This window comes from Rutidosis leptorrhynchoides, chromosome 1 (genome assembly GCF_046630445.1).
Source record: "Rutidosis leptorrhynchoides isolate AG116_Rl617_1_P2 chromosome 1, CSIRO_AGI_Rlap_v1, whole genome shotgun sequence".
Classification (NCBI taxonomy): domain Eukaryota; kingdom Viridiplantae; phylum Streptophyta; class Magnoliopsida; order Asterales; family Asteraceae; genus Rutidosis; species Rutidosis leptorrhynchoides.
In genome coordinates this window covers 10,821,175-10,893,263 of record NC_092333.1, presented here as the reverse complement: position 1 = coordinate 10,893,263, position 72,089 = coordinate 10,821,175, and positions in this window count along the sequence as shown.

Here is a 72,089-nt window from a genome sequence, read left to right as displayed (position 1 = left end):
CATAAGTCTTCGAATGCAGTTTTTAAACAATATTATACAAGCATGGACTCTAAATCTTGTCCTTAATTTAGTATGCAACAGCGGAAGCTCTTAATAATCACCTGAGAATAAACATGCTTAAAACGTCAATAAAATTGTTGGTGAGTTATAGGTTTAACCTACATATTAGCAAATCATAATAATAGACCACAAGATTTCATTTTTATAACACATCTCATATCAGACATTTTGCAAACTGCATAGAGATAAAAATCATTCATATGTTGAACACCTGCTAACCGACCTTAACAAGATGTATATAGAATATCCCCATCATTCCGGGACTCTCATCGGATATGATAAATCGAAGTACTAAAGCATCCGTAACTCGGATGAGGCTTGTTGGGCCAAATAGATCTATCTTTAGGATTCGCGTCAATTAGGGGCCATTTCCCTAATTCTTAGGCTACCAAGCTAAAAAGGGGCATAGTCGGTTCGATAATCCAACATAGAAAGTATTTTCGATTACTTGTGTCTATTTTGTAAAACACTTATAAAATCGCATGTATTCTCATCCCAAAAAAAATAATAGATTTTAAAAGTGGGACTATAACTCATTTTCACAGATTTTTACTTCGTCGGGAAGTAAGACTTGGCCACTGGTCGATTCACGAACATATAACAAATATGTACATATATATATCAAAGTATGTTCAAAATATATTTACAACATTTTTAATACGTTTTAATGTTTTAAGTTTATTAAGTCAGCTGTCCTCGTTAGTAACCTACAACTAGTTGTCCATAGTTAGATGTACAGAAATAAATCGATATATATTATCTTGGATCAATCCACGACCCAGTGTATACACGTCTCAGGCTAGATCACAACTCAAAGTATATATATTTTTGGAATCAACCTCAACCCTGTATAGCTAACTCCAACATTACTGCATATAGAGTGTCTATGGTTGTTCCAAATAATATATATACATGGGTCGATATGATATGTCAAAACATTTGCATAGGTGTCTATGGTATCCCAAGATTACATAATATATTAGAATACATGTAATACAATATAAGTTAGCTAGGATATGATTAGTATAGATTTGTTACCAATTTTCACGTAGCTACAACAAGAAAAATTATCCAATCTTGTTTTACCCATAACTTCTTCGTTTTAAATCTGTTTTGAGTGTTTCAAGTTGCTATAGTTTCATATTGAACTTAAGTTTATGAATCTAAACAGAAAAAGTATAAACAGGAAATACAGGTTACAAGTCATTTTTGTAAATGTAGTCATTTCAGTCGAAAGAACGACGTCTTGATGACCATTTTGGAAAACATACTTCTACTTTGAGTTTAACCATGATTTTTGGATATAGTTTCATGTTCATAAGAAAAATCATTTTCCCAAAAGAACAAATTTTAAATCAAAATTTATCATAGTTTTTAATTAACTAACCCAAAACAGCCCGCGGTGTTACTACGATGGCGTATATCTGGTTTTACGGTGTTTTTTGTGTTTTTCGATTTTAAATTATTAAGTTAGCATATCATATAGATTTAGAACATGTGTTTAGTTGATTTTAAAAGTCAATTTATAAGGATTAACTTTTGTTTGCGAACAAGTTTAGAATTAACTAAACAATGTTCTAGTGATTTCAAGTTTAAACCTTCGAATAAGGTAGTTTTATATATATGAATCGAATGATGTTATGAACATCATTAATACCTCAAGTTTAGTAGTTAAACCTACTAGAAGTGACAAGAAATGATCTAGCTTCAAAGGATCTTGGATGGCTTGAAAGTTCTTGAAGCAGAATCATGACACGAAAACAAGTTCAAGTAAGATTATCACTCGAATTAAGATAGTTGTAATTATAGGAATTGAATCAAAGTTTGTATATGAGTATTACCTTGATTTAGAATAATATATTACTGTAAAAAACAAGGATTCCTTGAGGTTTGATGATCACTTTACAAGATTGGAAGTGAGCTAGTAAACTTGGAAGTATTCTTGATTTTATGAAACTAGAACTTGTAGAATTTATGAAGAACACTTAGAACTTGAAGATAGAACTTGAGAGAGATCACTTAGATGAAGAAAATTGAAGAATGAAAGTGTTTATAGGTGTTTTTGGTCGTTGCTATATGGATTAGATATAAAGGATGTGTAATTTTGTTTACATGTAAATAAGTCATAAATGATTACTAATATTTTTGTAATTTTATGAGATATTTCATGCTAATTGCCAAATGATGGTTCCTACATGTGTTAGGTAACTCACATGGGCTGCTAAGAGCTGATCATTAGAGTGTATATACCAATAGTACATACATCTAAAAGCTATGTATTGTACGAGTACGAATACGGGTGCATACGAGTAGAATTGTTGATGAAATTGAACGAGGATGTAATTGTAAGAATTTTTGTTAAGTAGAAGTATTTTGATAAGTGTCTTGAAGTCTTTCAAAAGTGTATGAATACATATTAAAATACTACATGTATATACATTTTAACTGAGTCGTTAAGTCGTCGTTAGTCGTTACATGTAAGTGTTATTTTGAAACCTTTAGGTTAACGATCTTATTAAATGTTGTTAACCCAATGTTTATAATATCAAATGAGATTTTAAATTATAATATTATCATGATATTATGATGTACGAATATCTCTTAATATGATATATATACATTAAATGTCGTTACAACGATAATCATTACATATATGTCTCGTTTCAAAATCATTAAGTTAGTAGTCTTGTTTTTACATATGTAGTTCATTGTTAATATACTTAATGATATGTTTACTTATCATAATATCATGTTAACTATATATATAACCATATATATGTCATCATATAGTTTTTACAAGTTTTAACGTTCGTGAATCACCGGTCAACTTGGGTGGTCAATTGTCTATATGAAACCTATTTCAATTAATCAAGTCTTAACAAGTTTAATTGCTTAACATGTTGGAAACACTTAATCATGTAAATATCAATTTCATTTAATATATATAAACATGGAAAAGTTCGGGTCACTACAGTACCTACCCGTTAAATAAATTTCGTCCCGAAATTTTAAGCAGTTGGAGGTGTTGTCGTATCTTCTGGAAATAAGTGCGGGTATTTATTCTTCATCTGATCTTCTCATTCCCAGGTGAACTCGGGTCCTCTATGAGCATTCCATTGAACCTTAACAATTGGTATTTTGTTTTGCTTAAGTCTTTTAACCTCACGATCTATTATTTCGACGGGTTCTTTGACAAATTGAAGTTTTTCGTTGATTTGGATTTCGTCTAACGGAATAGTGAGATCTTCTTTAGCAAAATATTTCTTCAAATTTGAGATGTGGAAAGTGTTATGTACAGCAGCAAGTTGTTGTGGTAATTCAAGTCGGTAAGCTACTGGTCCGACACGATCAATAATCTTGAATGGTCCTATATACCTTGGATTTAATTTCCCTCGTTTACCAAATCGAACAACGCCTTTCCAAGGTGCAACCTTAAGCATGACCATCTCTCCAATTTCAAATTCTATATCTTTTCTTTTAATGTCAGCGTAGCTCTTTTGTCTACTTTGGGCGGTTTTCAACCGTTGTTGAATTTGGATGATCTTCTCTGTAGTTTCTTGTATTATCTCCGGACCCGTAATCTGTCTATCCCCCACTTCACTCCAACAAATAAGATGAAATGTCCCGTTCATATTGATTATAAACGTTCCATATTAATTGATTTCGTTGCGAGATTTTGACCTCTATATGAGACGTTTTTCAAAGACTGCATTCGATTTTAAAACAAACCATAACCTTTAAAATATTACGACGATTATCAAATAATGATAATCTAAAATATAGCGTTTTTCACACGACCATTACATAATGGTTTACAATAATATTACACATCAACATAAGTCTTCGAATGCAGTTTTTAAACAATATTATACAAGCATAGACTCCAAATCTTGTCCTTAATTTAGTATGCAACAGCGGAAGCTCTTAATAATCACCTGAGAATAAACATGCTTAAAACGTCAATAAAATTGTTGGTGAGTTATAGGTTTAACCTACATATTAGCAAATCATAATAATAGACCACAAGATTTCATTTTTATAACACATCTCATATCAGACATTTTGCAAACTGCATAGAGATAAAAATCATTCATATGTTGAACACCTGGTAACCGACCTTAACAAGATGTATATAGAATATCCCCATCATTCCGGGACTCTCATCGGATATGATAAATCGAAGTACTAAAGCATCCGTAACTCGGATGAGGCTTGTTGGGCCAAATAGATCTATCTTTAGGATTCGCGTCAATTAGGGGCCATTTCCCTAATTCTTAGGCTACCAAGCTAAAAAGGGGCATAGTCGGTTCGATAATCCAACATAGAAAGTATTTTCGATTACTTGTGTCTATTTTGTAAAACACTTATAAAATCGCATGTATTCTCATCCCAAAAAAAATAATAGATTTTAAAAGTGGGACTATAACTCATTTTCACAGATTTTTACTTCGTCGGGAAGTAAGACTTGGCCACTGGTCGATTCACGAACCTATAACAAATATGTACATATATATATCAAAGTATGTTCAAAATATATTTACAACATTTTTAATACGTTTTAATGTTTTAAGTTTATTAAGTCAGCTGTCCTCGTTAGTAACCTACAACTAGTTGTCCATAGTTAGATGTACAGAAATAAATCGATATATATTATCTTGGATCAATCCACGACCCAGTGTATATACGTCTCAGGCTAGATCACAACTCAAAGTATATATATTTTTGGAATCAACCTCAACCCTGTATAGCTAACTCCAACATTACTGCATATAGAGTGTCTATGGTTATTCCAAATAATATATATACATGGGTCGATATGATATGTCAAAACATTTGCATAGGTGTCTATGGTATCCCAAGATTACATAATATATTAGAATACATGTAATACAATATAATTTAGCTAGGATATGATTAGTATAGATTTGTTATCAATTTTCACGTAGCTACAACAAGAAAAATTATCCAATCTTGTTTTACCCATAACTTCTTCGTTTTAAATCCGTTTTGAGTGTTTCAAGTTGCTATGGTTTCATATTGAACTTAAGTTTATGAATATAAACAGAAAAAGTATAAGTTTATAGTCAGAAATACAGGTTATTAGTCGTTTTTGTAAATGTAGTCATTTCAGTCGAAAGAACGACGTCTAGATGACCATTTTGGAAAACATACTTCTACTTTGAGTTTAACCATGATTTTTGGATATAGTTTCATGTTCATAAGAAAAATCATTTTCCCAAAAGAACAACTTTTAAATCAAAATTTATCATAGTTTTTAATTAACTAACCCAAAACAGCCCGCGGTGTTACTACGATGGCGTATATCTGGTTTTACGGGTTTTTTGTGTTTTTCGATTTTAAATCATTAAGTTAGCATATCATATAGATATAGAACATATGTTTAGTTGATTTTAAAAGTCAATTTATAAGGATTAACTTTTGTTTGCGAACAAGTTTAGAATTAACTAAACTATAGGATTAACTTTTGTTTGCGAACAAGTTTAGAATTAACTAAACTATGTTATAGTGATTTCAAGTTTAAACCTTCGAATAAGGTAGTTATATATATATGAATCGAATGATGTTATGAACATCATTAATACCTCAAGTTTAGTAGTTAAACCTACTAGAAGTGACAAGAAATGATCTAGCTTCAAAGGATCTTGGATGGCTTGAAAGTTCTTGAAGCAGAATCATGACACGAAAACAAGTTCAAGTAAGATTATCACTCGAATTAAGATAGTTGTAGTTATAGGAATTGAATCAAAGTTTGTATATGAGTATTAACTTGATTTAGAATGATATCTTACTGTAAACAACAAGGATTCCTTGAGGTTGGATGATCACTTTACAAGATTGGAAGTGAGCTAGTAAACTTGGAAGTATTCTTGATTTTATGAAACTAGAACTTGTAGAATTTATGAAGAACACTTAGAACTTGAAGATAGAACTTGAGAGAGATCACTTAGATGAAGAAAATTGAAGAATGAAAGTGTTTATAGGTGTTTTTGGTCGTTGCTATATGGATTAGATATAAAGGATGTGTAATTTTGTTTACATGTAAATAAGTCATGAATGATTACTAATATTTTTGTAATTTTATGAGATATTTCATGCTAATTGCCAAATGATGGTTCCCACATGTGTTAGGTAACTCACATGGGCTGCTAAGAACTGATCATTAGAGTGTATATACCAATAGTACATACATCTAAAAGCTGTGTATTGTACGAGTACGAATACGGGTGCATACGAGTAGAATTGTTGATGAAACTGAACGAGGATGTAATTGTAAGCATTTTTTTAAGTAGAAGTATTTTGATAAGTGTCTTGAAGTATTCTAAAAGTGTATGAATACATATTAAAACACTACATGTATATACATTTTAACTGAGTCGTTAAGTCATCGTTAGTCGTTACATGTAAATGTTGTTTTGAAACCTTTCGGTTAACGATCTTGTTAAATGTTGTTAACCCATTGTTTATTATATCTAAAGAGATGTTAAATTATTACATTATCATGATATTATATTGTTACAACGATAGTCGTTACATATATGCCTCGTTTCGAAATTCTTAAGTTAGTAGTCTTGTTTTACATATGTAGTTCATTGTTAACACACTTAATGATATACTTAATTATCATTTTATCATGTTAAACAAAGTGTATCAATATCTTAATATGATTCATATGTATTTAGTAAGACGTTGTTATAACGATAATCGTTATATATATCGTTTCGAGTTTCTTAATTCAATAAACTCATTTTTATGTATATCACTCATTGTTAATATACTTAGTGGGATACTTACTTATCATAATCTCATGATAACCATATATATATATATATATATATATCCATATATATATCATCATGTAGTTTTTACAAATTTTTAACGTTCGTGAATCGCCGGTCAACTTGGGTGGTCAATTGTCTATATGAAGCACATTTCAAATAATCAAGTCTTAACAAGTTTGATTGCTTAACATGTTGAAAACATTTAATCATGTAAATATACCAATTTCATTTAATATATAAAAACATGGAAAAGTTCGGGTCACTACAGTACCTACCCGTTAAATAAATTTCGTCCTGAAATTTTAAGCTGTTGAAGGTGTTGACGAATCTTCTGGAAATAGGTACGGGTATTTCAGCTTCATTTGATCTTCACGCTCCCAGGTGAACTCGGGTCCCCTATGAGCATTCCATCGAACCTTGACGATCGGTATCTTATTTTGCTTGAGCCTTTTAACCTCACGATCCATTATCTCGACGGGTTCTTCAATGAATTGTAGTTTTTCATTGATTTTAATTTCGTCTAAAGGAATAGTGAGATCTTCTTTGGCTAAGCACTTCTTCAGATTCGAGACGTGAAAGGTATTATGTACATTGGCGAGTTGTTGAGGTAATTCAAGTCGGTAGGCTACTGGTCCGACACAATCTAAAATCTTGAATGGTCCAATGTATCTTGGATTTAGTTTCCCCCGTTTACCAAATCAAACAACACCTTTCCAAGGCGAAACCTTAAGCATGACCATCTCCCCAATTTCAAATTCTATATCTTTCCTTTTAAGGTCAGCGTAGCTCTTTTGTCGACCTTGAGCAGTTTTCAACCGTTGTTGAATTTGGATGATTTTCTCTGTAGTTTCTTGGATTATCTCCGGACCCGTAATCTGTCTATCCCCCAATTCATTCCAACAAATTGGAGATCTGCACTTTCTACCATAAAGTGCTTCGAACAGTGCCATTTCGATACTCGAGTGGTAACTGTTGACGTAGGAAAATTCTGCTAATGGTAGATGTCGATCCCAACCGTTTCCAAAATTAATAACACATGCTCGTAGCATGTCTTCAAAAGTCTGTATCGTCCTTTCACTCTGCCCATCGGTTTGTGGATGATAGGCAGTACTCATGTCTAGACGAGTTCCCAATGCTTGTTGTAATGTCTGCCAAAACCTTGAAACAAATCTGCCATCTCTATCAGAGATAATAGAGATTGGTATTCCATGTCTAGAGACAACTTCCTTCAAGTATAATCTCTCCAACTTCTCCATTTTATCATCTTCTCTCATTGGCAGAAAGTGTGCTGACTTAGTGAGACGATCGACTATTACCCAAATAGTATCATAACCACTTGCAGTCCTTGGCAATTTAGTAATGAAATCCATGGTAATGTTTTCCCATTTCCATTCTGGGATTTCGGGTTTTTGAAGTAGACCTGATGGTTTCTGATGTTCAACTTTGACCTTAGAACACGTCAAACATTCTCCTACGTATCTAGCAATATCGGCTTTCATACCCGGCCACCAAATGTGTTTCTTGAGATCTTTGTACATCTTCCCCGCTCCGGGATGTATTGAATATCTGGTTTTATGTGCTTCCTTAAGTACCTTTCCTCTCACATCTCCAAACTTTGGTACCCAAATTCTTTCAGCCCTATACCAGGTTCCGTCTTCCCGAATATTAAGATGTTTCTCCGATCCTTTGGGTATTTCATTCTTCAACTTTCCTTCTTTTACAACTCCCTGTTGCGCCTCCTTTATTTAAGTAGTAAGGTTAGTACGAATAATTATATTCATAGCTTTTACCCTCATTGGTTCTCTGTCCTTTCTACTCAAAGCATCGGCTACCACATTTGCCTTCCCTGGGTGGTAACGAATCTCGAAATCGTAATCATTCAATAACTCAATCCACTTACGCTGCCTCATGTTCAGTTGTTTCTGATTAAATATATGTTGGAGACTTTTGTGGTCGGTATATATGATACTTTTGATCCCATATAAGTAGTGTCTCCAAGTCTTTAATGCAAAAACAACAGCGCCCAATTCCAAATCGTGAGTCGTATAATTTTGCTCGTAAATCTTCAATTGTCTAGACGCATAAGCAATTACCTTCATTCGTTGCATTAATACACAACTGAGGCCTTGCTTTGGGGCATCACAATATATCACAAAATCATCATTCCCTTCAGGCAATGACAATATAGTTGCCATAGTTAACTTTTTCTTCAACAATTGAAACGCTTTCTTCTGCTCATCATTCCATTCAAATTTCTTCCCTTTATGCGTTAATGCAGTCAAGGGTTTTGCTATTTTGGAAAAATCTTGGATGAACCTTCTGTAGTAACCAGCCAGTCCTAAAAATTGGCGTATATGCTTCGGAGTTTTCGGGGTTTCCACTTTTCAACGGTTTCAATCTTTGCCGAATCCACTTGAATACCTTCTTTGTTCACTATGTGACCGAGGAATTGAACTTCTTCCAACCAAAATGCACACTTTGAAAACTTAGCGTACAGTTTTTCTTTCCTCAACAACTCTAGCACTTTTCTCAAATGTTCTTCGTGCTCTTGATCATTCTTTGAGTAAATAAGTATGTCATCGATAAAAACAATGACAAACTTGTCAAGGTATGGTCCACACACTCGGTTCATGAGGTCCATGAACACAGCTGGTGTAACGTCCTCCCAATAGGGTCTGGAAGAAACGTTACTAATATCAAATAAACCAACATATTATAATACGAGAACAATACTAAATGAGAAAATTTAACTTTATTGAGTACGCAGCGGAAAATGAAATGTCGTTACAATAATGGAAATAACGATAAAGTAATTGTTCATATGCAGAAGTAATAAATGCGATATCTCTTGATCCTAAGTCCAAGTAGCATCACATAAGTAGTAGATAAGAAAGCTTGAATCAAACAGCACCTGAGACAAAACATGCTAAAGTGTCAACCAAAAAGGTTGAGTGAAGTTCATAGGTTTAACAAAAGTAGTTATCGTTGTTTTTAGACCACAAGATTTAGTTGTAAAGTTGATCTCCCGCAGGATCAAAAAGTAGATCTCGCAGATCCAAAAGTAGTACTGATTCGTGATATTTTAGACTAAACGTTTGTTTTATTGCCCCGATGATAAGTTGGCAGTACCTTATCACCATGTTTAAATCATTATTAAGTAATACAAAGACATCACGGTCAAATGTATCGGGGACGTTACTCCCGATAGGCCTACCCCCAATAATTAAGAATGCCTTATCCTGAAAGCAATTAAAAAATATCATTGTGGGGTCTTAGTAGCATAAGCTAGTCATAGTACAGTTTAGGTTCGTACTTGTGTCTAAGTTGTTTAAAGTATAAAAGCAGCATGTGTCTCACCCCATTAAGTATAAAAAGTGCTATAGCAATAAGAATGGGGCTATGAAAGTCACCTTAGTAAGTAGAGAGAGAGTTATTCCTCGGAATAAAGAGTTGAACGAGTGAGCAGGAAAGTCAACCTATTAACATTTAAGAGTAGTTAAGTGTTTTGCCCATGTTTAAGTTTAAGTATGTGTTTAAGTATAGTTTGTTTTACTAAGTTTCTATTCCTAGTAAGTTACTATTTTTATAAAGTTTCCATTTTTAGAAAGTTTCTTATTTTACTAAGTTTCTATGACTAGAGAGTTTCTACTTTTATGAGTGTTTTTCATTTTAGGATACTTGCCGTATTAGATAAGCTTCCAATCACCCCTTTCCCTTCGAATGGCTAATTTAGATCTAGGGACTTGAGCCATAGGACCCTTTAAATCGGAAATCCAAACCCTCTGCCTAGAATCTCGTAGAAACCATTCGTCAAGAAAGTTCGAAGATCTATACATCTCGAATACATATCCCAAAATGTTTTTGTGCTACAATATAAGTAGTAGGTTATAGGTGCTAGTAATAGTAATAGTGTATACATGTTAAGTACTAGTATAAGTAGTATTAGGGTTTAAGGTTTTAATATGTATATGTATATATAATTCGTATATATACATAAAAATATTTTTTTTTTTTACATGTATATATGTATATATAAATCTAGGAGTGTTTATGTATATACTTATGAATAACAAGTTTATAATATGAATATGAATTAACAAATATTAAAGTTTATGTAAATAGTTTAGGGTTTATGTTATACCTTTGAAGATTCAAGATAATTAACAAAGAAAAGATGAACACGATGAAGATGGAAGATCAAAGCCTTAAAAATCTTGAAGAACTCCTTGAAGATTCTTGAAGAACACGAAGAACAAGCTTGAAGATCCGAATACCACAAGAGAGGGAGAGGGAGAGATTGTTTTTGAGAGAGGATTTTGGTGTGATTTGTGAATGAGAAACTAGGAGTCTAGGAGTGTTTATATAGTGCAAGTATTAGAGTGTTAGTCAACATAAGGATGTTCTAATTAATGATTTTATTTTGTTTTATAATTTTTAGTCAACAAAAGGTGGTACTAGTTTATAATTAGTCAACATAAGGATGTACTAGTTTATACTTTATTTTTAGTCAACATAAGGATGTAATTGTTTAAGATTCTTTAGTCTCATTATTATTACTATTATTATTATTATTATGTTTATTATTATTTTTACATTTACTACATGATAAGTATTATTTTCTTTTTACTAATTCATGACTTGTATTTATTTTTATTTAGTTCCCAATTGTTTTATTATTTATATAAATGTCACTTTTTATTTATTACTTATAGATTAATAGTTATAAATAATATTATTGAAATGCATAAATTTTAATTAGCAGTGAGTGTCGATTAAAAGTTTATTATTTGGTCAACGTTAAATTGATTGTGTATATAACAACCCTTAAATAATTAATACGTATAGTCAGACAGTAAACCCTAGGGTCATTTCAGTAATTTCAGAAGTCAAAAAGTGAGGGTTGTTATAGTACCTCCCCGTTAATAAAAACTTCGTCCCGAAGTTTTAGGTAGACTTCTCGGATGCATCAGCAGTTGAGAAGAGATGGGGATATTTCCGTTTCATATGGTCTTTGCGTTCCCAGGTATATTCGGGGCCTCTACGCGAATTCCAACAGACTTTAATGATAGGTATGTTGCTTTTACGCATTTGTTTGACCTCTCCTTCCATGATTTCTATAGGTTCTTCAACGAAGTGCATTTTATCATTAATGCGAAGATCATTCAAAATGATGATGTTATACAAGTCATTTCAGTAAATTGGATACATGAAATGTGTTATGAATGGTATTGAGCTCATTTAAAACCTTGAGCATTTTATGCCACAATATTAGGGCAGACAAACAGAGAGGAGTTCGTGAAAATCACAGTCATGAAATTTGATAGAGATCTTCATTGTTTACAACAAGAATATTTTAATGATGAATATAAGTTGAAAAATAAAGTTTTATCACTATTGAATAATATGGATAAAACGATTCGTTTATAGGAAGAGTATAAACGAAGCTATCATAAAAGAGTGAAATGAGAAAATTAAATGTTCGCCTTAACTTTTGACGTAGTCACGATTGATTTCCGGAATTCAAGGAATTAAAGGAAATCTTCATAATCTATAAGATTTGATTCTCCGGTATTTACGAAATTTTGAGATTTGTTTGATTAAATGCGGTGATTTGCCTCGATTGATGTGTTTGGAATTTTGCTATAAATTAGCTTCTTCCGTTTCATTATCTTCACCACTTCTATACTTTCTTTCTCAATTCAAACTTCCAAAAGATTAAGAAAATGCTAAATCCAGTTCTGATCCTGGTTTTTATATTGACCATCTATGTAGTCATTCTTCTTTTTCTTTTACCGCCAGAGGAATCTGTTTACTTCTTCTATGCTCTTGGGGTTATAGTGTTTTTAATTATCCCGTGTCTTTATATTGCTATACGCATTGATATACACGGTTTGTAATTTCGGAGTCGTTATCGGGCTTTATATTTTCCCTTATATGTCGGAGCTTTATGTTTTTGTTTCTTCTTCCCGACTTCAAGTCAAGCGAGTAATGGTCCCGAATTCATAGGTATGAAGTTTTGAATGATCATAATATATAAAGTAGAAAGGAAAGGTAATAGCGATTTGATTTGTCATATTACCAGAATATCCGAAAAAGACCGAATCATCAAGAAAAATATTTTCTTGATATGTTTAGAGGTTAAATAGAATGTAAGAGTCGTGTAACATGGCAAATGATGATTATAAAATCTATGAATCATCATCTTCCATTAAAAACTGAGCATGACTTACTGTAATATAATCACGTTGGCCTGATGTCATTATATTATATTAACTCATGCTTCAATTCCCAATCACTTCTTCAAAGCATTTATAATTTAAACTCGAATTTTACAGAATATAGAAACTAAAACAGTTTCCTTTATAAAGATATCGCAAAGAGATACTTAATTGCGGACATGAATCGTTATGAAGATATCTTCCGAAATATAGAGGATATTTATGATGATATTTTGGAATTTCTAAGTTCGAAAGTTGATGAAGAAAAATTTTCCACAAGCTTTTAACATGACTTTGGAGCAAGATATTCTCTAAAGATTTCACCGGATTCAGAATTTCTTGGATTCTTTGAATATAGGGTTTGGCCCTTGTGTTTGTCCTTGTCTCCTCCATGGTTAGCTCAATCCGTTTTTCAGTTCCAAATTTTCTTTTGGGCTTTTCCAACGTACCATTCTTTATTATCAAACTGTTAGCCCTTAAGAACATCTATAGCATTTGCTGCTTCCTCAGCATTCTCAAGGTTAACGAATCTGAATCATTGATTGACAACCCGAGATGGTTTCAAGAAATTTTATTTTTAGATGATTAAACGCTGATTGTAATCGTCAATGGATCTAATGGTTGACGAATAGGCGTTGTTGATTTCAAAAGTAATGAATGATAATTTTGGTGGTTTGATGTGATAATTCATCATAGAATACGAATGAATATAATTCATGAATGTAGTGATCTTTAGGAAGATAACATCTGCTATAGCTTTACTTGAATTCTGATATGTCAAATTCAGAATATGTAATTTTATTTGAATAAAAATGGTTGTTCTTTGGTGCGCGGATACATATGTGGATGTAAGTAGTATAGTTACTGATTATTGAATCAGAATTTGAAGAATGTACAATGTAACATATTAATGTGAGATATAAATATTTCTCGGGTATTACCTACCCATTAAAATATTTTCACAATTAACAGTTTGTACAAAAGAGAAGATATACGTTCATATATGTATTCTTCAGATATAATATAGATTTAATGAGTTAATATAATATTAAACTCATTTGATTTGCGGTTGAAACGAGAATAAATAATCTCCAAAATCTTAGAGATTTCATAATTGTCGCGAAATATTTCGCTAATGAAGTTATGAATCAATACTTCATCGTTCATTGTTATTGATATACCTCAGTATATGATGTTGGTGCTCGTGGAATTCTTGTGAAATTCATAAGGCACGAATGATGTTTTCTAGAAAGTTTCGAGTACATCGAAAATGAAAGTATACAATCAATCATGTATTTGAGTAATACACTTGGTTTATTATGAAATGGAGTTTATTGTGTTGAAGCAGTGATTAATGATTGTTAAGTCATTAACGAAGGATGTACATCATAGCATATTAATGATATGAATTAATCAAGTAGTACATACTAGTTAAGATTCACACGTAATAGCTTAGTATGAAAAGATTTAATATTGTTCCAATTCATATATATAAAGTATACATATGTAATTCTTCAGGAAGAATGAGTCAATACATCTTAACTCATTATTACTAATATTCCTTGGTATCTATGGGGCGTATGATGTTGATGTTTGAGGTACTGAGTGTGATGTTGAGGCGTGGAATGCGGATGTTTTCGTTGGTGAAGCTGGTGATGTTGGTGGTGATGCCGATGGTACTGGTGGTACTGGTTATGCTGCTGGTGCTGCTGCTGGTGTTCGTAGGTTTCACACCATATTCTCCAGAGCCACTACTCGAGCGCGAAGCTCGTTGACTTCTTCTATTATTCCGGGATGATTGGCGGTTCGGACAAGTGGATGAATAAGATCTAAAATTTTAGATATTATATATTCGTGACTGGATATCCTGGAAATGAGGGTAAAAATAGTGTTCCGAACGGGTTCGCCAGTAAGTGCTTCAGGTTCTTCACCAAGAGGTGAATTCGGTTGGTGGAAGGGATCACCTTCTTCCTGTCTCTATTGATTAAGTTTACTACGAACCCATCCCCAATTCATCCAAAATAGATGATGGCTGATTGGTTGGTTCATTCCGGTTACGCTGCCATTGGAGCTCGAAGAGTTCGAGGAATCCATATTATGTGTTTGGAATTAGGGTTTTTGATATGAGATTAGTTTTGAATACTGGATGATATATTCGTCTCCTCGAATACGTGTATATAGCAAAAAGATTTCCGTAATTTATGGAGGGAATTTAGGAAAAGTGTTAGACAAAATCTATTAGGATAGATACGATAAGATATAATAAGATATGATGTGTCTTTACTTTAATAATGGCAGTATGACGTGTCGAGATCATAAAGTGATAAGTATGTAATCTAATAATCTTTTGATTAAAGACTTTCAATTCGTATGCTGTGATAACCCAATGACATTTTTCAATTCGCAAACCAATGCATAAAGGCATAAGGCATATAGGTACGTGATATAACAGAGAGTTATATACGTTTGAGTGTGAGTAGTAACAATTATAAGAATTTCAAAATCATGGATAATATTTCATGTAATACATATGTAATACACATAACCATGATAGATGACTTATGAATGTCAAGAATTTCTGAAATCATTGTGTCGCATTTAGATGCGGTGGTGTAATTGGATAGTACTCAGGAAAGTGAGCAGAGTTCTTAGATTAGCTCGGCATTCTAAGATAAGTAAAGTTTCTAAAGTATAGTGTAGCATTTAACAGTTAAAGGCAACAATTAAAGTCACTATAATCAAGGAAAGTTGTAGTCCTACATTAGGAAAGAGACTTTGATTAGAATCTTTAAGTCAAGTTTGGTAAAGCATGATTGTTAAGATTATAAGGCAATTCTAAATGCTTTAAGTCTAAGGCAGGAAAGGTTATAGTTTCCTAGATTGCTAAGGCACCCTAGCTAGCAAGTAAGGCACACATAAAAGTGCAATTCTGGTTCTCTATAACAGCCTGATTATGCTCTGATACCAATCTGTAACGTCCTCCTAATAGGGTCTGGAAGAAACGTTACTAATATCAAATAAACCAACATATTATAATACGAAAACAATACTAAATGAGAAAATTTAACTTTATTGAGTACGCAGCGGAAAATGAAATGTCGTTACAATAATGGAAATAACGATAAAGTAATTGTTCATATGCAGAAGTAATAAATGCGATATCTCTTGATCCTAAGTCCAAGTAGCATCACATAAGTAGTAGATAAGAAAGCTTGAATCAAACAGCACCTGAGACAAAACATGCTAAAGTGTCAACCAAAAAGGTTGAGTGAAGTTCATAGGTTTAACAAAAGTAGTTATCGTTGTTTTTAGACCACAAGATTTAGTTGTAAAGTTGATCTCCCGCAGGATCAAAAAGTAGATCTCGCAGATCCAAAAGTAGTACTGATTCGTGATATTTTAGACTAAACGTTTGTTTTGTTGCCCCGATGATAAGTTGGCAGTACCTTATCACCATGTTTAAATCATTATTAAGTAATACAAAGACATCACGGTCAAATGTATCGGGGACGTTACTCCCGATAGGCCTACCCCCAATAATTAAGAATGCCTTATCCTGAAAGCAATTAAAAAATATCACTGTGGGGTCTTAGTAGCATAAGCTAGTCATAGTACAGTTTAGGTTCGTACTTGTGTCTAAGTTGTTTAAAGTATAAAAGCAGCATGTGTCTCACCCCAGTAAGTATAAAAAGTGCTATAGCAATAAGAGTGGGGCTATGAAAGTCACCTTAGTAAGTAGAGAGAGAGTTATTCCTCGGAATATAGAGTTGAACGAGTGAGCAGGAAAGTCAACCTATTGACATTTAAGAGTAGTTAAGTGTTTTGCCCATGTTTAAGTTTAAGTATGTGTTTAAGTATAGTTTGTTTTACTAAGTTTCTATTCCTAGTAAGTTACTATTTTTATAAAGTTTCCATTTTTAGAAAGTTTCTTATTTTACTAAGTTTCTATGACTAGAGAGTTTCTACTTTTATGAGTGTTTTTCATTTTAGGATACTTGCCGTATTAGATAAGCTTCCAATCACCCCTTTCCCTTCGAATGGCTAATTTAGATCTAGGGGCTTGAACCATAGGACCCTTTAAATCGGAAATCCAAACCCTCTGCCTAGAATCTCGTAGAAACCATTCGTCAAGAAAGTTCGAAGATCTATACATCTCTAATACATATCCCAAAATGTTTTTGTGCTACAATATAAGTAGTAGGTTATAGGTGCTAGTAATAGTAATATTGTATACATGTTAAGTACTAGTATAAGTAGTATTAGGGTTTAAGGTTTTAATATGTATATGTATATATAATTCGTATATATACATAAAAATATTTTTTTTTACATGTATATATGTATATATAAATCTAGGAGTGTTTATGTATATACTTATGAATAACAAGTTTATAATATGAATATGAATTAACAAATATTAAAGTTTATGTAAATAGTTTAGGGTTTATGTTATACCTTTGAAGATTCAAGATAATTAACAAAGAAAAGATGAACACGATGAAGATGGAAGATCAAAGCCTTAAAAACCTTGAAGAACTCCTTGAAGATTCTTGAAGAACACAAAGAACAAGCTTGAAGATCCGAATACCACAAGAGAGGGAGAGGGAGAGATTGTTTTTTAGAGAGGATTTTGGTGTGATTTGTGAATTAGAAACTAGGAGTCTAGGAGTGTTTATATAGTGCAAGTAGTAGAGTGTTAGTCAACATAAGGATGTTCTAATTAATGATTTTATTTTGTTTTATAATTTTTAGTCAATAAAAGGTGGTACTAGTTTATAATTAGTCAACATAAGGATGTACTAGTTTATACTTTATTTTTAGTCAACATAAGGATGTAATTGTTTAAGATTCTTTAGTCTCATTATTATTACTATTATTATTATTATTATTATGTTTATTATTATTTTTACATTTACTACATGATAAGTATTATTTTCTTTTTACTAATTCATGACTTGTATTTATTTTTATTTAGTTCCCAATTGTTTTATTATTTATATAAATGTCACTTTTTATTTATTACTTATAGATTAATAGTTATAAATAATATTATTGAAATGCATAAATTTTAATTAACAGTGAGTGTCGAATAAAAGTTTATTATTTGGTCAACGTTAAATTGATTGTGTATATAACAACCCTTAAATAATTAATACGTATAGTCAGACAGTAAACCCTAGGGTCATTTCAGTAATTTCAAAAGTCAAAAAGTGAGGGTTGTTATAGCTGGTGCGTTAGTCAACCCAAATGGCATAACCATAAACTCGTAATGACCGTAACGCATCCTGAAAGCAGTCTTTGGAATATCATCCTCCTTCACCCGCATTTGATGATACCCAGAACGTAAATCAATCTTCGAATAAACTAACGAGCCTTGTAGTTGATCAAATAAGTCATCGATTCTTGGTAGTGGATAACGATTCTTGATGGTAAGTTTGTTCAACTCTCGGTAGTTGATACACAACCTGAATGTACCATCCTTCTTTTTGACAAACAAAACAGGAGCTCTCCATGGTGATGTACTTGGTCGTATAAAACCACGCTCTATTAGTTCTTTTAGTTGGCTTTGGAGTTCTTTCATTTCACTGGGTGCGAGTCTGTATGGAGCACGAGCTATTGGTGCAGCTCCTGGTACGAGATCTATTTGAAATTCAATAGATCGATGTGGAGGTAGTCCCGGTAATTTTTTCGGAAATACATCGGGAAATTCTTTTGCAACGGGAACATCATTGATGTTCTTTTCTTCGGGTTTGACTTCTTCGATGTGTACTAGAACGGCATAGCAACCTTTTCTTATTAGTTTTTGCGCCTTCAAATTACTAATAAGATTTAGCTTCGCGTTGCTCTTTTCTCCGTACACCAATATAGGTTTTCCTTTTTCTCGTACAATGCGAATTGCATTTTTGTAACATACGATTTCCGCTCTCTCCTTTTTCAACCAGTCCATGCCGATTATCACATCAAAACTCCCTAACTCTACTGGTATCAAATCGATCTTAAACTTTTCGCTAACCAGTTTAATTTCTCGATTCCGACATATTTTATCTGCCGAAATTAATTTACCGTTTGCTAATTTGAGTAAAAATTTATTATTCATAGGCATCAATGGACCACTTAATTTAGCACAAAAATCTCTACTCATATAACTTCTATCCGCACCCGAATCAAATAAAACATAAGCAGGTTTTTCATCGATAAGAAACGTACCCGTAACAAGCTCCGGGTCTTCCTGCGCTTCTTCCGCATTAATGTTAAAAACTCTCCCACGGCTTTACCCATTATTATTTCCCTGGTTTGGACACGCAGTTTTGTAGTGGCCCTTCTTCCCTTATCCAAAACAAATAATGTGGGCATTACTTGTTCCTTTACCCGATGGTCCATAAATTTCACACTTCTTTGTATCATGACCCTTTCTATTACATTTAGTACATGTTGCTGGACAAAAAGTAGTTGGATGGTACCCTTCACACCTCAGACACAGAATTTTCTGATTTTGATTACCAGTTTTGTTATTGAGATTGTTGTTGGGATTTTTGTTGTTGCGGTTGGTATTATTGTTGGGATGATTGTTGTAGTTGTTGTTGTTGGAATGGTTTTTGTTGTGTTTGTTGTTGCGAAAAATGGTACGATTGTGGTTGTGATTGTGGTGTTGATTGTTGAAATTGTGACTCTTGTCACTGGGTTCTTCCTACTTTCTCTTAACTTGTTTCATTTTGGCCTCCTCGGTCGCCTGCTCTTTAATCCTTCCCTCGATTTGGTTTATAAGCTTGTGAGCCATTCGGCTTGCCTTTTGTATTGAAGTAGGCACGCTTGAACTCACATCCTCCTGAATTCTCTCTGGTAACCCCTTTACAAACTCATCGATCTGCTCTTCTTCATCTTCGAACACTCTTGTTCACAATAAACACAACTCGGTAAATCGTCGTTCGTATGTGGTGATATCGAATCCATTCGTTCGTAATTCTCTAAGCTCTGTCTTGAGCTTATTGACTTCATTTCTGGGACGGTACTGCTCGTTCATCAAGTGTTTGAATGATGACCATGGTAGTGCGTAAGCAGCATCTTGTCCCACTTGTTCGAGATAGGTATTCCACCATGTTAACGCAGTACCTGTGAAGGTATGCGTGGCGTACTTTACCTTATCTTCCTCAGCACATTTGCTTATAGCAAACACAGATTCGACCTTTTCGGTCCATCGTTTATGTCTGACTGGTCCTTCAGTTCCATCGAATTCCAGAGGTTTACAGGCAGTGAAAGCCTTGTAGGAGCATCCTACACGGTTTTCTGTGGAGTTAACTCCACTGCTAGACCCTGAGTTATTGTTGTTTTGCATTGCAGTCTGTACTGCTGCTATATTTGCTGCAAGGAAAGCACGATTCTTATTCCGGTTCCGATTCTTCTTCCGGTTCCGACTCTTCTTTCGGTTCCTCTTCGGGAACTTGTGAATCAGTCCACGAATCATTCCAATTTACATTTGACTCTTCATTATTATTAGGTGAGTCAATGGGACTTGTTCTAGAGGTAGACATCTATCACATAATATCAAACGCGTTAAGAGATTAATATATCACATAATATTCACATGTTAAAAATATATAGTTTCCAACAAAATTTGTTAAGCAATCATTTTTCAAGTAAACACGGTCGAAGTCCAGACTCACTAATGCATCCTAACAAACTCGATAAGACACACTAATGCAAAATTCTGGTTCTCTAAGACCAACGCTCGGATACCAACTGAAATGTCCCGTTCTTATTGATTAAAAACGTTCCATATTAATTGATTTCGTTGCGAGGTTTTGACCTCTATATGAGACGTTTTTCAAAGACTGCATTCATTTTTAAAACAAACCATAACCTTTATTTCATAAATAAAGGTTTAAAAAGCTTTACGTAGATTATCAAATAATGATAATCTAAAATATTCTGTTTACACACGACCATTACATAATGGTTTACAATACAAATATGTTACATCGAAATCAGTTTCTTGAATGCAGTTTTTACACAATATCATACAAACATGGACTCCAAATCTTGTCCTTATTTTAGTATGCAACAGCGGAAGCTCTTAATATTCACCTGAGAATAAACATGCTTTAAACGTCAACAAAAATGTTGGTGAGTTATAGGTTTAACCTATATATATCAAATCGTAACAATAGACCACAAGATTTCATATTTCAATACACATCCCATACATAGAGATAAAAATCATTCATATGGTGAACACCTGGTAACCGACATTAACAAGATGCATATATAAGAATATCCCCATCATTCCGGGACACCCTTCGGATATGATATAAATTTCGAAGTACTAAAGCATCCGGTACTTTGGATGGGGTTTGTTAGGCCCAATAGATCTATCTTTAGGATTCGCGTCAATTAGGGTGTCTGTTCCATAATTCTTAGATTACCAGACTTAATAAAAAGGGGCATATTCGATTTCGATAATTCAACCATAGAATGTAGTTTCACGTACTTGTGTCTATTTTGTAAATCATTTATAAAACCTGCATGTATTCTCATCCCAAAAATATTAGATTTTAAAAGTGGGACTATAACTCACTTTCACAGATTTTTACTTCGTCGGGAAGTAAGACTTGGCCACTGGTTAATTCACGAACCTATAACAATATATACATATATATCAAAGTATGTTCAAAATATATTTACAACACTTTTAATATATTTTGATGTTTTAAGTTTATTAAGTCAGCTGTCCTCGTTAGTAACCTACAACTAGTTGTCCACAATTAGATGTACAGAAATAAATCGATAAATATTATCTTGAATCAATCCACGACCCAGTGTATACGTATCTCAGTATTGATCACAACTCAAACTATATATATTTTGGAATCAACCTCAACCCTGTATAGCTAACTCCAACATTCACATATAGAGTGTCTATGGTTGTTCCGAAATATATATAGATGTGTCGAGATGATAGGTCGAAACATTGTATACGTGTCTATCGTATCTCAAGATTACATAATATACAATACAAGTTGATTAAGTTATGGTTGGAATAGATTTGTTACCAATTTTCACGTAGCTAAAATGAGAAAAATTATCCAATCTTGTTTTACCCATAACTTCTTCATTTTAAATCCGTTTTGAGTGAATAAAATTGCTATGGTTTCATATTGAACTCTATTTTATAAATCTAAACAGAAAAAGTATAGGTTTATAGTCAGAAAAATAAGTTACAAGTCGTTTTTGTAAAGGTAGTCATTTCAGTCGAAAGAACGACGTCTAGATGACCATTTTAGAAAACATACTTCCACTTTGAGTTTAACCATAATTTTTGGATATGGTTTCATGTTCATAATAAAAATCATTTTCTTAGAATAACAACTTTTAAATCAAAGTTTATCATAGTTTTTAATTAACTAACCCAAAACAGCCCGCGGTGTTACTACGACGGCGTAAATCCGGTTTTACGGTGTTTTTCGTGTTTCCAGGTTTTAAATCATTAAGTTAGCATATCATATAGATATAGAACATGTGTTTAGTTGATTTTAAAAGTCAATTTAGAAGGATTAACTTTTGTTTGCGAACAAGTTTAGAATTAACTAAACTATGTTCTAGTGATTACAAGTTTAAACCTTCGAATAAGATAGCTTTATATGTATGAATCGAATGATGTTATGAACATCATTACTACCTTAAGTTCCTTGGATAAACCTACTGGAAAAGAGAAAAATGGATCTAGCTTCAACGGATCCTTGGATGGCTCGAAGTTCTTGAAGCAGAATCATGACACGAAAACAAGTTCAAGTAAGATCATCACTTGAAATAAGATTGTTATAGTTATAGAAATTGAACCAAAGTTTGAATATGATTATTACCTTGTATTAGAATGATAACCTACTGTAAGAAACAAATATTTCTTGAGGTTGGATGATCACCTTACAAGATTGGAAGTGAGCTAGCAAACTTGAAAGTATTCTTGATTTTATGTAACTAGAACTTGTAAAATATATGAAGAACACTTAGAACTTGAAGATAGAACATGAGAGAGATCAATTAGATGAAGAAAATTGAAGAATGAAAGTGTTTGTAGGTGTTTTTGGTCATTGGTGTATGGATTAGATATAAAGGATATGTAATTTTGTTTTCATGTAAATAAGTCATGAATGATTACTCATATTTTTGTAATTTTATGAGATATTTCATGCTAGTTGCCAAATTATGGTTCCCACATGTGTTAGGTGACTCACATGGGCTGCTAAGAGCTGATCATTGGAGTGTATATACCAATAGTACATACATCTAAAAGCTGTGTATTGTACGAGTACGAATACGGGTGCATACGAGTAGAATTGTTGATGAAACTGAATGAGGATGTAATTGTAAGCATTTTTGTTAAGTAGAAGTATTTTGATAAGTGTCTTGAAGTCTTTCAAAAGTGTATGAATACATATTAAAACACTACATGTATATACATTTTAACTGAGTCGTTAAGTCATCGTTAGTCGTTACATGTAAATGTTGTTTTGAAACCTTTAGGTTAACGATCTTGTTGAATGTTTTTAACCCATTGTTTATTATAACAAATGAGATGTTAAATTATTGTATTATCATGATATTATGATATATAATATATCTTAGTATGATGTATATACAGTTAAATGTCGTTACAACGATAATCGTTACATATATGTCTCGTTTCGAAATCATTAAGTTAGTAGTCTTATTTTTACATATGTATTTCATTGTTAATACACTTAATAATATATTTACTTATCATTTAACATAATTAACCAAGTGTATCAATATCTTAATATGATTCATATGTACCTAGTAAGACGTTGTTATAACGATAATCGTTATATATATCGTTTTCGAGTTTCTTAAATTAATAGTCTCATTTTTATGTATATAACTCATTGTTAAAATACCTAATGAGATACATACTTATAATAAAAACATGTTAACTATATATATAACCATATATATGTCATCGTATAGTTTTTACAAGTTTTAACGTTCGTGAATCACCGGTCAACTTGGGTGGTCAATTGTCTATATGAAACATATTTCAATTAATCAAGTCTTAACAAGTTTGATTGCTTAACATGTTGGAAACATTTAATCATGTAAATATCAATCTCAATTAATATATATAAACATGGAAAAGTTCGGGTCACTACAGTACCTACCCGTTAAAAAAATTTCGTCCCGAAATTTTAAGCTGTTGAAGGTGTTGACGAATCTTCTGGAAATAGATGCGGGTATTTCTTCTTCATCTGATCTTCACGCTCCCAGGTGAACTCGGGTCCTCTACGAGCATTCCATCGAACCTTAACAATTGGTATCTTGTTTTGCTTAAGTCTTTTAACCTCACGATCCATTATTTCGACGGGTTCTTCGATGAATTGAAGTTTTTCGTTGATTTGGATTTCATTTAACGGAATAGTGAGATCTTCTTTAGCAAAACATTTCTTCAAATTCGAGACGTGGAAAGTGTTATGTACAGCCGCGAGTTGTTGAGGTAAATCAAGTCGGTAAGCTACTGGTCCGACACGATCAATAATCTTGAATGGTCCAATATACCTTGGATTTAATTTCCCTCGTTTACCAAATCGAACAACGCCTTTCCAAGGTGCAACTTTAAGCATGACCATCTCTCCAATTTCAAATTCTATATCTTTTCTTTTAATGTCAGCGTAGCTCTTTTGTCGACTTTGGGCGGTTTTCAACCGTTGTTGAATTTGGATGATCTTCTCGGTTGTTTCTTGTATAATCTCCAGACCCGTAATCTGTCTATCCCCCACTTCACTCCAACAAATCGGAAACCTGCACTTTCTACCATAAAGTGCTTCAAACGGCGCCATCTCAATGCTTGAATGGTAGCTGTTGTTGTAGGAAAATTCTGCTAACGGTAGATGTCGATCCCAACTGTTTCCGAAATCAATAACACATGCTCGTAGCATGTCTTCAAGCGTTTGTATTGTCCTTTCGCTCTGCCCATCAGTTTGTGGATGATAGGCAGTACTCATGTCTAGACGAGTTCCTAATGCTTGCTGTAATGTCTGCCAGAATCTTGAAATAAATCTGCCATCCCTATCAGAGATAATAGAGATTGGTATTCCATGTCTGGAGACGACTTCCTTCAAATACAGTCGTGCTAACTTCTCCATCTTGTCATCTTCTCTTATTGGCAGGAAGTGTGCTGATTTGGTGAGACGATCAATTATTACCCAAATAGTATCAAAACCACTTGCAGTCCTTGGCAATTTAGTGATGAAATCCATGGTAATGTTTTCCCATTTCCATTTCGGGATTTCGGGTTGTTAAAGTAGACCTGATGGTTTCTGATGCTCAGCTTTGACCTTAGAACACGTCAAACATTCTCCTACGTATTTAGCAACATCGGCTTTCATACCCGGCCACCAAAAATATTTCCTGAGATCCTTGTACATCTTCCCCGTTCCAGGATGTATTGAGTATCTGGTTTTATGAGTTTCTCTAAGTACCTTTTCTCTCATATCTCCAAATTTTGGTACCCAAATCCTTTTAGCCCTATACCGGGTTCCGTCTTCCCGAATATTAAGATGTTTCTCCGATCCTTTGGGTATTTCATCCTTTAAATTTCCCTCTTTTAAAACTCCTTGTTGCGCCTCCTTTATTTGAGTAGTAAGGTTATTATGAATCATTATATTCATAGATTTTACTCGAATGGGTTCTCTGTCCTTCCTGCTCAAGGCATCGGCTACCACATTTGCCTTCCCTGGGTGGTAACGAATCTCAAAGTCGTAATCATTCAATAATTCAATCCACCTACGCTGCCTCATATTCAGTTGTTTCTGATTAAATATGTGTTGAAGACTTTTGTGGTCGGTATATATAATACTTTTGACCCCATATAAGTAGTGCCTCCAAGTCTTTAATGTAAAAACAACCGCGCCTAATTCCAAATCATGCGTCGTATAATTTTGTTCGTGAATCTTCAATTGTCTAGACGCATAAGCAATCACCTTCGTTCGTTGCATTAATACACAACCGAGACCTTGCTTTGATGCGTCACAATAAATCACAAAATCATCATTCCCTTCAGGCAATGACAATATAGGTGCCGTAGTTAGCTTTTTCTTCAATAACTGAAACGCTTTCTCTTGTTCATCATTCCATTCAAATTTCTTCCCTTTATGCGTTAATGCAGTCAAGGGTTTTGCTATTCTGGAAAAGTCTTGGATGAACCTTCTGTAGTAACCAGCTAGTCCTAAAAACTGGCGTATGTGTTTCGGAGTTTTCGGGGTTTCCCACTTTTCAACAGTTTCTATCTTTGCCGGATCCACCTTAATACCTTCTTTGTTCACTATGTGATCGAGGAATTGAACTTCTTCCAACCAAAATGCACACTTTGAAAACTTAGCATACAATTCTTCCTTCCTCAATACTTCTAACACCTTTCTCAAATGTTCACCGTGTTCTTGGTCATTCTTTGAGTAAATAAGTATGTCATCAATGAAAACAATGACAAACTTGTCAAGGTATGGTCCACACACTCGGTTCATAAGGTCCATGAACACAGCTGGTGCATTAGTTAAACCAAACGGCATGACCATAAACTCGTAATGACCGTAACGTGTTCTGAAAGCAGTCTTTGGAATATCATCTTCTTTCACCCGCATTTGATGATACCCGGAACGTAAGTCAATCTTTGAATAAACAGACGAGCCTTGTAGTTGATCAAATAAGTCGTCGATTCTCGGTAGTGGGTAGCGGTTCTTGATGGTAAGTTTGTTCAACTCTCGGTAGTCGATACATAACCTGAATGTACCATCTTTCTTCTTGACAAACAAAACAGGAGCTCCCCACGGTGATGTGCTTGGTCGAATGAAACCACGCTCTAAAAGTTCTTGTAATTGGCTTTGCAGTTCTTTCATCTCGCTGGGTGCGAGTCTGTAAGGAGCACGAGCTATTGGTGCAGCTCCTGGTACAAGATCTATTTGAAATTCAACGGATCGATGTGGGGGTAATCCCGGTAATTCTTTCGGAAATACATCGGGAAATTCTTTTGCAATTGGAACATCATTGATGCTCTTTTCTTCAGTTTGTACTTTATCGACGTGTGCTAGAACAGCATAGCAACCTTTTCTTATTAGTTTTTGTGCCTTCAAATTACTAATAATATGTAGCTTCATGTTGCCCTTTTCTCCGTACACCATTAAGGGTTTTCCTTTTTCTCGTATAATGCGAATTGCATTTTTATAACAAACGATCTCTGCTTTCACTTCTTTCAACCAGTCCATACCAATTATCACATCAAAACTCCCTAACTCTACTGGTATCAAATCAATCTTAAATGTTTCGCTGACCAGTTTAATTTCTCGATTCCGACATATATTATCTGCTGAAATTAATTTACCATTTGCTAATTCGAGTAAAAATTTACTATCCAAAGGCGTCAATGGACAACTTAATTTAGCACAAAAATCTCTACTCATATAGCTTCTATCCGCACCCGAATCAAATAAAACGTAAGCAGATTTATTGTCAATAAGAAACGTACCCGTAACAAGCTCCGGGTCTTCCTGTGCCTCTGCCGCATTAATATTGAAAACTCTTCCGCGGCCTTGTCCATTCGTGTTCTCCTGGTTCGGGCAATTTCTAATAATGTGGCCCGGTTTTCCACATTTATAACAAACTACATTGGCATAACTTGCTCTGACACTACTTGCTCCGCCATTACTCGTTACGAAACCATTTGTTCCTTTCGTTCTATTAACCCCTGGTCCGTAGACCTCACACTTCGCCGCGCTATAACCATTTCTTTTACACTTGTTGCAAAATTTGGTGCAGAACCCCGAGTGATACTTTTCACACCTTTGGCATAGCTGCTTCTGATTGTTGTTGTTGTTGTTGCGGTTATTATTGTTGTTGGGATGATTGTTGTAGTTGCTGTTGTTGTTGTTGTTGTTGTTGTTGGGCCGTTTGTTGTAGTTGCGATTGATGTTGCGATTGTTGGGATAATTTTTGCGATTATTGTTGTAATTGCTGTTGTTGTTGTATTGGTGATTCTTATCACCGTTTTCCTCCCACTTTCTTTTGACTTGCTTCACATTGGCCTCTTCAACAGTCTGTTCTTTAATTCTTTCTTCAATCTGGTTCACTAGTTTGTGAGCCATTCTACATGCCTGTTGTATGGAGGCGGGCTCGTGTGAACTTATATCTTCTTGGATTCTTTCCGGTAATCCTTTCACAAACGCGTCGATCTTCTCTTCCTCATCTTCGAATGCTCCCGGACACAATAGGCACAATTCTGTGAATCGTCTTTCGTACGTGGTAATATCAAATCCTTGGGTTCGTAACCCTCTAAGTTCTGTCTTGAGCTTATTGACCTCGGTTCTGGGACGGTACTTCTCGTTCATCAAGTGCTTGAATGCTGACCACGGTAGTGCGTACGCATCGTCTTGTCCCACTTGCTCTAGATAGGTATTCCACCATGTTAACGCAGAACCTGTGAAGGTATGCGTAGCGTACTTCACTTTGTCCTCTTCAGTACACTTACTTATGGCAAACACCGATTCGACCTTCTCGGTCCACCGTTTCAATCCGATCGGTCCTTCGGTTCCATCAAATTCCAAAGGTTTGCAAGCAGTGAATTCTTTGTAGGTGCATCCTACACGATTTCCTGTACTGCTCGATCCAAGGTTATTGTTGGTATGTAGCGCAGCCTGTACTGCGGCTATGTTTGAAGCTAGAAAAGTACGGAATTCCTCTTCATTCATATTCACGGTGTGTCGAGTAGTCGGTGCCATTTCCTTCAAAATAGTCAAATGGAACAAGTTAATCATACAGAATATTAAGAGTAGTTAATAGTATTTCGTAGCATAATATGAACTCATTTATAAAAGCTTTTTCTTCATATTAGCGTTTTATAAGTTTAAATTCGGGTAGTACCTACCCGTTAAGTTCATACTTAGTAGCTAATATACAATTCAACTACTACAATTCTATATGAAAAACTGATTATAATAATATTTCGCGTTCAAACTTTTATACAATATTTTACAAACTTACAATACCGCTTATTTTACATAAAGCATGAAATATAGCACACAATAACTTTGATACAAGATAGTTGTGAAGATAATTCTAGCTAGTACACAAGTCGTTCAGCAAAGGCAATAAAGACACGTAATTCATACGTCCAGAAACAAGTCATGCATTCTGGTTTTACTAGGATTACTTCTCATCCTTGGTCTTGTGGAACATAACCGTTATGGCCGTTGATAAGACAGCGTGTTGTAACGTCGTCAAAGGGACGAGGGTTACGTAATATCCAACAGTCCCGTAACAATCTAAAAACCTCATTTCTTACCCCAATTACCGACTCCGTCACTTGTGGAAACGTTTTGTTTAATAGTTGTAGCCCGATGTTCTTGTTCTCACTTTGGTGAGAAGCGAACATTACTAATCCGTAAGCATAACATGCTTCTTTATGTTGCATGTTAGCCGCTTTTTCTAAATCACGAAGTCCAATATTCGGATATATTGAGTCAAAATAATTTCTTAACCCGTTGCGTAAAATAGCATTTGGGTTCCCCGCAATATATGCGTCAAAGTAAACACATCGTAACTTATGGGTTTCTGTCATAACCCGTCCTTAACCATAAGAACGAGTTAGATAACGTATGATTTCATTGCGAGGTATTGACCTCTATATGCAACATTTTTAAAAGAACAACTGCATTTATTTTACATTACAAACCATAACTCTTATGTTAATACAAGCTTTAGACAATATAAAGATGATTATCGTTTAGCGATAATCTTAGACTTACAAACTTTACATGTGATGATAACAATACGATTTCTAGCATATTTTACATTACAATTCCTCGGATATGCAGTTTTATTTTTGACACAAATATGCATACTCAAGATCTTGCTTAAATTCAACATGTTGCAGCGAAAGCTTTTAGTTATCACCTGAGAATAGACATGTTTAAAACGTCAACATAAAGTTGGTGAGATATAGGTTTAATGCCGGCAGCGATATAAATATATAGACCACAAGATTTCATATATAAATATTTTAATAAAAATATTCTAAGTGGTTGAGCACTTGATAACCATACTTAACATTTAATCACATCGCATATTCCCTTTATTATGAAATCTTACTACACCGTACCAAGTGTAGTTACGAAACGAAGTACTGTGCAACCGTTGAATACTGGTCGTCCAGTCCGGTTGGGGTTGTCAGGCCCGATAGATCTATCAACAGGATTCGCGTTTACAATACCGCTGTAAATAGTAGTTACCAAGCTACAGGGAAGTATGCCAGTGGTACAACTCAACGTAGAATATATTTTTCAGTTACTTGTGTCCATAACGTAAAACGTAAAATACATGTATTCTCATCCCGAAATACTTAGAGTTTAAAAGTGGGACTATATACTCACTTTTGTCTTGAAGATATGTAATTTCGACTTGGTCTCCGATTGATATCACGAACCTATCCATATATAATATATCAATACCTTTTCTTTTTAAAAAATCGTCACATATATATACTTGTTATACTTTTAATACTTTTAATAATTCCTTAGTCCGTAGTTAGCAGCTCGATGTTAGTAATTCAATTTTAATGGTTCATTTTTAGGTGTTTAATAAACCCCCAATGAAATAAATAAAACCCCCATCGAATATGTATTGGTCGAGATTAATCTTGACCCACGGTACCGGTGTTGTCAAATGACGTGTTGCGTACATAAAGTACCGGTGTTGTCAAATGACGTGTTGCGTACAATCATGGGATCTTATGATTAATCTTCTCGTATTGTTTACGGGTGATCCTGAACCATATAAAATTAAATTATGAGTACATATATATAAAATATCATGTTATTTTAAAAAATATGTGATTTATTTAATTTTTCTCCAATTATTTTCGTGACTAAACAAGTCTTGGATATCCGATTTTGTTTTGGTCATAGTTTCTTCGTTACAACTCCGTTTTCGTTGGTTCAACTTGCCACTTCCTTGGATCGAGTCCCTCTTTAAGAATATGAACTGTAAATACCTTAGTTTGTATTCGAAATCACAGGTCAAAGGTCAAACTTTGGTGAAACTTATGAAGTTAATCATTTTTGTTACAAAAATATCATTTAATGACCATTTTTCTAAAAACACTTATACTTTGAATTAAATCATGAAATTTTTATGTGTTAACATATTCATAAGAAATATCATTTTTCCAGAATATAAACCTCCAATTCAAAGTTCAAGATGGTTTTTAATTATCCAACCCCAAACAGCCCCCGGTTGCACTCCGACGTCGTAAAAACAGTTTTTAAGGTGTTCTTTGAAAAACCAAGTTATACCTTGTTAAATTAGCATATATTTATGTTATATTACAGGTCTTGAAGTATTTTAAAAGTTAAGTTAGAAGGATCTATTTAGTTTGCAAAGAAGTTTGAAAACATTCAAACTATGTTCTTGTTGTTAAAATTTTATACCACAAAATAAGATAGCTATATATATATGAATCGAATAAGGTTATGAACAAAGTTACTACCTCAAGTTACTTGAAAAATATTGCTGTAAAAGAGGAGTAAGAACCTAGAACCAAAAGGGTGATGGAATTGGATGAAAGATTGGAAGTAAACTTGTGTTCTTGGAAGGATTCTTGAAGTGTTTTTGTAAGAGTTTTCTTATGGTGATTAAGTGATGTTTTTATGGCTAGATCTTCATGGATTTTAGCTGAATGGTTATGGAGTTTCTTAAGAGTGTGTTTTTGGTTAAAGAAATGAGGTAGTAAAATTTGAAAATGGAAGATGTATTTAAGGCCATAAAAACATGATTAATGGAAAAACATGGACAAAATTTCATGTTGTATTTTTATGTAATTAGTCATACTAAACATCAAAAGTAGTTACCTTATACATAAGGCATGAACAAGAGAGTTACCTTATACATAAGGCATGAACAAGGGCTGGTTGGTGGTGATTTGATGTGTATATACCAATAGTAAATACGTATAGAAGCTAGGTATGATACGAGTACATGTACTCTAGATATACGTATAGAAATTTTGTGAAAAATGGAATGAGAATTCAAATATAGCTATCTTTTGTGAATATACTTATATTGTTTTATGTATTTAAGTCTTTAAAAAGTGATTAAATACATTATATATACGATATATGTATAAACATTATAGGTTATAAGTATTTATATCAAATAACGTTACGTATGGTTATTGTTTTGAAAACTTAAGTTAGTAGTTTCAAAATATACTTATAACTTATTGTTATTAATACAAAATGAGGTATTAAAACATCCTTAGATCATGTTAAATATGTATATATACATATATAAACACAAACGTATAATTATCATATATTGTATAGTTCGTGATATCATCGGTCAAACTAGACGGTCAATCGTTGTGTAAAACTCTCTTTGAAAACATAAGTCTCAACAATTTGGATTGCTTATCATGTTGGTAAGGTTTAATTTATGTAAATATTAATCTTATAAGTATAAATTGATCGAAAAAGTGCGGGTCATTACAGTTTCCCAATGTGATATCCCCCATCTTTCAAACGAAAGTCTCTTATAAACCAAGACATTCTTGGAACGTTCTTCGAATGTCTTACAAACTGATCTCGCCTTAAATAGTTGTGCCGAGGAATTCTGACCGACTCTAGACAAGATTTCATCAATCATGTCTCCGGGTAGGTCTCTTAAAATATTGGGTTGTCTATCCATTTTGTGTTTTTAAACTGTAAAATAGACAAGAGTTAGATTCATAAAAAAATACAAGCAATTTTTACAAATATCATAAAGCATAAGCACACTATATTACATATATTACACCACACGAATACAACTATCTTATTCCGACTCGCTCGTTTCTTCTTCTTCGGTTTTGGTTCGTTTTGCCAAGTTTCTAGGGATATATGATGTTCCCCTAATACTAACTGTCGTTTTCCACAACGGTTTAGAAAAACCTGGTGGTTTAGAGGTTCCCGGGTCATTGTTACAACTTAAGGACTTCGGGGGTTGACGATACATATAAAGTTCATCGGGGTTGGAATTAGATTTCTCTATTTTTATGCCCTTTCCCTTATTATTTTCTTTTGCCTTTTTAAATTCAGTTGGGGTAATTTCTATAACATCATCGGAATTCTCGTCGGAATCCGATTCATCGGAGAATTGGTAATCCTCCCAATATTTTGCTTCCTTGGCGGAAACACCATTGACCATAATTAACCTTGGTCGGTTGGTTAAGGATTTTCTTTTACTTAACCGTTTTATTATTTTCCCCACCGGTTCTATTTCTTCATCCGGTTCCGATTCTTATTCCGGTTCCGATTCTTCTTCCGGTTCCGACTCTTCTTCCGGTTCCGACTCTTCTTCCGGTTCCTCTTCGGGAACTTGTGAATCAGTCCACGAATCATTCCAATTTACATTTTGTCATAACCCGTCCTTAACCATAAGAACGTGTTAGATAACGTATGATTTCATTGCGAGGTATTGACCTCTATATGCGACATTTTTAAAAGAACAACTGCATATATTTTACATTACAAACCATAATTCTTATTTTGATACAAGCTTTAGACAAAATAAAGATGATTATCGTTTAGCGATAATCTTAGACTTACAAACTTTACATGTGATGATAACAATACGATTTCTAGCATATTTTACATTACAAATCCTCCGATATGCAGTTTTATTTTTGACACAAATATGCATACTCAAGATCTTGTTTAAATTCAACATGTTGCAGCGGAAGCTTCTAATTATCACCTGAGAATAGAAATGTTTAAAACGTCAACATAAAGTTGGTGAGATATAGGTTTAATGCCGGCAGCAATATATATATAGACCACAAGATTTCATATATAAACGTTTTTAATAAAAATATTCTAAGTGGTTGAGCACTTGGTAACCATACTTAACATTTAATCACGTCGCATATTCCCTTTATTATGAAATCTTACTACACCGTACCAAGTGTAGTCACGAAACGAAGTACTGTGCAACCGTTGAATACTGGTCGTCCAGTCCGGTTGGGGTTGTCAGGCCCGATAGATCTATCAACAGGATTCGCGTTTACAATACCGCTGTAAATAACAGTTACCAAGCTACAGGGAAGTATGCCAGTGGTACAACTCAACGTAGAATATATTTTTCAGTTACTTGTGTCCATAACGTAAAACATAAAATACATGTATTCTCATCCCGAAATACTTAGAGTTTAAAAGTGGGACTATATACTCACTTTCGTCTTGAAGATATGTAATTTCGACTTGGTCTCCGATTGATATCACGAACCTATCCATATATAGTTTATCAATATATTTCTATTTTAAACAATCGTCACATATATATACTTTTTATACTTTTAATAGTTTTAATAATTTCTTAGTCCGTAGTTAGCAGTCCGATGTTAGTAATTCAATTTTAATGGTTCATTTTTAGGTGTTTAATAAACCCCCAATGAAATAAATAAAAACCCCCATCGTATATGTATTGGTCGAGATTAATCTTGACCCATGGTACCGGTGTTGTCAAATGACGTGTTGCGTACATAAAGTACCGGTGTTGTCAAATGACGTGTTGCGTACAATCATGAGATCTTATGATTAATCTTCTCGTATTGTTTACGGGTGATCCTGAACCATATAAAATTAAATTATGAGTACATATATATAAAATATCATGTTATTTTAAAAAGATGTGATTTATTTAATTTTCTCCAATTATTTTCGTAGCCAAACTAGTCTTAGATATCCGATCTCGTTTTGGTCATAGTTTCTTCGTTACAACTCCGTTTTCGTTGATTCAACTTGCCACTTCCTTAGATCGAGTCCCTCTTTAAGACTATGAACTGTAAATACCTTAGTTTGTATTCGAAATCACAGGTCATAGGTCAAACTTTAGTGAAACTTATGAAGTTAATCATTTTCCATCATGTAAACAACCTTAAATGATTATTTTTCTAAAAATACTTATACTTTGAGTTAAATCATGAAATTTTTATGTGTTATCATATTCATAGTAAAAATCATTTTTCCAGAAAATAAACCTCCAATTCAATGTTTAAGATGGTTTTTAATTATCCAACCCAAAACAGCCCCCGGTTGCACTCCGACGTCGTAAAAACAGTTTTTAAGGTGTTCTTTAAAAAACCAAGTTATACCTTGTTAAATTAGCATATTTTTAAGTTATATTACAGGTCTTGAAGTATTTTAAAAGTTAAGTTATAAGGATCTATTTAGTTTGCAAACAAGTTTGAAAACATTCAAACTATGTTCTTGTTGTTAAAATTTTATACCACAAAATAAGATAGCTATAAATATATGAATCGAATAAGGTTATGAACATAGTTACTACCTCAAGTTCCTTGGACAAGGTTGCTGTAAAAGAGGAGTAAAAAGCTAGAACCAAAAGGGTGATGGAATTGAATGAAAGATTGGAAGTAAGTTTGTGTTCTTGGAAGGATTTCTTGAAGTGTTTTTGTAAGGTTTTCTTATGAGGTTTAAGTGTTGTTTTTGAAGCTAAATGATGGGGAAAATGCTTAGAGATGATCAAGTATGAAGTTAAGAGTATTTTGAGAGAGAAATGGAAGTGTAAGTATGAGAAAATGGGGTGAAGAAATGGTGTGCATGCATAAAAACGTTTTTAGGTTATAAAGGAAAAAAATATACCTAACTTTGTTTTCTTGCTAAATAATTCATGCTACTTGACAAATGGTTGGTTCCACATGTTTCTTAATCATTTAAGGCTGCTAAGGAGCAGATTTTTATTGGTATATACCAATAGTAAATACATCTAGAAGCTGCGTATGATACGGGTACATATACCCTAGGTATACGTATAGAAATCTTTGAGAAAACGGAACGAGGATTCAAATATAGCTATCTTTTGTAAATATACTTATATTGTTTTATGTATTTAAGTCTTTAAAAGTGATTAAATACATTACTTATACGATATATGTATAAACATTATAGGTCATAAGTATTTAAGTCAAATAACGTTACGTATGGTTATCGTTTTGAAAACTTAAGTTAGTAGTTTCAAAATATACTTATAACTTATTGTTATTAATACAAAATGAGATATTAAAACATTCTTAGTTCATGTTAAATATGTATATATACATATATATACACAAACGTATAATTATCATATATTGTATAGTTCGTGATATCATCGGTCAAACTAGACGGTCAAACGTTGTGTAAAACTCTTTTCGAAAACATAAGTCTCAACAATTTGGATTGCTTATCATGTTGGTAAGGTTTAATTTATATAAATATTAATCTTATAAGTATAGAACGATCGAAAAAGTGCGGGTCATTACAGTACCTACCCGTTAAATAAATTTCGTCCCGAAATTTTAAAATTGTACCTATTTTGCGTCATCGGAAAACAAGTGTGGATATTTTTGTTTCATTTGATCCTCTCGTTCCCAAGTAAACTCAGGACCCCTTCGAGCATTCCAACGAACCTTAACGATCGGTATGTTGCTCTGCTTGAGCCGTTTAACTTCACGATCCATGATTTCGATTGGTTCTTCGATGAATTGTAGTTTCTCGTCGACATGGATTTCTTCAAGAGGAATGGTGAGATCTTCCTTTGCAAGACACTTCTTAAGGTTTGAGACGTGAAATGTATTATGTACTCCGGCGAGTTGTTGTGGTAACTCGAGTCGATAAGCTACCGGTCCAATGCGTTCGATGATCTTGAACGGGCCTACATACCTTGGGTTTAGTTTACCCCTTTTTCCAAAACGTATTACACCTTTCCAAGGTGACACCTTTAACATAACCATGTCACCGATCTGAAACTCTAATGGTTTCCTTCGAACATCGGCGTAGCTCTTTTGGCGACTACGGGCTGTTTTCAATCTCTCCTTGATTTGTACTATCTTCTCAGTCGTTTCGTGTATGATCTCGGGACCAGTTAATTGTCGATCTCCTACTTCATTCCAACAAATAGGAGATCTACACTTCCTTCCGTACAATGCTTCGAATGGCGCAGCTTTAATGCTCGCATGATAACTATTATTATACGAGAATTCTGCTAATGGTAGATATTTATCCCATCCGTTTCCAAAATCGATCACACATGCCCTGAGCATGTCTTCAAGAGTCTGAATCGTTCTTTCACTCTGCCCATCGGTTTGCGGATGATACGCGGTACTCATATCCAAACGAGTTCCTAGGGCCTCCTGTAGTGATTGCCAGAACTTTGATGTAAATCTACTATCACGATCGGATATAATGGAAATAGGTATTCCATGCCTTGAAACAACTTCCTTTATATACAATCATAATAGTTTCTCCATTCTATCCGTTTCCTTTATAGGCAAGAAGTGTGCAGACTTGGTGAGACGATCAACAATCACCCAAATGGTGTCGTATCCCCAGGCAGTCTTTGGTAACTTCGTGATGAAATCCATGGTAATACCATCCCATTTCCATTCTGGGATTTCTGGTTGTTGAAGTAACCCTGACGGCTTCTGGTGTTCAGCTTTGACTTTGGAACAAGTTAAACATTCCCCAACATATGTTGCAACATCTGTCTTTAAATTAGGCCACCAATAATGTGTCTTAAGATCTTGGTACATCTTTCCAACTCCAGGATGTATCGAGTATCTTGTCTTATGTGCCTCATTTAATATCAACTTCCTTAATCCACCCAACTTCGGTACCCAAATACGATTTGCAAAATATCGAATTCCATCTTCCCGCATAACTAGTTGCTTCTCATACTTCTTCATTATTTCATTTCCTATATTTTCTTTAGTAAGTGCTTCTCGTTGAACTTCTTTGATTTGTGAGTTGAGATTCATGCGAATTTTTATGTTCATCGCTCGTACTCGAATTGGTTCTCGTTCCTTTCTGCTTAAAGCATCGGCCACCACGTTCGCCTTCCCGGGATGATAACGAATTTCACAATCATAGTCGTTTATTAACTCGACCCACCTACGTTGTCTCATGTTCAGCTGTTTCTGATCAAAAATATGTTGAAGGCTTTTATGATCAGTAAACACAGTGCATTTAACCCCATACAAGTAGTGTCTCCATATCTTCAATGCAAACACGACTGCTCCCAGTTCTAGATCATGCGTCGTATAATTCCGCTCGTGAATCTTCAATTGTCGGGATGCGTATGCAATAACTTTCTTTCGTTGCATAAGAACGCAACCAAAACCTTGTCGCGAAGCGTCACAATATATTTCAAAATCATCGTTCCCTTCTGGTAACGATAAAATAGGCGCCGTAGTTAACTTCTTCTTTAGTAATTGAAATGCACTCTCCTGCTCAGAAGTCCATTCATATTTCTTCCCTTCTTGCGTTAACGCTGTCAACGGCTTAGCTATTCGGGAAATATCTTGAATAAACCTTCTATAATAACCGGCTAAACCCAAAAATTGGCGTATCTGCATTGGTGTCTTAGGAGTCTCCCATTTTTCAATGGCTTCAATTTTTGCTGGATCAACCTGAATTCCTTTGCTACTAACAACGTGGCCAAGAAATTGCACTTCTTTCAACCAGAAAGCACATTTAGAAAATTTAGCATATAGCTGTTCTTTTCTTAACAACTCTAATATCAACCTTAAATGCTGCTCATGCTCTTGCTCACTCTTGGAATAGATAAGAATATCATCAATGAAAACGATAACAAACTTATCTAGATATGGACTACAAACTCGATTCATGAGGTCCATGAATACAGCTGGCGCATTCGTCAATCCAAACGGCATGACCAAAAATTCGTAATGACCGTAGCGTGTCCGAAAAGCAGTTTTCGGTATATCTTCTTCTTTGACACGTAATTGATGATAGCCCGATCTTAGGTCAATTTTCGAGTACACACATGATCCTTGGAGTTGATCAAATAAGTCGTCAATTCTCGGTAGTGGATACCGATTCTTGATAGTTAACTTATTTAATTCACGATAATCTATACACATTCGGAAAGATCCGTCTTTCTTCTTGACGAATAAAATTGGAGCTCCCCACGGTGAAGTACTTGGTCGTATGAATCCACGATCCAGTAATTCTTTTAACTGACTCTGAAGTTCTTTTAACTCGGACGGTGCAAGTCTATATGGAGCACGAGCCACTGGTGCAGCTCCTGGTACTAAATCTATTTGAAATTCTACAGATCTAAATGGAGGTAATCCCGGCAACTCTTCCGGAAATACTTCAGGAAAATCTCTTGCCACAGGCACGTCATTGATGCACTTCTCTTTTTCTTTCTTTTCGACTTTATTAACATGTGCTAAGATAGCATAGCACCCTTTCTTCAAGCACTTTTGAGCTTTCAAATAACTAATGAGTTTTAGCTTTGAGTTACCCTTCTCTCCATAAATCATTACTGGCGTTTTATCCTTACGAGGAATGCGAATTGCCTTCTTGGCGCATACAACTTCAGCTCCTATTTTGGACATCCAGTCCATGCCGACTATTACATCAAAACTTCCTAATTCTACGGGTATCAAGTCAATTTTAAACGTTTCTCCGGCTAAATTTATTTTACAATCACGACAAATTTTATCGGCTTTAATTAGTTTACCATTAGCTAACTCAATCATGTACTTAGCATCGAGAGGTAATGATGAACAATTCAATTTAGCGTGAAAGTCTCTACACACGTAACTTCTATCAGCACCAGTATCAAATATAATAGATGCGGATAAGTTATTAATGGTAAACGTACCCGTAACAAGCTCCGGGTCTTCACATGCCTCTTTAGCATTAATAACAAATGCTCTTCCACGTGCAGGTCCGATATTCTTCTCTGGATTCGGGCACTGGCTCTTATAGTGACCTTGTTTTCCACACCCAAAACAAGTAATGGTAGCCAAAGCAGTTCTATTTGCATTGGTGGCAGGAGTCTTGGTACCATTTGTATTTGTAACGAGAGCCCTACAATCTTCAGCAAGATGACCCTTTCGATTACATTTGTTGCATACCACATTACAGTAACCAGAGTGATGTTTGTGGCATCGGTTGCATAAAGGATTTTGTCCTTTATAACCAAAGCTTAAACCACTACCCGCACCTTGCGTGTTTTCTTGTTTCTTAAAAGATTGTTGTTGGTTACCTCGATCATAATTTCCATTCCACTTTCTTTTGTTACCTGATACCTTCACATCAGTATTGGATACTTTCTTATCCATGATGACCTGATCCATTAGCTCGTTTGCCATAGTTATAGCTTCATGAATTGTCTTAGGTTTCGATGCTGTAACATTTGCCTTGACCTTTTTGGGCAAACCATCTTTGTACATTTCAATCTTCCGTTCTTCGGTTGGGACCAATTCAGGACATAGCAAAACTAATTCCATGAATCGCTGATTGTAGTTGGTGATTTCAGTACCAATAACCTTCAGACTTCGTAACTCATCTTCCAACTTCCTAACCTCGTTCCTTGGACAATATTCGTTGATTAACATTGTTTTGAATTCTTTCCACGGAGTATCATAAGCTACATCTCCTCCTACAGCCTTCACATAATTTTTCCACCACGTGAGTGCACTATCTTGTAAAGTGCATGATGCATACTTGGTCATGTCCTTTTCAACACAACCACTGATTTTAAACATAGTCTCCATCTTTTCTATCCACCGGGTTAAACCGATCGGTCCTTCTGTTCCACTGAATGATGAGGGCTTGCAAGCTTGAAAAGTTTTGTAAGTGCACCCCACACGAGGATTTGGGTTAACTGCAGCACCTCTTGCAGCCTCGACCCATAACATTCTGTCGTTCACTCGCTGATTGATGAGTTCCTGGATTTCTTGTTCCGTCATTCGGTTTAATCGCGCCATATTCTTCTATAAGAATGAAAAGAAAATAATTATTCACATGGAATATTATAGATGTAGTGTATATTTACAGTACATTATAGCTTATTAATAACATGAACCAGGTATTATTATAAAAGCCTTTTCTTCTTATTAGCGTTTTATAATTATATCTAGGGTATTACCTACCCGTTAATGTCCATACTTAATAGCTTAGTACAGAATCAATTACTACCATCTAAATAATACTTAACCATGGAAAATTATTGCATTTCACACTTCACTATTTTACATATGCTTATCTTACATCGAACATTAAGCAAACCACACTAATAATATTATACAAAACATTATATGATCCCATGGTTTAATACGGCAGCGTATCGTTTGGTCTATTTTCTAGGACGTTTAGGTTCAAAGAATCGCTTAACGCTTATCCTGGCTGTCTGCCTATATTTTAGCTGTGGGACTGAAGAACTGGATGCCGGAATAGAACGAATAGGAATAGCGGGAATAGGGGTGGTAGTGTCTAGTGGAGTTGGTGCCACATCATCCTTACTAAACTCGGGATTTGAATTTTCTAATTCATTAGCCTTTCGTTTCTTTCCTAGTTCGAACTCGTCTTTTGTAATTTCCTTTATTTCTTCCTCGGGTTCACTTTCCTCCTCGGGTTCACTTTCCTCCTCGGGTTCACTTTCCGGGTTCTCTATAGTCGGTTCATCCGGAATTTGTGAGTCTTCCCCAAAGATATTATTTTCGTCATCGGATAGGTTAATGACTGGAACACCATCTGAAGATTCTGGTTCGGAGTCGCTGAATGTGATAACAAGTTTTGAGCCCGACATCTATCACACAACAACTAACCCATTAGTACTACATAATATTTACATATAAATTTTAACCAACAATGATAAGCAATGGTTTTTAAATCAGACCCGGTCAAAGTCCAGACTTACTAATGTATCCTAACGACTTATCAGTTAGACACACTAATGCAAACCTGGTTCGCTAAGACCACCGCTCTGATACCACATGTCATAACCCGTCCTTAACCATAAGAACGTGTTAGATAACGTATGATTTCATTGCGAGGTATTGACCTCTATATGCGACATTTTTAAAAGAACAACTGCATATATTTTACATTACAAACCATAATTCTTATTTTGATACAAGCTTTAGACAAAATAAAGATGATTATCGTTTAGCGATAATCTTAGACTTACAAACTTTACATGTGATGATAACAATACGATTTCTAGCATATTTTACATTACAAATCCTCCGATATGCAGTTTTATTTTTGACACAAATATGCATACTCAAGATCTTGTTTAAATTCAACATGTTGCAGCGGAAGCTTCTAATTATCACCTGAGAATAGACATGTTTAAAATGTCAACATAAAGTTGGTGAGATATAGGTTTAATGCCGGCAGCAATATATATATAGACCACAAGATTTCATATATAAACGTTTTTAATAAAAATATTCTAAGTGGTTGAGCACTTGGTAACCATACTTAACATTTAATCACGTCGCATATTCCCTTTATTATGAAATCTTACTACACCGTACCAAGTGTAGTCACGAAACGAAGTACTGTGCAACCGTTGAATACTGGTCGTCCAGTCCGGTTGGGGTTGTCAGGCCCGATAGATCTATCAACAGGATTCGCGTTTACAATACCGCTGTAAATAACAGTTACCAAGCTACAGGGAAGTATGCCAGTGGTACAACTCAAAGTAGAATATATTTTTCAGTTACTTGTGTCCATAACGTAAAACATAAAATACATGTATTCTCATCCCGAAATACTTAGAGTTTAAAAGTGGGACTATATACTCACTTTCGTCTTGAAGATATGTAATTTAGACTTGGTCTCCGATTGATATCACGAACCTATCCATATATAGTTTATCAATATATTTCTATTTTAAACAATCGTCACATATATATACTTTTTATACTTTTAATAGTTTTAATAATTTCTTAGTCCGTAGTTAGCAGTCCGATGTTAGTAATTCAATTTTAATGGTTCATTTTTAGGTGTTTAATAAACCCCCAATGAAATAAATAAAAACCCCCATCGTATATGTATTGGTCGAGATTAATCTTGACCCATGGTACCGGTGTTGTCAAATGACGTGTTGCGTACATAAAGTACCGGTGTTGTCAAATGACGTGTTGCGTACAATCATAGGATCTTATGATTAATCTTCTCGTATTGTTTACGGGTGATCCTGAACCATATAAAATTAAATTATGAGTACATATATATAAAATATCATGTTATTTTAAAAAGATGTGATTTATTTAATTTTCTCCAATTATTTTCGTAGCCAAACTAGTCTTAGATATCCGATCTCGTTTTGGTCATAGTTTCTTCGTTACAACTCCGTTTTCGTTGATTCAACTTGCCACTTCCTTGGATCGAGTCCCTCTTTAAGACTATGAACTGTAAATACCTTAGTTTGTATTCGAAATCACAGGTCATAGGTCAAACTTTAGTGAAACTTATGAAGTTAATCATTTTCCATCATGTAAACAACCTTAAATGATTATTTTTCTAAAAATACTTATACTTTGAGTTAAATCATGAAATTTTTATGTGTTATCATATTCATAGTAAAAATCATTTTTCCAGAAAATAAACCTCCAATTCAATGTTTAAGATGGTTTTTAATTATCCAACCCAAAACAGCCCCCGGTTGCACTCCGACGTCGTAAAAATAGTTTTTAAGGTGTTCTTTGAAAAACCAAGTTATACCTTGTTAAATTAGCATATTTTTAAGTTATATTACAGGTCTTGAAGTATTTTAAAAGTTAAGTTATAAGGATCTATTTAGTTTGCAAACAAGTTTGAAAACATTCAAACTATGTTCTTGTTGTTAAAATTTTATACCACAAAATAAGATAGCTATATATATATGAATCGAATAAGGTTATGAACATAGTTACTACCTCAAGTTCCTTGGACAAGGTTGCTGTAAAAGAGGAGTAAAAAGCTATAACCAAAAGGGTGATGGAATTGAATGAAAGATTGGAAGTAAGTTTGTGTTCTTGGAAGGATTTCTTGAAGTGTTTTTGTAAGGTTTTCTTATGAGGTTTAAGTGTTGTTTTTGAAGCTAAATGATGGGGAAAATGCTTAGAGATGATCAAGTATGAAGTTAAGAGTATTTTGAGAGAGAAATGGAAGTGTAAGTATGAGAAAATGGGGTGAAGAAATGGTGTGCATGCATAAAAACGTTTTTATGTTATAAAGGAAAAAAAAATACCTAACTTTGTTTTCTTGCTAAATAATTCATGCTACTTGACAAATGGTTGGTTCCACATATTTCTTAATCATTTAAGGCTGCTAAGGAGCAGATTTTTATTGGTATATACCAATAGTAAATACATCTAGAAGCTGCGTATGATACGGGTACATATACCCTAGGTATACGTATAGAAATCTTTGAGAAAACGGAACGAGGATTCAAATATAGCTATCTTTTGTAAATATACTTATATTGTTTTATGTATTTAAGTCTTTAAAAGTGATTAAATACATTACTTATACGATATATGTATAAACATTATAGGTCATAAGTATTTAAGTCAAATAACGTTACGTATGGTTATCGTTTTGAAAACTTAAGTTAGTAGTTTCAAAATAAACTTATAACTTATTGTTATTAATACAAAATGAGATATTAAAACATTCTTAGATCATGTTAAATATGTATATATACATATATATACACAAACGTATAATTATCATATATTGTATAGTTCGTGATATCATCGGTCAAACTAGACGGTCAAACGTTGTGTAAAACTCTTTTCGAAAACATAAGTCTCAACAATTTGGATTGCTTATCATGTTGGTAAGGTTTAATTTATATAAATATTAATCTTATAAGTATAGAACGATCGAAAAAGTGCGGGTCATTACACATTTGACTCTTCATTATTATTAGGTGAGTCAGTGGGACTTGTTCTAGAGGTAGACATCTATCACATAATATCAAACGCGTTAAGAGATTAATATATCACATAATATTCACATGTTAAAAATATATAGTTTCCAATAAAATTTGTTAAGCAATCATTTTTCAAGTAAACACGGTCGAAGTCCAGACTCACTAATGCATCCTAACAAACTCGATAAGACACACTAATGCAAAATTCTGGTTCTCTAAGACTAACGCTCGGATACCAACTGAAATGTCCCGTTCTTATTGATTAAAAACGTTCCATATTAATTGATTTCGTTGCGAGGTTTTGACCTCTATATGAGACGTTTTTCAAAGACTGCATTCATTTTTAAAACAAACCATAACCTTTATTTCATAAATAAAGGTTTAAAAAGCTTTACGTAGATTATCAAATAATGATAATCTAAAATATCCTGTTTACACACGACCATTACATAATGGTTTACAATACAAATATGTTACATCGAAATCAGTTTCTTGAATGCAGTTTTTACACAATATCATACAAACATGGACTCCAAATCTTGTCCTTATTTTAGTATGCAACAGCGGAAGCTCTTAATATTCACCTGAGAATAAACATGCTTTAAACGTCAACAAAAATGTTGGTGAGTTATAGGTTTAACCTATATATATCAAATCGTAACAATAGACCACAAGATTTCATATTTCAATACACATCCCATACATAGAGATAAAAATCATTCATATGGTGAACACCTGGTAACCGACATTAACAAGATGCATATATAAGAATATCCCCATCATTCCGGGACACCCTTCGGATATGATATAAATTTCGAAGTACTAAAGCATCCGGTACTTTGGATGGGGTTTGTTAGGCCCAATAGATCTATCTTTAGGATTCGCGTCAATTAAGGTGTCTGTTCCCTAATTCTTAGATTACCAGACTTAATAAAAAGGGGCATATTCGATTTCGATAATTCAACCATAGAATGTAGTTTCACGTACTTGTGTCTATTTTGTAAATCATTTATAAAACCTGCATGTATTCTCATCCCAAAAATATTAGATTTTAAAAGTGGGACTATAACTCACTTTCACAGATTTTTACTTCGTCGGAAAGTAAGACTTGGCCACTGGTTGATTCACGAACCTATAACAATATATACATATATATCAAAGTATGTTCAAAATATATTTACAACACTTTTAATATATTTTGATGTTTTATGTTTATTAAGTCAGCTGTCCTCGTTAGTAACCTACAACTAGTTGTCCACAATTAGATGTACAGAAATAAATCGATAAATATTATCTTGAATCAATCCACGACCCAGTGTATACGTATCTCAGTATTGATCACAACTCAAACTATATATATTTTGGAATCAACCTCAACCCTGTATAGCTAACTCCAACATTCACATATAGAGTGTCTATGGTTGTTCCGAAATATATATAGATGTGTCGACATGATAGGTTGAAACATTGTATACGTGTCTATGGTATCTCAAGATTACATAATATACAATACAAGTTGATTAAGTTATGGTTGGAATAGATTTGTTACCAATTTTCACGTAGCTAAAATGAGAAAAATTATCCAATCTTGTTTTACCCATAACTTCTTCATTTTAAATCCGTTTTGAGTGAATCAAATTGCTATGGTTTCATATTGAACTCTATTTTATGAATCTAAACATAAAAAGTATAGGTTTATAGTCGGAAAAATAAGTTACAAGTCGTTTTTGTAAAGGTAGTCATTTCAGTCGAAAGAACGACGTCTAGATGACCATTTTAGAAAACATACTTCCACTTTGAGTTTAACCATAATTTTTGGATATAGTTTCATGTTCATAATAAAAATCATTTTCTTAGAATAACAAATTTTAAATCAAAGTTTATCATAGTTTTTAATTAACTAACCCAAAACAGCCCGCGGTGTTACTACGACGGCGTAAATCCGGTTTTACGGTGTTTTTCGTGTTTCCAGGTTTTAAATCATTAAGTTAGCATATAATATAGATATAGAACATGTGTTTAGTTGATTTTAAAAGTCAAGTTAGAAGGATTAACTTTTGTTTGCGAACAAGTTTAGAATTAACTAAACTATGTTCTAGTGATTACAAGTTTAAACCTTCGAATAAGATAGCTTTATATGTATGAATCGAATGATGTTATGAACATCATTACTACCTTAAGTTCCTTGGATAAACCTACTGGAAAAGAGAAAAATGGATCTAGCTTCAACGGATCCTTGGATGGCTCGAAGTTCTTGAAGCAGAATCATGACACGAAAACAAGTTCAAGTAAGATCATCACTTGAAATAAGATTGTTATAGTTATAGAAATTGAACCAAAGTTTGAATATGATTATTACCTTGTATTAGAATGATAACCTCCTGTAAGAAACAAAGATTTCTGGAGGTTGGATGATCACCTTACAAGATTGGAAGTGAGCTAGCAAACTTGAAAGTATTCTTGATTTTATGTAACTAGAACTTGTAAAATATATGAAGAACACTTAGAACTTGAAGATAGAACTTGAGAGAGATCAATTAGATGAAGAAAATTGAAGAATGAAAGTGTTTGTAGGTGTTTTTGGTCGTTGGTGTATGGATTAGATATAAAGGATATGTAATTTTGTTTTCATGTAAATAAGTCATGAATGATTACTCATATTTTTGTAATTTTATGAGATATTTCATGCTAGTTGCCAAATGATGGTTCCCACATGTGTTAGGTGACTCACATGGGCTGCTAAGAGCTGATCATTGGAGTGTATATACCAATAGTACATACATCTAAAAGCTGTGTATTGTACGAGTACGAATACGGGTGCATACGAGTAGAATTGTTGATGAAACTGAACGCGGATGTAATTGTAAGCATTTTTGTTAAGTAGAAGTATTTTGATAAGTGTCTTGAAGTCTTTCAAAAGTGTATGGATACATATTAAAACACTACATGTATATACATTTTAACTGAGTCGTTAAGTCATCGTTAGTCGTTACATGTAAATGTTGTTTTGAAACCTTTAGGTTAACGATCTTGTTGAATGTTGTTAACCCATTATTTATTATAACAAATGAGATGTTAAATTATTATATTATCATGATATTATGATATATAATATATCTTAGTATGATGTATATACAGTTAAATGTCGTTACAACGATAATCGTTACATATATGTCTCGTTTCGAAATCATTAAGTTAGTAGTCTTATTTTTACATATGTATTTCATTGTTAATACACTTAATAATATATTTACTTATCATTTAACATAATTAACCAAGTGTATCAATATCTTAATATGATTCATATGTACCTAGTAAGACGTTGTTATAACGATAATCGTTATATATATCGTTTTCGAGTTTCTTAAATTAATAGTCTCATTTTTATGTATATAACTCATTGTTAAAATACCTAATGAGATACATACTTATAATAAAAACATGTTAACTATATATATAACCATATATATGTCATCGTATAGTTTTTACAAGTTTTAACGTTCGTGAATCACCGGTCAACCTGGGTGGTCAATTGTCTATATGAAACATATTTCAATTAATCAAGTCTTAACAAGTTTGATTGCTTAACATGTTGGAAACATTTAATCATGTAAATATCAATCTCAATTAATATATATAAACATGGAAAAGTTCGGGTCACTACAAATATATCACATAATATTTACATGTTAATAATATATAGTTTCCAACAAAAGTGTTAAGCAATCGTTTTTAAAGAAAACACGGTCGAAGTCCAGACTCACTAATGTATCCTAACAAACTCGATAAGACACACTAATGCAAATTTCTGGTTCTCTAAGACCAACGCTCGGATACCAACTGAAATGTCCCGTTCATATTGATTATAAACGTTCCATATTAATTGATTTCGTTGCGAGGTTTTGACCTCTATATGAGACGTTTTTCAAAGACTGCATTCGATTTTAAAACAAACCATAACCTTTAAAATATTACGACGATTATCAAATAATGATAATCTAAAATATAGCGTTTTTTACACGACCATTACATAATGGTTTACAATAATATTACACATCAACATAAGTCTTCGAATGCAATTTTTAAACAATATTATACAAGCATGGACTCCAAATCTTGTCCTTAATTTAGTATGTAACAGCGGAAGCTCTTAATAATCACCTGAGAATAAACATGCTTAAAACGTCAACAAAATTGTTGGTGAGTTATAGGTTTAACCTACATATTAGCAAATCATAATAATAGACCACAAGATTTCATTTTTATAACACATCTCATATCAGGCATTTCGCAAACTGCATAGAGATAAAAATCATTCATATGTTGAACACCTGGTAACCGACCTTAACAAGATGTATATAGAATATCCCCATCATTCCGGGACTCTCATCGGATATGATAAATCGAAGTACTAAAGCATCCGTAACTCGGATGAGGCTTGTTGGGCCAAATAGATCTATCTTTAGGATTCGCGTCAATTAGGGGCCATTTCCCTAATTCTTAGGCTACCAAGCTAAAAAGGGGCATAGTCGGTTCGATAATCCAACATAGAAAGTATTTTCGATTACTTGTGTCTATTTTGTAAAACACTTATAAAATCGCATGTATTCTCATCCCAAAAAAAATAATAGATTTTAAAAGTGGGACTATAACTCACTTTCACAGATTTTTACTTCGTCGGGAAGTAAGACTTGGCCACTGGTCGATTCACGAACCTATAACAAATATGTACATATATATATATATCAAAGTATGTTCAAAATATATTTACAACATTTTTAATACGTTTTAATGTTTTAAGTTTATTAAGTCAGCTGTCCTCGTTAGTAACCTACAACTAGTTGTCCATAGTTAGATGTACAGAAATAAATTGATATATATTATCTTGGATCAATCCACGACCCAGTGTATACATGTCTCAGGCTATATCACAAATCAAAGTATATATATTTTTGGAATCAACCTCAACCCTGTATAGCTAACTCCAACATTACTGCATATAGAGTGTCTATGGTTGTTCCAAATAATATATATACATGGGTCGATATGATATGTCAAAACATTTGCATAGGTGTCTATGGTATTCCAAGATTACATAATATATTAGAATACATGTAATAAAATATAAGTTAGCTAGGATATTATTAGTATAGATTTGTTACCAATTTTCATGTAGCTACAACAAGAAAAATTATCCAATCTTGTTTTACCCATAACTTCTTCGTTTTAAATCCGTTTTGAGTGTTTCAAGTTGCTATGGTTTCATATTGAACTTAAGTTTATGAATCTAAACATAAAAAGTATAAGTTTATAGTCGAAAATACAGGTTACAAGTCGTTTTTGTAAATGTAGTCATTTCAGTCGAAAGAACGACGTCTAGATGACCATTTTGGAAAACATACTTCTACTTTGAGTTTAACCATGATTTTTGGATATAGTTTCATGTTCATAATAAAAATCATTTTCCCAAAAGAACAACTTTTAAATCAAAATTTATCATAGTTTTTAATTAACTAACCCAAAACAGCCCGCGGTGTTACTACGAAGGCGTATATCCGGTTTTACGGTATTTTTTGTGTTTTTCGATTTTAAATCATTAAGTTAGCATATCATATAGATATAGAACATGTGTTTAGTTGATTTTAAAAGTCAATTTAGAAGGATTAACTTTTGTTTGCGAACAAGTTTAGAATTAACTAAACTATGTTCTAGTGATTTCAAGTATAAACTTTCGAATAAGGTAGTTTTGTATATATGAATCGAATGATGTTATGAACATCATTAATACCTCAAGTTTAGTAGGTAAACCTACTAAAAGTGATAAGAAATGATCTAGCTTCAAAGGATCTTGGATGGCTTGAAAGTTCTTGAAGCAGAATCATGACACGAAAACAAGTTCAAGTAAGATTATCACTCGAATTAAGATAGTTGTAGTTATAGGAATTGAATCAAAGTTTGTATATGAGTATTACCTTGATTTAGAATGATATATTACTGTAAACAACTAGGATTTCTTGAGGCTGGATGATCACTTTACAAGATTGGAAGTGAGCTAGTAAACTTGGAAGTATTCTTGATTTTATGAAACTAGAACTTGTAGAATTTATGAAGAACACTTAGAACTTGAAGATAGAACTTGAGAGAGATCACTTAGATGAAGAAAATTGAAGAATGAAAGTGTTTGTAGGTGTTTTTGGTCGTTGCTATATGGATTAGATATAAAGGATGTGTAGTTTTGTTTACATGTAAATAAGTCATGAAAGATTACTAATATTTTTGTAATTTTATGAGATATTTCATGCTAGTTGCCAAATGATGGTTCCCACATGTGTTAGGTAACTCACATGGACTGCTAAGAGCTGATCACTGGAGTGTATATATCAATATTACATACATCTAAAAGCTGTGTATTGTACGAGTACGAATACGGGTGCATACGAATAGAATTGTTGATGAAACTGAACGATGATGTAATTGTAAGCATTTTTGTTAAGTAGAAGTATTTTGATAAGTGTCTTAAAGTCTTCCAAAAGTATATGAATACATATTAAAACACTACATGTATATACATTTTAACTGAGTCGTTAAGTCATCGTTAGTCGTTACATGTAAATGTTGTTTTGAAACCTTTAGGTTAACGATCTTGTTAAATGTTGTTAACCCATTGTTTATTATATCTAAAGAGATGTTAAATTATTACATTATCATGATATTATGATATATTAATATATCTTAGTATGATATATATATACAGTTAAATGTTGTTACAACGATAATCGTTACATATATGCCTCGTTTCGAAATTCTTAAGTTAGTAGTCTTGTTTTACATATGTAGTTCATTGTTAAAACACTTAATGATATACTTAATTATCATTTTATCATGTTAAACAAAGTGTATCAATATCTTAATATGATTCATATGTATTTAGTAAGACGTTGTTATAACGATAATCGTTATATATATCGTTTCGAGTTTCTTAATTCAATAAACTCATTTTTATGTATATCACTCATTGTTAATATACTTAGTGAGATACTTACTTATCATAATCTCATGTTAACCATATATATATCCATATATATATCATCATGTAGTTTTTACAAATTTTTAACGTTCGTGAATCGCCGGTCAACTTGGGTGGTCAACTGTCTATATGAAGCACATTTCAAATAATCAAGTCTTAACAAGTTTGATTGCTTAACATGTTGAAAACATTTAATCATGTAAATATACTAATTACATTTAATATATATAAACATGGAAAAGTTCGGATCACTACATCGGAGACCTGCACTTTCTACCATAAAGTGCTTCAAACGGCGCCTTCTCAATGCTTGAATGGTAGCTGTTGTTGTAGGAAAATTCTGCTAACGGTAGATGTCTATCCCAACTGTTTCCAAAATCAATAACACATGCTCGTAGTATGTCTTCAAGCATTTGTATCGTCCTTTTGCTTGCCCATCAGTTTGTGGATGATAGGAAGTACTCATGTCTAGACGAGTTCCTAATGCTTGCTGTAATGTCTGCCAGAATCTTGAAATTAATCTGCCATCCCTATCAGAGATAATAGAGATTGGTATTCCATGTCTGGAGATGCCTTCCTTCAAATACAGTCGTGCTAACTTCTCCATCTTGTCATCTTCTCTTATTGGCAGGAAGTGTGCTGATTTGGTGAGACGATCAACTATTACCCAAATAGTATCAAAATCACTGGCAGTCCTTGGCAATTTAGTGATGAAATCCATGGTAATGTTTTCCCATTTCCATTCCGGGATTTCGGGTTGTTGAAGTAGACCTGATGGTTTCTGATGCTCAGCTTTGACCTTAGAACACGTCAAACATTCTCCTACGTATTTAGCAACATCGGCTTTCATACCCGGCCACCAAAAATGTTTCTTGAGATCCTTATACATCTTTCCCGTTCCAGGATGTATTGAGTATCTGGTTTTATTAGCTTCTCTAAGTACCATTTCTCTCAAATCTCCAAATTTTGGTACCCAAATCCTTTCAGCCCTATACCGGGTTCCGTCTTCCCGAATATTAAGATGCTTCTCTGATCCTTTGGGTATTTCATCCTTTAAATTTCCCTCTTTTAAAACTCCTTGTTGCGCCTCCTTTATTTGAGTAGTAAGGTTAGTGTGAATCATTATATTCATAGCTTTTACTCGAATAGGTTATCTGTCCTTTCTGCTCAAGGCGTCTGCTACCACATTTGCCTTCCCCGGGTGGTAACGAATCTCAAAGTCGTAATCATTCAACAATTCAATCCATCTGGGCTGCCTCATGTTCAGTTGTTTCTGATTAAATATGTGTTGAAGACTTTTGTGGTCGGTATATATAATACTTTTGACTCCATATAAGTAGTGCCTCCAAGTCTTTAATGCAAAAACAACCGCGCCTAATTCCAAATCATGCGTCGTATAATTCTGCTCGTGAATCTTCAATTGTCTAGACGCATAAGCAATTACTTTCGTTCGTTGCATTAATACACAACCGAGACCTTGCTTTGAGGCGTCACAATATATCACAAAATCATCATTCCCTTCAGGTAATGACAATATAGGTGCCGTAGTTAACTTTTTCTTCAACAATTGAAACGCTTTTTCTTGTTCATCCTTCCATTCAAATTTCCTCCCTTTATGCGTTAACGCAGTCAAGGGTTTTGCTATTTTGGAAAAATCTTGGATGAATCTACTGTAATAACCAGCTAGCCCTAAAAATTGGCGTATGTGTTTCGGAGTTTTCGGGGTTTCCCACTTTTCAGCGGTTTCAATCTTTGCTGGATCCACTTGAATACCTTATTTTTTCACTATATGATCGAGGAATTGAACTTCTTCCAACCAAAATGCACACTTTAAAAACTTAGCGTACAGTTTTTCTTTTCTCAGCAACTCTAGCACTTTTCTCAAATGTTCTTCGTGCTCTTGATCATTCTTCGAGTAAATAAGTATGTCATCGATGAAAACAATGACAAACTTGTCAAGATATGGCCCACACACTCGGTTCATGAGGTCCATGAACACAGCTGGTGCGTTAGTCAATCCAAACGGCATAACCATAAACTCGTAATGACCGTAACGCGTCCTAAAAGCAGTCTTTGGAATATCATCCTCCTTCACCCGCATTTGATGATATCCAGAACGTAAATCGATCTTCGAATAAACAGACGAGCCTTGTAGTTGATCAAATAAGTTGTCGATTCTCGGTAGTAGGTAGCGGTTCTTAATGGTAAGTTTGTTCAACTCTCGATAGTCGATACATAACCTAAATATACCATCCTTCTTCTTGACAAACAAAACAGGAGCTCCTCATGGTGATGTGCTTGGTCAAATGAAACCACGCTCTAAAAGTTCCTGTAACTGACTTTGTAATTCTTTCATTTCGCTGGGTACGAGTCTGTATGGAGCACGAGCTATTGGTGCAACTCCTGGTACAAGGTCTATTTGAAATTCAACGGATCGATGTGGGGGTAATCCAGGTAATTCTTTCGGAAATACATCGGGAAATTCTTTTGCGACGGGAACATCACTGATGTTCTTTTCTTCAGGTTTAACTTCCTCGATGTGTGCTAGAATGACGTAACAACCTTTTCTTATTAGTTTTTGCGCCTTGAAACTACTAATAAGATTTAATTTCGCGTTATTCTTTTCTCCGTACACCATTAAAAGTTTTCCTTTTTCACGCATAATGCGAATCGCAGTTTTGTAACAAACGACCTCTGCTCTTACCTTCTTCAACCAGTCCATGCCAATTATTACATCAAAACTCCCTAACTCGACTGGTATTAAATCAATCTTAAACGTTTCATCACCCAGTTTAATTTCTCTATCCCGACATATATTATCTGCTGAAATTAATTTACCATTTGCTAATTCGAGTAAAAATTTATTATCCAAAGGCGTCAATGGGCAACTTAATTCGGCACAAAAATCTCTACTCATATAGCTTCTATCCGCACCCGAATCAAATAAAACACAAGCAGATTTATTATCAATAAGAAACGTACCCGTAACAAGCTCCGGGTCTTCCTGCGCTTCTGCCGTATTAATATTGAAAACTTTTCCACGGCCCTGCCTATTAGTATTCCCCTGATTTGGGCAATTACTTCTAATGTGGCCCGGTTTTCCACATCCATAACAAACAAAGGCGGCATTACTTGTTTTTGCCACTATTTGTTCCTTTAGTTCTGTTAAACTTTGGTCCGTAGACCTCACACTTTTTCGCTCCATGGCTAGTTCTTTTACACTTGGTGCAAAATGTCATACAGAACCCATTCTGGTGGTACTCTTCACACCTTTGGGATTTTTGGTTTTTGTTGCCGTTGTTGTTATTGAGGTTGTTGTTGGGATTGTTATTGTTGTTGGAACGGTTGTTGTAGTTGTTGTTGTTGTTGGGACGTTTGTTGTAATTATTGTTGGGATTGCGGTTATTGTTGCGATTGTTGTTGCGATTGTGGTTGTAATTGTTGTTGTTGTTGTTGTATTGGTGATCCTTGTCACTGGTTTCTTCCCACTTTCTCTTGAGTTGTTTCGTGTTGGCTACTTCAGCTGCCTGCTCTTTAATTCTTCCCTCAATCTGATTTATGAGTTTATGAGCCATTCGACTTGCCTTTTGTATGGAAGCGGGCTCGTGTGAACTCACATCTTCTTGAATCCTTACTGGTAACCCTTTTATAAACGCGTCGATCTTCTCTTCTTCATCTTCGAACATTCCTGGACATAATAGGCACAACTCTGTGAATCGTCGTTCATATGTGGTAATGTCGAACCCTTGTGTTCGTAACTCTCTAAGCTCCACCTTGAGCTTATTGACTTCATTTCTAGGACGGTACTGTTCGTTCATTAATTGCTTGAATGCCGACCACGGTAGTGCGTAAGCAGCATTTTGTCCTACCTGTTCAAGATAGGTGTTCCACCACGTTAACGTAGTACCTGTGAAGGTATTCGTAGCGTACTTAACTTTGTCCTCTTTAGTACACTTACTTATGGCAAACACCGATTCGACTTTCTCGGTCCACCGTTTCAATCCAATTGGTCCTTCGGTTCCATCAAATTCCAAAGGTTTGCAGGTAGTGAATTCTTTGTAGGAGCATCATACACGATTTCTTGCGCCGTTAGCTGCATTGCTAGATTCAGTGTTATTGTTGGTATGTAGCGCAGCCTGTACTGCGGCTATGTTTGCAGCAAGAAAGGTACGAAATTCCTCTTCGCTCATATTCATGGTTTGTCGAGTAGTCGGTGCCATTTCCTTCAAAATAGCCAACTAAATCGAGTTAATCATACAGAATATTAAGAGTAGTCAATAGTATTTCGTAGCATAATATGAACTCATTTATAAAAGCTTTTTCTTCATATTAGCATTTTATAGTTTTAATTTGGGTAGTACCTACCCGTTAAGTTCATACTTAGCAGCTATTATACAATTCAACTACTACGATTCTATATGAAAAACTTATTACAATAATATTTCGCGTTCAAACTTTATACAATATTTTACAAACTTATAATACCGCTATAATACATATAGGATGAAATATAGCACATAATAACTTTGCTACTCGGCAGCTATGAAGGCAATTCTAGTTAATACGCAAGTTGTTCAGCAAAAGAAATAAAGACACGTGATGTGTGAAATCTAGTATATAATTTATCTCTGAAAAATGCCGGTTAAAAGATTACTACACACTAACGGGCAGTGTTGTAACGTCCTCCCAATAGGGTCTGGAAGAAACGTTACTAATATCAAATAAACCAACATATTATAATACGAGAACAATACTAAATGAGAAAATTTAACTTTATTGAGTACGCAGCGGAAAATAAAATGTCGTTACAATAATGGAAATAACGATAAAGTAATTGTTCATATGCAGAAGTAATAAATGCGATATCTCTTGATCCTAAGTCCAAGTAGCATCACATAAGTAGTAGATAAGAAAGCTTGAATCAAACAGCACCTGAGACAAAACATGCTAAAGTGTCAACCAAAAAGGTTGAGTGAAGTTCATAGGTTTAACAAAAGTAGTTATCGTTGTTTTTAGACCACAAGATTTAGTTGTAAAGTTGATCTCCCGCAGGATCAAAAAGTAGATCTCGCAGATCCAAAAGTTATGCCAGTGCGTGATATTTAGACTAAACGTTCAAGTTTGCCCCATGACAAGTTGTGTCTGTCCTTGTCGGTTTAAATTTCATTATCAAGTAATACAAAGACTGAGTCAAATGTATCGGGGACGTTACTCCCGATAGGCCTACCCCCAATAAATAAGCATGCCGCAGCACTTAAAAATATCACTGTAGGGACTTAGTCGGATGTAGCCGGGTATAGCATAGTTTTAGCAGTTGGTACTTGTGTCTAAATTGTAAATAGTAAAAGCAGCATGTGTCTCACCCCAAATAAGTTAAATAAGTTTGCTAGCAATAAAGAGTGGGGCTATGAATTCACCTTAGTAAGTAGAGAGAGTTATTCCTCGGAATAGAGAGTTGAACGAGTGAGCAGGAAAGTCAACCTATTGACATTTAAGAGTAGTTAAGTGTTTTGCCCATGTTTAAGTTTAAGTATGTGTTTAAGTATAGTTTGTTTTACTAAGTTTCTATTCCTAGTAAGTTACTATTTTTATAAAGTTTCTATTTTTAGAAAGTTTCTTATTTTACTAAGTTTCTATGACTAGAGAGTTTCTACTTTTATGAGTGTTTCCATTTTAGGATACTTGCCGTATTAGATAAGCTTCCAATCACCCCTTTCCCTTCGAATGGCTAATTTAGATCTAGGGGCTTGAGCCATAGGACCCTTTAAATCGGAAATCCAAACCCTCTGCCTAGAATCTCGTAGAAACCATTCGTCAAGAAAGTTCGAAGATCTATACATCTCTAATACATATCCCAAAATGTTTTTGTGCTACAATATAATTAGTAGGTTATAGGTGCTAGTAATAGTAATAGTGTATACATGTTAAGTACTAGTATAAGTAGTATTAGGGTTTCATTAATTAGGGTTAGTTAATTAAAGTAGTAATTAATAACTAGGGTTTAGTAATTAATGTCCTAGGGTTTCATAAATGTTTAGAGTTTAATTAATTAGGGTTTAAGAATTATAGTTTAGGTGTAATTAGGGTTTAAGGTTTTAATATGTATATGTATATATAATTCGTATATATATGTATATATATATATATATATATATATATAAATATTTTTTTTACATGTATATATGTATATATAAATCTAGGTGTGTTTATGTATATACTTATGAATAACAAGTTTATAATATGAATATGAATTATCAAAGATCAAAGTTTATGTAAATAGTTTAGGGTTTATGTTATACCTTTGAAGATTCAAGATAATTAACAAAGAAAAGATGAACACGATGAAGATGGAAGATCAAAGCCTTGAAAATCTTGAAGAACTCCTTGAAGATTCTTGAAGAACACGAAGAACAAGCTTGAAGATCCGAATACCACAAGAGAGGGAGAGGGAGAGATTGTTTTTGAGAGAGGATTTTGGTGTGATTTGTGAATGAGAAACTAGGTGTTTATATAGTGCAAGTATTAGAGTGTTAGTCAACATAAGGATGTTCTAATTAATGATTTTATTTTGTTTTATAATTTTTAGTCAACAATAGGTGGTACTAGTTTATAATTAGTCAACATAAGGATGTACTAGTTTACACTTTATTTTTAGTCAACATAAGGATGTAAGATTTTTTTAGTCTCATTATTATTACTATTATTATTATTATTATTTTTACATTTACTACATGATAAGTATTATTTTCTTTTTACTAATTCATGACTTGTATATATTTAGTTCCCAATTGTTTTATTATTTATATAAATGTCACTTTTTATTTATTACTTATAGGTTATTATTTATAATATTACATAAATGCATAAATTTTAATTAGCAGTGAGTGTCGACTAACAGTTTATTATTTTCATCTTTTATTAACTTGTCAATTTTTGTACAAAGTTAATTAATATGTTTTCTAACTCTTAACACTTAACAATTGTTGATTAAAGTTTAATCATTAAGTTTTAATTATATTGTTTGGGCTTTTAATATTGGAAAAATATAGAATGGAAAAAATGAGGGTCGTTATAGTACCTCCCCGTTATTGAAAACTTCGTCCCGAAGTTTTTAGGTAGTTTCCTCGTTTGCATCAGCAGTTGAGAAGAGATGGGGATATTTTCGTTTCATATGGTCTTTGCGTTCCCAGGTATATTCGGGGCCTCTACGCGAATTCCAACGGACTTTAACGATAGGTATATTGCTTTTACGCGTTTGTTTGACCTCTCCTTCCATGATTTCTATAGGTTATTCAACGAAGTGCATTTTATCATTAATGCGAATATCATTCAAAATGATGATGTTATACAAGTCATTTCAGTAAATTGGATACATGAAATGTGTTATGAATAGTACTGAGCTCATTTAAAACCTTGAGCATTTTATGCCACAATATTAGGGCAGACAAACAAAGAGGAGTTCGTGAAAATCACAGTCATGAAATTTGATAGAGATCTTCATTGTTTACAACAAGAATATTTTAATGATGAATATAAGTTGAAAAATAAAGTTTTATCACTATTGAATAATATGGATAAAACGATTCGTTTATAGGAAGAGTATAAATGAAGCTATCATAAAAGAGTGAAATGAGAAAATTAAATGTTCGCCTTAACTTTTGACGTAGTCACGATTGATTTCCGGAATTCAAGGAATTAAAGGAAATCTTCGTAATCTATAAGATTTGATTCTCCGGTATTTACGAAATTTTGAGATTTGTTTGATTAAATGCGGTGATTTGCCTCGATTGATGTGTTTGGAATTTTGCTATAAATTAGCTTCTTTCGTTTCATTATCTTCACCACTTCTATACTTTCTTTCTCAATTCAAACTTTCAAAAGATTAAGAAAATGCTTAATCCAGTTCTGATCCTGGTTATTATATTGACCATCTATGCAGTCATTCTTCTTTTTCTTTTACCGCCAGAGGAATCTGTTTACTTCTACTATGCTCTTGGGGTTATAGTGTTTTTAATTATCCCGTGTCTTTATATTGCTATACGCATTGATATACACGGTTTGTAATTTCGGAGTCGTTATCGGGCTTTATATTTTCCCTTATATGTCGGAGCTTTATGCTTTTGTTTCTTCTTCCCGACTTCAAGTCAAGCGAGTAATGGTCCAGAATTCATAGGTATGAAGTTTCGAATGATCATAATATATAAAGTAGAAAGGAAATGTAATAGCACGATTTGATTTGTCATATTACCAGAATATCCGAAAAAGACCGAATCATCAAGAAAAATATGTTCTTGATATATTTAGAGGTTAAATAGAATGTAAGAGTCGTGTAACATGGAAAATGATGATTATAAAATCTATGAATCATCATCTTCCATTAAAAACTTAGCATGACTTACTGTAATATAATCACGTTGGCCTGACGTCATTATATTATACTAACTCATGCTTCAATTCCCAACACTTCTTCAAAGCATTTATAATTTAAACTCGAATTTTACAGAATATAGAAACTAAAACAGTTTCCTTTATAAAGATATCGCAAAGAGATACTTAATTGCGGACATGAATCGTTATGAAGATATCTTTCGAAATATAGAGGATATTTATGATGATATTTTGGAATTTCTAAGTTCGAAAGTTGATGAAGAAAAATTTTCCGTAAGCTTTTAACATGACTTCGGAGCAAGATATTCTCTAAAGATTTCACCGGATCTAAAATTACCTGGATTCTTTGAATATAGGGTTTGACCCTTGTGTTTGTCCTTGGTCTCCTCCATGGTTAGCTCAATCCGTTTTTCAGTTCCAAATTTTCTTTTGAGCTTTTCCAACGTACCATTCTTTATTATCAAACTGTTGGCCCTTAAGACCATCTACAATTTTTCTGTTTCCTCTGCATTTAATGCAGCCATATTTGAATCATCGGTTATCAATCCGAAATGGTTTCAAGAAATTTCATTTTTAGATGATTAAACGCTGATTGCGATCGTCAAGATTCAAAGGATGTTTTCAAGAATTTTAAATTTGAAGTGTTTAAGCGTAAGATGCATCCATCAATGGATCTAACGGTTGACGAAGAAATGTTGTGATTTTCAAAAGTAAGGAATGGTAAGTTCGGTGGTTTGATTTGATAATTCATCATAGAATACGAATGAATATAATTCATAAATGTAGTGATCTTTAGGAAGATAACACTTGCTAAAGCTTTACTTAAGTTTCGATATGTCAAAATCAGAGTATGTAACTGAATTTGTATGAAAATGGTTTTTCTTTGGTGAACATATACATATATCATGTGAATGTAAGTAGTATAGTTAACAACTGCTGAATCAGAATGGAAGAATGTACAATGTAACATATTTATATGAGATATGAATATCTCTCGGGTTTTACCTACCCGTTAAAATATTTTTTACAATTAACAGTTTGTACAAAAGAGAAGATATACGTTCATATATGTATTCTTCAGATGTAATCATGGTTTTAATGAGCTAATATAATATTAAACTCATTTGATTTGCTGTTGAAACGAGAATAAATAATCTCCAAAACCTTAGAGATTTCATAATTGTCGTGAAATATTTCGCTAATGAAGTTATGAATTAATACTTCATCGTTCATTGTTATTGATATACTTAGGTATATGATGTTGGTGCTCTTGGAATTCTTGTGAAATTCATAAGGCACTAATGATATTTTCTAGAAAGTTTCGAGTACATCGAAAATTAAAGTATACAATCAATCATATATTTGAGTAATACACTTGGTTTATTACGAAATGGAGTTTATTGTATTGAAGCAATGATTAACGATTGTTAAGTTATTAACAAAAGATGTACATCATAGCATATTGTGATATGAATTAACCATGTAGTACATACTAGTTAAGATTCACACGTAATAGCTTAGTACGAAAAGATTTATTATTGTTCCAATCCATATATATAAAGTATACATATGTAATTCTTCAGGAAGAATGAGTCAATACATCTTAACTCATTATTAATAATATTCCTTGGTATCTATGGGGCGTATGATGTTGATGTTTGAGGTACTGAGTGCGATGTTGAGGCGTGGAATGCGGATGTTGTCGTTGGTGAAGCTGGTGATGTTGGTGGTGATGTTGGTGGTGATGCTGATGGTACTGGAGGTACTGGTTATGCTGCTGGTGCTGCTGCTGGTGTTCGTAGGTTTCGCACCATATTCTCCAGAGCCACTACTCGAGCGCGAAGCTCGTTGACTTCTTCTATTATTCCGGGATGATTGGCGGTTCGGACAAGTGGATGATTAAGATCTAAAATTTTAGATATTATATATTCGTGACTGGATATCCTGGAAATGAGGGTGAAAATAGTGTTCCGAACGGGTTCGCCAGTAAGTGCTTCAGGTTCTTCACCAAGAGGTGAATTCGGTTGGTGGAAGGGATCACCTTCTTCTTGTCTCCATTGATTAAGTTTACTACGAACCCATCCCCAATTCATCCAAAATAGATGATGGCTGATTGGTTGGTTCATTCCGGTTACGCTGCCATTGGAGCTCGAAGAGTTCGAGGAATCCATATTATGTGTTTGGAATTAGGGTTTTTGATATGAGATTAGTGTTGAATACTGGATGATATATTCGTCTCCTCGAATACGTGTATATAGCAAAAAGATTTCCGTAATTTACGGAGGGAATTTAGGAAAAGTGTTAGACAAAATCTATTGGGATAGATACGATAAGATATAATAAGATATGATGTGTCTATACTTTAATAATGGCAGTATGACGTGTCGAGATCATAAAGTGATAAGTATGTAATCTAATAATCTTTTGATTAAAGACTTTCAATTCGTATACTTTGATAACCCAATGACATTTTTCGATTCATAAACCGATGCATAAAGGCATAAGGCATATAGGTACGTGATATAACAGGGAGTTATATACGTTTGTGTGTGAGTAGTAACAATTATAAGAGTTTCAAAACCATGGATAATATTTCATGTAATACATATGTAATACACATAACCATGATAGATGACTTATGAATGTCAAGAATTTCTGAAATCATTGTGTCGCATTTAGATGCGGTGGTGTAATTGGATAGTACTCAGGAAAGTGAGCAGAGTTCTTAGATTAGCTCGTCATTCTAAGATAAGTAAAGTTTATAAAGTATAGTGTAGCATTTAACAGTTAAAGGCAACAATTAAAGGCACTATGGTCAAGAAAAGTTGTAGTCCTACATTAGGAAAGAGACTTTGATTAGAATCTTTAAGTCAAGTTTGGTAAAGCATGATTGTTAAGATTATAAGGCAATCCTAAGTGCTTTAAGTGTAAGGCAGGAAAGGTTATAGTTTCCTAGATTGCTAAGGCACCCTAGCTAGCAAGTAAGGCACACATAAAATTGCAATCCTGGTTCTCTATAACAGCCTGGTTATGCTCTGATACCAATCTGTAACGTCCTCCCAATAGGGTCTGGAAGAAACGTTACTAATATCAAATAAACCAACATATTATAATACGAGAACAATACTAAATGAGAAAATTTAACTTTATTGAGTACGCAGCGGAAAATAAAATGTCGTTACAATAATGGAAATAACGATAAAGTAATTGTTCATATGCAGAAGTAATAAATGCGATATCTCTTGATCCTAAGTCCAAGTAGCATCACATAAGTAGTAGATAAGAAAGCTTGAATCAAACAGCACCTGAGACAAAACATGCTAAAGTGTCAACCAAAAAGGTTGAGTGAAGTTCATAGGTTTAACAAAAGTAGTTATCGTTGTTTTTAGACCACAAGATTTAGTTGTAAAGTTGATCTCCCGCAGGATCAAAAAGTAGATCTCGCAGATCCAAAAGTTATGCCAGTGCGTGATATTTAGACTAAACGTTCAAGTTTGCCCCATGACAAGTTGTGTCTGTCCTTGTCGGTTTAAATTTCATTATCAAGTAATACAAAGACTGAGTCAAATGTATCGGGGACGTTACTCCCGATAGGCCTACCCCCAATAAATAAGCATGCCGCAGCACTTAAAAATATCACTGTAGGGACTTAGTCGGATGTAGCCGGGTATAGCATAGTTTTAGCAGTTGGTACTTGTGTCTAAATTGTAAATAGTAAAAGCAGCATGTGTCTCACCCCAAATAAGTTAAATAAGTTTGCTAGCAATAAAGAGTGGGGCTATGAATTCACCTTAGTAAGTAGAGAGAGTTATTCCTCGGAATAGAGAGTTGAACGAGTGAGCAGGAAAGTCAACCTATTGACATTTAAGAGTAGTTAAGTGTTTTGCCCATGTTTAAGTTTAAGTATGTGTTTAAGTATAGTTTGTTTTACTAAGTTTCTATTCCTAGTAAGTTACTATTTTTATAAAGTTTCTATTTTTAGAAAGTTTCTTATTTTACTAAGTTTCTATGACTAGAGAGTTTCTACTTTTATGAGTGTTTCCATTTTAGGATACTTGCCGTATTAGATAAGCTTCCAATCACCCCTTTCCCTTCGAATGGCTAATTTAGATCTAGGGGCTTGAGCCATAGGACCCTTTAAATCGGAAATCCAAACCCTCTGCCTAGAATCTCGTAGAAACCATTCGTCAAGAAAGTTCGAAGATCTATACATCTCTAATACATATCCCAAAATGTTTTTGTGCTACAATATAATTAGTAGGTTATAGGTGCTAGTAATAGTAATAGTGTATACATGTTAAGTACTAGTATAAGTAGTATTAGGGTTTCATTAATTAGGGTTAGTTAATTAAAGTAGTAATTAATAACTAGGGTTTAGTAATTAATGTCCTAGGGTTTCATAAATGTTTAGAGTTTAATTAATTAGGGTTTAAGAATTATAGTTTAGGTGTAATTAGGGTTTAAGGTTTTAATATGTATATGTATATATAATTCGTATATATATGTATATATATATATATATATATATATATATATATATATATATATAAATATTTTTTTTACATGTATATATGTATATATAAATCTAGGTGTGTTTATGTATATACTTATGAATAACAAGTTTATAATATGAATATGAATTATCAAAGATCAAAGTTTATGTAAATAGTTTAGGGTTTATGTTATACCTTTGAAGATTCAAGATAATTAACAAAGAAAAGATGAACACGATGAAGATGGAAGATCAAAGCCTTGAAAATCTTGAAGAACTCCTTGAAGATTCTTGAAGAACACGAAGAACAAGCTTGAAGATCCAAATACCACAAGAGAGGGAGAGGGAGAGATTGTTTTTGAGAGAGGATTTTGGTGTGATTTGTGAATGAGAAACTAGGTGTTTATATAGTGCAAGTATTAGAGTGTTAGTCAACATAAGGATGTTCTAATTAATGATTTTATTTTGTTTTATAATTTTTAGTCAACAATAGGTGGTACTAGTTTATAATTAGTCAACATAAGGATGTACTAGTTTACACTTTATTTTTAGTCAACATAAGGATGTAAGATTTTTTTAGTCTCATTATTATTACTATTATTATTATTATTATTTTTACATTTACTACATGATAAGTATTATTTTCTTTTTACTAATTCATGACTTGTATATATTTAGTTCCCAATTGTTTTATTATTTATATAAATGTCACTTTTTATTTATTACTTATAGGTTATTAGTTATAATATTACATAAATGCATAAATTTTAATTAGCAGTGAGTGTCGACTAACAGTTTATTATTTTCATCTTTTATTAACTTGTCAATTTTTGTACAAAGTTAATTAATATGTTTTCTAACTCTTAACACTTAACAATTGTTGATTAAAGTTTAATCATTAAGTTTTAATTATATTGTTTGGGCTTTTAATATTGGAAAAATATAGAATGGAAAAAATGAGGGTCGTTATAAGTGTACCCGATCATGTAATAGTATAAAATTGGTAATTCCGAAATCGTTCCAAGGACAGTTTAAACGTGAGAATTAAGATTGTAACTAATAAAATAAACTAAGTTAATCTATAAAAATTGAAAGTACGAGATAGTTTGTTTGTGGCTATTTAACGATTAGCCAAATCAAAGATTGATTAAAAGTAAAAGACGATATTTTTGTGTTTTTAAGTTTATAAAAATTAAATGCAGACTCAACGAAAAGTAAAGATAGTTTGAATTCAATAGATAAAAGGATGTTCGCCTAGATCTCCTATTCGCAGTGTTGGATGATTTGTTATTAAGCACTAGTTCTATTTATCAATGCACGCAATTACAGAGTCGGTTTACCCAGAGTTCTCTTTTAGCAAACACGTCAAACTTAGATTTATTGGCTTAGGGTTCCCTTTCACCAAAGACCTCTTTCGTTTGTGACTTAGTAATTAACTAACTACAAGATTAAGATTCAATTGGTTACGCGTTCGCTCCACACAATTCACCCCTGTTTTGTTTAATCCTTGTTACCCGGTTTACCCCCTTGGTCCAGTAAGCACCCAATTGGTTAAGACAAATCAATTGGAAATTAATGTACTAAATTGAAACAGGGTTTCCTTTGTTCAAACAAGATCAATAATCAACCTAGTAGCAATAATCAACACCCACAAGAATGGTTCTTAATCAAAACTCATAATTATCATGCATTAATCAATAAAACATTAAAGTATCATCCAAACACATGCAAATATTCAATCTAGACAAACATTAAAAGCTTAGCCAACAATCATGGCTAAAACCAAAATCACAAATAAATAAAGGAAAGAATTCATTATTTATGACAAAGAAATCAACCTAATTAAATAAGCAATCGTGGATGATGAACGGATTGAAGGTTGAATCTGGAATGATTGAAGTGATTGAATGATCTTGGAGTTCTCCAAAAATCACCATAAATCGCCCAAAAACTGCTACAATTCGTCTGGATGGAATAATGATAAATTAGGGTATTTTTCGGGCCTTAAATACCTGCCATAATAATCTGGACCGACAGACCGCCGCGCCGCGGCTTAAATTGTCGCGCCGCGACAAAGCACGCAGACTGGAACCCTTTTTAACCCCTCTTCTGATCTGGAAATTAACTAAACGCCGCGCCGCGGCCTTTTTGTCGCGCCGCGACCATAAACTGAATCTGATTCTCGCGTTTATTTTTCTCTTTTTACTTGCTTTAACTATCTCAACACCTCATTAACCAATAAGTACTTAACGTTTTAATCCTCGGTGCACAAATAATAACAACCGATCAACAAAACGCCTCAAAAACTTCAAAAACCGCATCTCTTCTACAAATAGCTCTTCAAACTCGAACATTCTCAATATTATCAAAATAAACACCAAATCGTATCCGAACGGACTAAATTATGAACGATATCGCTAAGGAAAACGTGTATAAAATATGCGATATCAAACCACCCCACACTAGAGTTTTGCTTGTCCTCAAGCAATTAAACTCGATAATAATCTTCTACCATATAATAACGTCTTCAAACATGTATGTAGAACCATACGAACAAGAAACCAAACCAACAACAATTAGCGTGGGCACGATTTGGAGTAAATAACAACCATGTTTCCCACTTGCATTCCCCCGAAATAACTTCCCAAAACGCAATCAATATGTAATGGATATAGTAACCAAAGATAATCTACAATAACGTACCATACTGATGAAGTAGAGAATCTTGAATCATAAATAAGTCTTCAAAGAAAACGGGAATCAAGTGGAAACCGAGCACCAACAAGTATAGCAATCGAACATGTGTGCCAAAAGAATGTACGGGCTACCCCGCAATTGGTCAAGCCAAGCCTCCCACAGTACCTAACATCGCGAGATGTCGGTAAGAAAATAATGTGCTTAGGAGGATACACATTACGTCCAGATATCATCGATAATCATGAGGTGATCATCTAATCCGTTAAGTCAATCATAGAGATTGAAGTTCATCAGGCTTAAAAGCTGATATCTTACCTTTCCGGAGGTTATCCACTGTGAATCTGATCAATCACTGACATTTTGTGTATCATGGTGCGCTTCCCATTTGGCTAGCAAATCTCCCTCATTGAGACAAGCTTTGACTACCAGCTTCCCTTTTTGACGTTGAGGCCTGGTAGATTTCCAGTCGATTTTAGCAATAACTTTTCAAGATTTTTCGTCACCCTACAACTGGTCTGGACTACATCTTCTGAAACAAATCAGCAAGTGTGTCGTTCGGGAGACTTGACTCCCTTAAGGATGGAAAAGATACATCCTGTGTGGTTAAATAATGTGGTCGGGTGCAACATTGTCCTTGATAGGAGAAACAATGAGGATCGCCCTGTTTAAATTTTCGATCTAGCGCATGGCCCAGTTTTGACCATGCGATCCAATCACCATTCATACGGTTGACACCCGTTTGGTACAGGTGACCTACTATTGAATTCTGAAGAACTCGTAGGATTTCACGTTCAATGGTAATGAACGTGGCTCGGTTAAGGCTAGTGTCACCCACAGTTTTCCTGGGTTTTGGAAAACGACACGGAACAAGTATAATTTCCGAGCCAACTAAACCCGGTGTCGGAGTAGGGCGGAAAGAATACAGGAAATGTCATTTTGTACTCGTCAATTCAAGGGTAACAACTTGTCAAACTTCATAACTTTAAGATTTTGGCTTCTTTGAAATCAAGAATTAAACCATAAAAATTTTAAGATTCCCCGAAAATGGCCTAAAACGTGATGTTTCACTCTTTTTAAAGTTCAAAATACCAAGCCATATGTAAACAACACTCATGTTTCAAAAAACATATTTTACCAACCCGCAAGAATTTACATCCCCACCCCACACTTGAGATCAAGTAATGTCCCCATTACTTGAGATCAAAAATAGATTAAATTCGGAAGGGTAAAAGGATAAATAATGTAAAACTTGCCAAGTTACAACCATGGACCGCGGAATGCTAGTGACAGACCAGCCTGCACTCAATGACATTCCACAATAGCTGTCACGCGATGTTCATCATCAAAAGTACCTGCAATGAATCCAAACAAATATACAATACTCTATAAAAATGGTGCATTTCATCGAGTCGTGCACCTGACTCGACCCCCATAATCAGCCTTTAGTGGGGTCTGAATCTCCTACACTTAGCTGACGGTACGCGAAATCAGTAGAGTATGTTCCATGAATTAGCAATGTCAACCAGTCATTTACACCGCGGGTCGTGAACACTAACTTTTGGAGTTCGTCTACCTTCTTCATGGAGAACTCTAAAATAACCCGAAATTTAGAAAACCTGTCACCCTTAAAATTAGATTGGGACACTCGAATGTACCCCATGGTCATGCTCAAATCAAATGGGTCTTGGTACACCGTCTCCTCCACACTATACACACCGTGATATCCACCGATAATAAACAATCACTCTCCTCAATTTCAACATCATCTAAAACAAGTGTGGACCCGCTCTGTACCTCAACTATGGAACGAGACTCAACCCCTAACTTCAATTCCTCTAACTCCTCAGTTGTAGGCTTATAACCATTAGCCATGAGAAGGGTCAACAATCCTCCTTCATCAACCATAACAACCCGTTCCTCACCAAATGAGCAAAGATGAAAATCATGTAACTCTGGAAATTCCAGTAACAACTCCGAATTTGCCATCAACCCTGCAACTGACAAAAACTAGAAAGAATAAAAGCACCGACTCTAGAAAATGATAAATACTAAAAAGAAACAAGAACTACCTAAAAACAAAAAGACTCAAACAAATCACAACTAGCAACAATCTCAAATTAACACACAACTGTCCCCGGCAGCGACGCCAAAAACTTGATGTGTGAAATCTAGTAAATAATTTATCTCTGGAAAATGCCGGTTAAAAGATTACTACACACTAACGGGCAGTGTACCCGATCGTGTAATAGTATAAAATTGGTAATTCCGAAATCGTTCCAAGGACAGTTTAAACGTGAGAATTAAGATTGTAACTAATAAAATAAACTAAGTTAATCTATGAAAATCAAAAGTACGAGATAGTTTGTTTGTGGCTATTTAACGATTAGCCAAATCAAAGATTGATTAAAAGTAAAAGACGATATTTTTGTGTTTTTAAGTTTATAAAAATTAAATGCAGACTCAACGAAAAGTAAAGATAGTTTGAATTCAATAGATAAAAGGATGTTCGCCTAGATCTCCTATTCGCAGTGTTGGATGATTTGTTATTAAGCACTAGTTCTATTTATCAATGCACGCAATTACAGAGTCGGTTTACCCAGAGTTCTCTTTTCTCAAACACGTCAAACTTAGATTTATTGGCTTAGGGTTCCCTTTCACCAAAGACCTCTTTCGTTTGTGACTTAGTAATTAACTAACTACAAGATTAAGATTCAATTGGTTACGCGTTCGCTCCACACAATTCACCCCTTTTTTGTTTAATCCTTGTTACCCAGTTTACCCCCTTGGTCCAGTAAGCACCCAATTGGTTAAGACAAATCAATTGGAAATTAATGTACTAAATTGAAACAGGGTTCCCTTTGTTCAAACAAGATCACTAATCAACCTAGTAACAATAATCAACACCCACAAGAATGGTTCTTAATCAAAACTCATAATTATCATGCATTAATCAATAAAACATTAAAGTATCATCCAAACACATGCAAATATTCAATCTAGACAAACATTAAAAGCTTAGCCAACAATCATGGCTAAAACCAAAATCAAAAATAAATAAAGGAAATAATTCATTGTTTATGACAAAGAAATCAACTTAATTAAATAAGCAATCGTGGATGATGAACGGATTGAAGGTTGAATCTGGAATGATTAAAGTGATTGAATGATCTTGGAGTTCTCCAAAAATCACCAAAAATCGCCCAAAAACTGCTACCATTCGTCTGGATGGAATAATGATAAATTAGTGTATTTTTCGGGCCTTAAATACCTGCCATAATAATCTGGACCGGCAGACCGCCGCGTCGCGGCTTAAATTGTTGCGCCGCGACAAAGCACGCAGACTGGAACCCTTTTTAACCCCTCTTCTGATCTGGAAATTAACTAAACGCCGCGCCGCGGCCTTTTTGTCGCGCCGTGACCATAAACTGAATCTGATTCTCGCGTTTATTTTTCTCTTTTTACTTGCTTTAACTATCTCAACACCTCATTAACCAATAAGTACTTAACGTTTTAATCCTCGGTGCACCAATAATAACAACCGATCAACAAAACGCCTCAAAAACTTCAAAAACCGCATCTCTTCTACAAATAGCTCTTCAAACTCGAACATTCTCAATATTATCGAAATAAACACCAAATCATATCCGAACGAACTAAATTATGAACGATATCGCTAAGGAAAACGTGTATAAAATATACGATATCAACAAGTAATTCATAAGTCCAGAAACAAGTCATGCATTCAGGTTTTACTAAGACGACTTCCCATCCTTGATCTTGTGGAAAATAACCGTTATGACCATTGACTAGGCAGCATGTTGTAATGTCATCAAAAGGACGGGGGTTTCATAATGTCCAACAGCCCCGTAATAATCTAAAAACCTTGTTTCTCACCCCAACTACTGAATCCGTCACTTGTGGAAAGGTTTTATTTAAAAGTTGCAATCCGATGTTCTTTTTCTCACTTTGGTAAGAAGCGAACATCACTAACCCGTAAGCATAACATGCTTCTTTATGTTGCATGTTAGAAACTCTTTCTAATTCACGAAATCCTATGTTGGGATATGTTGAGTCAAAATAGGTTCTTAACCCGTAGCGTAAAATTGCATTTGGGTTCCCCGCATTTAACGCTTTAAAGAAAACACGGCGTAACTTACGGTCTCCCCAATGTGATATACCCCACCTATCAAAGGAAAGCCTTTTATAAACTAAGGCATTTCTGGAAAGTCTTTCAAATGTTGGACAAGTTAATTTTGCCATAACTAAATGTGCTGATGAATTCTGACCGACTCTAGACAAGATTTCCTCAATCATATCCTCTGGTAGGTCTTCTAAAATATTCGGTTGTCTACCCTTAACATCCATTTTGTTTCTATACTGTAAAATAGACAAGGATTAGATTTGTAAAAGATAATTATTAAATAATACACACAATTTTTACATAGAACATAGAAGTACAAGCACACTACAATACATATAATATACAACATGATTACAACCCTCTAATCTGAATCACTGGTTTTTTCTTCTTCGGACTTGGTTCGTTTTCCTAATTTTCTAGGAATATATGGTGTTCCTCTAATACGAGCCGTCGTTTTCTACAATGGTTTAGAAAAACCTGGTGGTTTAGAGGTTCCCGG